Genomic DNA, 71,563 nt, shown 5'->3' on the forward strand with positions numbered 1-71,563 from the left:
ATATCATATTTGAGCTTTGTTACTTTAAACTTCTTTCTCAAGGCATAGGTATCATTTAATCTCAAGGTTTTTTTTTTCACATGTCTCACTTTATACATTCTCTTAGTCATGAGTTAGATATATACTTTTTAATTTGATCATCTTGATTTTAATTCCAAATTGGTCAATAATCTTAGTCAAGATGCAATTTTTTGTAGAACTAGAAGCTATAAGTACTTCACATGGTTGTCATCTTAGTTGACTTGCTAGACAAATCAGTCGACCCTTCTTATAATTGTTGAAGGTCATATTATTTGTCTTTGAGACACAACAACTATCTCCAATATTAGCCCTTGATAGTTTTATTGGAAGCCTCTGCACTCCTAACTACTTCTTTAAATATTTGTCAATTTCTTAATTCCACCTCTTGCTGAACCACAAGTTTCAATCTTCATACAAATTGATTGATCATCTTTGTCTCTAAAACATTATCAATTTGGAGACATAAGAATTTGAATTAAAATACATAATCTTACCCAAACCTCAATTGTATAAGGTTATCTAATTGATTGTGTACTAACTTCTATACATTGATGGATCAAAATTGATTCCTAAGTTTGGTCTCTAACTCTTTCTACTTACAAAATCCACCTTAGACTCTACAGTTTTGAGTTCGATGTTGCTACCAAATGGTTGTCTCATCTTTTGAATAGCTAGTTGCATACATAATTTTTTAAGTGGTGCTTGCCTCAGATACTTGGAAATATTGTTACATGCTAAAGAGTCATTGAAATACATCTTCTTATCTTGTAATTCTAGAATTTGTTTCGGCCTTGCTTAATTTCAGCCTAGCAGATGTCAACTCCCTTATTTTAAAAGCTTCTATTTGTCCTTACAAAGTAGCTATCTAATCTAAGAAGTATTGTACTTGAGCCTCCACCTAGGATGGCTCCGCCCTATCTTCCATACTGCAATTTGCTTACAAAACTTTGCTATCATAATACCTTCTACATTTTCAATTTACTTCATAAAAATAGCTCATAGTAGCTTCAAAATAATAATTAGTATGACCACAACAATTGACCTTTAACTAGACAGTGGCTACTATTCAAATGAATCTATGATTACAAGGAATTTTTTGTCATAGATCTTTTAGTTAATCTTGATTATTATCACTGACATACATATTTACTCCAATAGTTACTTATATTTTATAAATAAATAAAAATATTTTATTATAAAAGAGCTTAATTAAAAAGATATAGTAATAAAATAAAAATAAGAAGGTAATAAAACCTTAAAGTGTTAGAATTATCTTTTATGAAAACCGGTTTTACTTATATTATATGGCCTTTAACAAGGCAAAGCAAGGTGGATTAGAAAAATAAAAGATATGGGCATATAGAAAGTGGAGTTTGAGAGTGGAGTAAATTAGGCTTTTTTGAGAATTAATTTTGAAGAATTTGAGTTTATAATGACATTATAAGAGATTTTCAAAGTCAATAATTTTTTAGATGACTTTGGTTTTTGTGAAATAAAATAGGATTGACATTTTAGACAATTTTGTGAGTTTTGTAACAAATATACAAGTGAAAATTTTTAGATTTGTAAGTGTAATTGTGCTAAATTTGTATTATAAATTTAAACTTAATTGAACAATTATGTTGAAGGTTATTAAAATTTAAGTAGGTTGTGGTTTCAAAAATTGGAATTTAAGGATTAATGAGAGTTTCTAAGATCTTTAACAATTTGTCAAATTATTAAAATATAATTTATCTATACAAATAATAGACTTGATTTCTAATATTCATGTGAATTTTGAGAAAAAATCAATGGTTTAAAAATGAAATATTGGTATTGAGAGACTAACATCAAGGTTGGAGAATAAGGCCACCAACATCCAAATGGATAATCTTACATTTCTCTCAATTGGGAAGTGTAATTGATCTCATTTTTCTTGAGCTTCTTTTCAATTGAGTTTTTAAGAATTATGCAAATTTTGAGTTGATTAACAATTCAATTATTACTTATTGAGATTTCAATCTGTTGTAGGTTTTATTAAGAGTTTATTTAGAATTTTGGATTTGATTTGCTTGGTCAAGAATTTAAAGTTTGTTTACAATATATTTAGGATTTGTTTAAAGCTTAGATAGGATTTATTAGAGTTTCATTAGATCTAGGATTTGGTTAGGATTTTATTAGGATTTGGTGAAGATTTCATTATTCTTTGATCTAGGATTTGATAAAGATTTAAGATTTATTTAGAATTGATTTAGAACATAATTAAGATTTGATTTAGAATTTGGTTAGAGTTGGTTTAGGATTTTATTAATATTTGGTTAAGATTGGTTTAGAATTTCATTAGGATTTATTGAAGGTTATACTAAGATTTGATTAGAATTTAATTAAGGTTTTTAATTTTAATATTTATTTAATATTTCTTTGATATATCTTTAATATTTTATTATTATTATTATTATTATTATTATTATTATATGTGATTAATTTATGATTAATTTAAGATTAATTTATGATTTTTTTATGTTTCTTTTAGAAGTTCTTTAAGTCTCTTTTGAAGTTTAATTAAAGATTGATTACTATTGTTATAACTTAATTAAATTTTATTTAAGATTCTATTAGAGATATTAAGAACTTTTTATTGCAAGTTTCATTTTATCTTCCACAATCAAGTGCTCGATGCATTCTCAAGCAAACTTTACAAAAATACAATAGTAATAAGTAGATACTCAAGAAGATTCATGATTTTGGCTAAACCAGATAAGTTTTAACCTCTTATAAGATGTTTTGGATGGTGAACCAATCTTAAAAATTACAAGAAGTAATATTGTATATAGAAGTATTCACACACAAGGAGAAATAATTATAGACTAGTTTCTTATTTTCATCTTCACATATATAAATATACTATTTGATACACTTACACTACAATGTATTATTTTGCATTATATCTCAAAATACAAAAATTATATTAGTTAAAATATATAATTTATTATGCACAAATACAAGTACATTTTTATTTCAATTTTTTAAAGATCTTAAGTTTTAATATCAGAAACCTAAATGTTAATAAAAATGTGAATTATAATGGCACATTTTACACACACACTATTTCATAAAACATATGGTATTCAACTTCATAGTTAATCAGGCTTAAAACATATGTGTTTATAAGAAAATAAAACTAAATAAAAAAATCAAATCTTTTTTCTTTAAATCAGAATCATTTAAATGAAAACATTGTCTTTTAGTACATAATTCATATTATTCTACCTCAAATATCAAATTTTATTCTTAAAGTTACTTTATTTCTTTAAATATTTTTAGATATTATAAATCCTACTTGTACTTGGTATTACATAAATAAAATAAGTATTATAAATATTTTATGATGTAATTTTTAAAATAAATATAAAATATCATAAGTACTTCAATGTTGTATTTTTATTTTTTTTGTTGTATTCACCAATTAATATGATAGCATCAATAATTCCTATAAGTTTTTTGAGTTGAAATAATACAATCTTTTATGAAGACTTTGTTCCATTTTCTAATAAAAAGCTGACTTTAAGTAGGATTTGAGTCAATATTATCCAAAGATTGAATTTTTTATACTTCTTTTATATTCAAGAGTTTGGCATGAAAGAAAGATATTGCTAATGCCACTCCAATTTTTGCTAATATCACCACAACTTACTACCTACTTGACATATTTTTTTAAGATTTTTTTGTCTGTTTAATTTTTTGTGTATATATATAGATATAGATATTGAACAATTCACTTTATCTATGATAGAAACAATCAACAAAATTGGAAGAAAGCTAAGATTATCTGATTTTAGGTAACTAAAATATGTAATTATGTCATTTCAATTAAATCTCATCTTTTTTATCTCAATTATTTCAATACATTATACTATGTTTTTCACTTACTTATAAATGAATTTTGATATGATTTTTTTTTAATTTTCCGCATTTTTTAAAATAACCTAAAATTTAGTTTTATTAAATTATAAATCTGAAGTCATGCATTCAAAAATTTATAAAAATTTCACACAAAGAAAAAGAAAATGTTAGATATTCATAAGTACATAGAAAGAGAGATACAAATGTGTAGTTTTCATTATAAAACTCCACATTTTTAAAATTAAATGTGTTTTTTCTATTTTAATACTAATGTAAATGCTTTCTAAAAATATGAAAGATAAGAAAAAGATCTTATACTTTTTTACCGAAAAAAAATTAATATAAGCTTACCAAATCAAAAATCAAATCTGGTGTTTAGATATGTAGTCTTTCATGATAAATTCCATGTTTTAAGGTATTAACATCAACACCAATGTAATAAAATAAATAGAAATAAAAATATATAAAATACCTTAAGATACAGACATGACCACTTTGAAAGGTTGGAATGAAACATGAAAACTACTTGTTCAAAGAGAATTGAAGGAGTACCATCATGTGAACAAAAAATTGTGAATTACTGAAGATATGATATACATTAAATATAGAGTTTTAATTTATTTTATTATATTTTCAAATACATATATCACAGATTTACCACTTTTAAAGTGCAAGCATAAGAATTTTGATAGTACGTTGTGGTTAAAAAATACATACAAAATAAGTATAAACATGCAAGACATAGGTGCACATTTTTTCAACTTTATTGTTTATTAATTCTCTCATCCGTGTTTATCTAAAAGTATGTTTTAATCTAAAATCTCATGGTATCAAATTCTACTACACAATAAAAATAAAGTGTGTGTATATATATATATATATATATATATATATTGAAAACCTAATATAACATGATTATTAACATGTCCATTTAAGATCACCATTTGATCCTAAAATTTTATTATACAAAAACTGATTGTAGATTTTTTTTTTTTTTTTTTTTTTTTAACGTTTTAAAGGAGTGCAGTTAAAATAAAATCAAGGTAAAATTTTAGTAACACGTAACTATAAATATGACTTATTTTACTTGTAGTAAAAATTGACCATAAATTACATAAAAATCAACAAAATAGAATCAACATTTCTGAGTTTTAAAATATATGTGAAAGAATTGAAATTGAGATTAAAATACATTTTTACCAAAAATAAATTACGTAACAAATTTCTACAATAAAAGTAATAATCCAAAAGCTTGGATAATGGTGCACAATGACGTGCATAATTTGGTTGAAGTTACATAACCACTGCACAAATATACACTAACACATGCAACATGGTAAATTCAAAGGTAAAGTTGTTTTCAATCAATATTTGTTGCCAAAAAAAATCAAACGCCATTCTTAACTTCACCTATTCTTTGTTCAAATTTGATTCAAGACCACAGTCCTCTTGCTGTTACTATTGAGACAACTAGAAAATATGGTCTAAAATTAATCTCAAATTTTGAAAGGAAAAAGTCATGATGGACATATGCGAGTCTAATTATAATAAATACATGTATTGCATATAATTCATTAAACAAATAATTTGTAGAATAGTACTTGCATTTCTCAGTTTTCTTTTTACATTACTCACCTCTTTTCTTGTCTCATATTTAATTATTGCATGATACAAAACCCTAAACCCTAAACTTAAGCCAATCAATGCTCGAAGAACCTGAAAATAGAATCCAAACTATTTTGTTCGTTGGAACTGAGATTGAGAAAAGTTCTCTTTTGGGGACGTGACAAATCCTGTGGCGTGGAAAGAAGTTACCACTGCTGCAAGGATGGATGGACAACTGGATGAATGAATACAACACTGGCGGATGGATGAATAGGTTTATGAATCTCTTTTGGGCCACGGTTATAGGCTCTTTGCCAGCTGGAGGGATCGGAAGTTGAGGAGGAATGGAGGGAGGGCATCATCCAGCTGGCTCCTCCCGACCCCCGGCGGATCCGACGTGGACAGATGAATATATATATATATATATAGGAAACACATATAATATATGTATGTGTACGTATGTACGTATGTATTTCAAGAATGATTTCTAAGGATTGGATTTAGGTTTGGAAGATTCTCGTTTTAGAAAATGCACGCTAATTTGATTGTGACGCCACAGGACTAGATTGGATTTAGAATTTCTTCACACTTTGAATTATTGCACTATCTTACTAGCACGTTTCTTTTCCAAAACAAATTAATTGCAACGTGACACTTGCTTTTGTTTAAAGCAAGTACATTACCATTCCATAAAATAATGTTGAATTTTGATGTTTGGTTCATAATCTTGACCTTCTTGAAGGTTATGCAATGAGACTACATTGCTTGTGTACATGCTTTATTGCACAACTAAAGAGACATTTTTTTTGATAGGAAGTGTTGGCAATTGTCTTTCACAAGTATTTTTTTTGAGAAGTTCTCAATGGCCCCAATAGTGGACAACAAATATAATTGATATGTGTGTGTGAGTGTTTCAGGATTAAGTGACTAATTTAGTCTCATAGGGACAATGCCGTAATTAACGACTTGGCAACAGTTTAATTTCAAGAGTTTTTGTTGAGTTAATGACACTAAGCCCTAATTTGTAGTTAGTCAGTCCTCCAGCACCATTGAAGCATTTACTCTGTGAGCACAGCGAACCAGACACGTGTGTTGACTTTTCTAACAACGTGACTTTTACTTTAACTCCTCCTCTGCGAAGGAGCCGCGAAGATGCGCGGATGGGAACTACCGACCGCTTGAAGTCCTTGGCCGGGTTGTTAAATCCTTGGATTTGCTTTCCGCGGCGCCCATCGTTACTTACATACTGCAGCAATGGCTGCGCTGGCTTCGTAAATGTAGAAATATATTCATAAATATATATATATATATATATATATATATTGTAGAGTTAACGTTTCTTTTCGCGGCCGTCATTCAAGGCCCGGTTTCGAACCACAAACTTGGCGGAGGAGGAGCCCCCCTTCCGTTCCCCCCCTTGTTCGCCTGGCAGTAGTAGTAGTGGATTCCCACATGGCGATAGGATCCTTGTTGTGTGTGTACAGACGTCTTTTTCTCTTTTTTTCTCATGCGGGGACGGGGGAGGGCAGTGGATTGGGACTGGGGGCAGTGGTGGGCATGACGACGACGTTGATGATGATGAGTGAGACCAGGTAATAGATCCGCTGGTCGTGTCAGCGGATGTTGGATTTATGGAGGTGGGGCCAGATTCTGTCTCTCTCACTTTCTTTCTTTCTTTCTTCCTTCTCCCAGCAAACACCTCCTCCTCCTCCACCGATGAATTGTCCCCAAAGCTGCGGCAGCAGCAGTTGTTGTTTTAGTAGTGTTGCCTGGTCCACTGCCACATCGAAGTCTACTATATATGCCGGCTTCCTGCACTCGGTGGTGAATCTGGAAGTCTGTGAAATCATCATACTGGCTCCACCATCGTCGTCATCGCTGCATTAGCGTTTTTTTTTTTTAATATTTGATTTTCGCGTTGGTTTTTGGGTTCGATGGGTCTCGGCACTGGTTTCAGTAGTAGTTTGGTTGCTGCTGCGAGGGTCCGGAGGGTTTTCGTGAGGCCATCGAGGAGGAAGGGTTATCGTTCTCATTTGTAGTCTGGGGGAGAGCGGTGTGGAAAGTGGTTGACTTGAAAGTTGATGACGGACTGATAGGGACATGGAAACAGTCCTGAGACCGTGCGCGGAAGGATCGCAGTTGCAGTTTTATGTGTCGGGCGGTTCTGGGTAGAGTGTGGCGACGTGCTTGCACTGCTGTGCTATTTGTTTTTTGTTTTTGCGTTCGAATGTGTTCCGTTCATGTTGGAGGATATCACGCTACTTGCTGAAAGAGGCCCGAACGAGAGCCGATGGAGATCCCTTACGGTTGGATTTCGACGATTCAGTGAGTGCATTACCTTTGAAACAGCTCTCTGAGTATGTCGGTTGTGGAAGCTGGGGTTTAATGTCTGTGAAGGGACTTGGCACTTTGAAAATGTCGGTACAATGGACGTGACCTTGTCGAGGATGGTGGTAAAGGAGGACCACGCTTATGTGGCTAGATGCTTCAGATCAGCTAATTTTGAGTTGGGCTCAACTGACAGTCCGTGATCAGAGTTTTGGAATGAGAGAATTTTGAAGTGACGGAGGCACGAATTAGAATGGCGTCAATTAGATCCTGTTCGGACGTTGGTCTTTTCTGAATCGACTCTGTTCACGAGGCCTTCTCTTCAGTCACCTCTTTGTAGTTTGTTTGGTTAGTTGTTTCCTTTGCAGCTCTCGATTATGCTCTGAGCCGATCTTTCTCGACTTGACTGGTACATCCCGCTTGCTTGTCGTGTTGGATGTTGGCGTGCGTTCTTGAATAGGAAGAACTCTTAGTTGTAGAGTGATCCTGCCAAATGTGGGTTTCTGCTAAGGACTGGAAGGGAGCTCCTAAGAGCAATCTTCTATGTTTTCTTTATCAAGGTGGGTTGTTCGGTGTGCGTAACGCTGTAAAGTAGGTTAGGTAGTGGAAATGTTTTTTGGAATACTATGGAATTGTGGAAGAGCTTGCTTTGGGATTTCCTGTGGGACGTGTCTGGTGGTATCAAGAGGTATCGTTTCACATGATTGCCGAGATAGCATGTAGAACGTATCCTGAGTGATTGAATGAGAGGATAAAACCCTTAGAAGCCAATTACATATGTTACCAATTACATAGTAGCCAACGTCAAGATCAGGGCGATGATGTTTCTGTGTATCTGGGTTCAGCAGTAAGGATGATGCGATGCTGTTAATGTGTCCTGTCTACATAATTTATTGCATAAGCCTCTTGTTATGCCGTTTATGCCAAAAAGAACGAAGTATCATCATGGCTTTGTGGTGCTGTCAAGGAATCAAGCATTTACAACTGTGTTGATCCTTGATTTTCCAGGATATCAATGGGGCGTGCATAAACTTCGATTGTGTTGAGAACTTTATAACACATTTTGTTCCCTCTCGAATAGAATGGGGAATTGTGTGGGAAGACCTGATGACTACGTTCTTCACCACGGACGGAGCAAATGGATCGTGAAGTATGGCCAGCAAGTTGTGAGAGGTTTGCTGGACTGCGAGAAAAGTAATCTGATGGCCTTTAACATAAAATATGCTGCAACCGACACCGCTTTGTCCTGCCATAGGAATCTGTACCGCAGTTGCTTTGATCCTTGTTTTCCGCTGCCGTCGGACTATAAACTGATTGACCCCAAGATTGTTGAGGAACTTGGGGTTGAAAGAAAACCACCAAAAGCAGCGTTGGCAACGCCTGGTGTTCCGAAACCGCCTAATGGCGGCAAGAGGATGAGAAGAGAGGCAGAAAAATCCGGAACTAAACAGGTAATTTCTGCCAAAGAGATAGCTTCGTGGAAGTCGAAGACTGTTGCAAGTACTGCTGCTGATCTCGATGTGTACGTGGTGACGTGGAATATGAATAGCAAGGTGAGACTCATTGTAGTGATGGTCTTTGCTGTTCTGCTTTCCTTAGTTTTACTGCTCATACCACTTGGCTCCTCTCGCTAGAGTTGTTGGGTGACTTTAGAAGAAGTGAGGCTGTACATTCTTCGAATGTCGGTTGCATGTACTTCATTTCTTGCAGTGGTCATTTTTTATTTTATATTATTTTATTTTGTGTTGGAAAGTGATATATCAACTGTGCTCTCCTGTTCATTCAAGACCTCAAGAAGTAATTGTTTTTTTTGCAAGTGCAGGTTCCTAGTAACTTCTCCGATCTCTTTGATTTATCTGGAGACGGCCACGATTTCTTCGTTGTTGGTCTTCAGGAAGCACCGATGTTTGATGCCAAAACTTCCATTTCTGAGATTTTGGGAGCGAAGTACTGGTGCGAATTTTATCCTTCTTGGCCGTGATGCATTCTTTCAAGTTAATTGCTCGCGGAGTGCTGACTGCAATTATCTCTGTGTGCACTGGCGTTCACATGACCCATGTTTGGAGGTTTTGGTGAATTATTGGTTATTTGTATGTCAATGCAAAACCGTACATCATTCTTAATGCTTAGGTGGTTTTCCTGGTGCAGCTTGGTTGAGTCGTCTGTTTTAATGTCCCTTCAGCTCTTCATTTTCGCCAAAAGGTCTATTAAGCCATTTATTTCAGGTATGTAATTTCTTCATAGAAACCACTCTTTTTCAGTATTGAATCGATGCATTGTTTTGCTCGAAGATTTTCACATTTATTGATTAGTCTTATAGAAGCAGAAGTTCTGATAGTGTGCTTGTGCAATGCCAGGGGTAAAGGTGGATAAAGTTTGGGAGAAGGGTCTTGGTGGCATTGTGGGTAAACTGAAAGGAGCAGCTGCAGTGCGACTTCAGTTTGGGGACAAGTCATTACTCTTTATTACTTCTCATCTAGCTGGTAGGTTCAAAACGTATCAATTGTGCCTGTGATGAATGTCGATCGACCTACCCTTTCGGGGCATGTACATGATATTCGGTCAAGTCATTGCTCGCTGAAATAACTGGATATGTTCCGATTGCAGCTCATGAATCCAATTTGAAAACTCGCAATGCCCAATGTGCACGCATACATCAAAGCATGTTTGCAAGGTCAACATCAGTATACTCCTGTTTTCAACCTGGAACGAATACAGAGGACTTAAGCTGTCGAGTTAGAGGTTTGCCATCTAACGTTGTGGAAGAGTCCGATGTGGTAATTTGGCTCGGTGATTTGAATTACCGTGTGGAGCTACCTCGAAGTGTAGTTCAAGCCTCGATCAAGCATAATAAGCTGCAAGAGGTACGTATTTGTTTTTTGAACTCTGAAGTAGTTCACAACTTGCACGTTCCTTGATCCCACATCAGTCTCCCGTTCGCTGTTTCCTTTCCTTTATGGTATCAGATCGTGTTAGAACAGGTTGTATAAGAACTTCATCATGGCTGAAGCTTACCAGTCTCTGCTGCTGTGTTTGGCAGTTGTGGCCCAAAGACCAGTTATCTGTAGCACTGTCCAAGAATCAAGCCTTTAAAGGGTTTCGTGAAGGTCCGTTGCTTTTCGCGCCAACGTTCAAGTATGATGTTGGAACAGACATGTATGATACAAGCCCCAAGGTTCGTTTTTGGCATTCCCCTGGTTTCTTAAGCATTCATTAGCAAGGATTATGCGTAGGATCTCGACAGGATTGAATCTTAGTGAAAAAGAGTATTCTTAAGGTTCTCAGCATGCGTATTTGCCTTGCAGGAAAGGGTACCTTCTTGGACTGATAGAATCCTTTACAAAACCAGCACTGTCAAGGCCGAGCTGCGCAGTTATGATGCAATCGGCTCCCTGAAGACTTCCGACCATCGCCCTGTCAAAGCCCATCTTACATTTAAGAACCTGTTGTGATCCAGCTACATTTTAACCTTCTTACATCGAATTTCGTCCATGGCCATCGTATTCTTATTTTATTTTTATTTTCCCTTTTACCCTTATTGTCACAATCGAAGCCAGCAGTGGAGCTGGTTTGTTGGTGATGGAACCGATTCACTGCATTCTAAGAGATTACTGTGAATGTAAATAGACTGTGTTTAGCACGGCTCTTACGCAGAGAGATCAAAGAGCTATCTCAAGTATGATCACCATGACCTTTTGTCCCTAGCAGTCATTAGTTTGTTGTACTGATCAATTGATCAGTTGGGACACTTTGTTATAGCCAGTGTATGGAATTTAGTTATTTACCTACCGGGACATCATGGTGTGTAACAATGGATTGAATACTTATATTAATGTATAAAGAAGTTCTAATTGAGTGGATTTGGGAAGCTACAAGCAGAAGAGATTTAACGCTAGCATTTAAACTTGCGTACCGGTAATTTGATTCATCATATAGTTTCTTCAGTGCTTGTTTCCAATACCCCACCTTCAAAAACTGCGAATCAGGTGCTCTTTCCACAAATGACACGACATGAACCCAGTGGAGAACTCGGTGAAAACGACTCAGTACCCGCAAATGAAGATTTCGTCTGGTTGAAGATTTGTGCATTTGCCGTTTTACTGTTGAATTTCACTACAGGTGAAATGGGTGTGCTGCATCAAGAAATGGGTCCAACAATAATAACGAGGGCCTGAGAAGTCTGCCCTTACAGTGATATCATCCCTCAATCATCGACGACTACCGCCAATTCCCACATTCTCTAATACATTTTTCTGTTTGGTACACCACACTGTTGACAAGTTAACATCAGATCTGATCGATAATGGTAAATCTGTAATTGGGGTCTGTAATCGAGAGAGCGACGTGAAATGATGATGCTCTGGCGGTGGATGGATTGGATGAGGTCGCTATTCTCCGAAACACAGTGTTTCCGTTCAGCGGATTCACAGATTGGTAAAACAAACGACTGGGTTGCTGCAAGTTGCTGTAAATCGTGAATCACGCTTAGCCTTCGTGACGCAAGAGCATTGAACTTTGCGGCTTGACTTTGAGCCTGTTCAGCATTTGAGGCTCGGAGTCTGATTGTCTCTCGTGCTCAATCCTGGGTTGCTGTGAAGGACCAATCAACATGTGGATCTCACTACTTTTTTGGAGTGTAAGTGACATTGAGGAGGAGCTCAAGGTAAAGCTATGTAAGTAAGTAGTTGTGTATGCAATCAGTTTCGTGCAGATATGGCGGAAACCGGGCGCAACTCCAGGCCGTTTGAGCTGCTGGAGCTGAAGGGGAAGCAGGGGAGGCAGTATGAGCTGCTCACGCCAGACGGCACCGCAGGGCATGTGAGGGATGACAGCAAAGGTGGAGGATGGAAAAACCTCAATCGGTATGCGCTGGCTTGCGCGCTCTTGGCATCCTTGAATTCTACGCTTCTAGGTTATGATATTGGCGTGATCGCTGGGGCAGTACTGTTTATTCAAGAGGATTTAGGAATTTCGGAGTTTCAAGAGGAGTTGCTCGTCGGATCTCTAAACCTAGTTTCGCTGATAGGAGCAGCATGCGCCGGGCGGATTGCGGACGCGGTTGGACGGAGATGGACCATGGCCATTGCGGCGTTGTTCTTCCTCGTTGGAGCTGGAATAATGGGAGTAGCGCCGCATTTTTCCTTGCTGATGATCGGTCGGTTGTTGGAGGGCATTGGAGTGGGATTTGCTCTCATGATCGCTCCGGTGTACACGGCGGAAGTTGCACCTGCGAGCAGCCGAGGATCTTTGGTGTCATTGCCGGAAATATTCATCAATATTGGCATTCTTTTAGGGTACATGGTTAGTTATGTGTTCTCCGGGCTACCTTCAAACGTGAACTGGCGATTGATGCTTGGAGTAGGAATGTTACCAGCACTCGTTCTAGCAGTTGGGGTTCTGCTTATGCCGGAGTCACCTCGGTGGCTTGTGATGCAAAACCGCATCAAGGAAGCAGAAATCGTGCTTTTCAAAACATCCAATGACGAGGCAGAAGCGAATGTCCGGCTTCAGGAGATCATGGACGCCGCAGGCATTGTTTCCGATGGTTCTGGCGGCACTCGCTCTAGTTTAAACAGCGAAGGACAAGGAGTGTGGAAGGAGCTCTTATGGCCGACGTCTCCCGTGCGACGAATGCTCATAGTAGCTCTGGGCGTGCAATTTTTTCAGCAGGCCTCTGGTATTGACGCCACCGTGTACTACAGTCCGGTGGTGTTCAATCACGCGGGCATATCAGGAAAATCCGGCGTTCTTCTGGCCACAATTGCAGTGGGATTGACCAAGACACTCTTCATTTTGGTGGCTACCATATGGTTGGATCGGCTTGGCAGGCGACCTCTACTTCTCACGAGTTCTATTGGGATGACGGTCTCTCTCTCCGTGCTCGCCATCGGTTTCTTATTCCTGAACATCACACCAACAGACGACATCCCTGCTGCTCCTTCAGACACTAGTGGGCCGACGTTTGTTGCTGTCTTAGCCATTCTATCCATCTGTTCATATGTAGCATTCTTCTCGGTGGGGTTCGGACCCATAGTGTGGGTTCTGACCTCGGAGATTTTCCCCCTGCGGTTGCGAGCTCAGGCCATGGGGTTGGGGATAGTGGTGAATCGCCTTGCGAGTGCCACTGTGGCTCTCACTTTTCTTTCCATGGCGAGAGCCATGACAATTGCGGGCACTTTCTTCCTCTTCTCCGTCATGGCCTTTCTCTCGGCGATATTTGTATACATCTTCACGCCGGAGACCAAAGGTCGGTCACTCGAGGAGATTGCCAAGTTTTTCGAATCAGACTCCGATCCGAGTCCGTCCCCATATTCATTGGAGCTGAAAGGGCTGCCTCAGGATGGTCACGGGATTGCTTCACCACGGTTTGGCCATATCAGGAAACATGACGAGGAAGCGATTCTGATGGCTCCTGAAGGTCATGTGGGTCTCCCTTTAGAAGACACTGATGATCTACTTCTGTTGAGGCATGACAGTCTTACGGGTCCTCAATCTGGAGCATCTCGGAAAGACCTAATGAACAAGGTTAAGGCGATTAAGAAGCAAGGGAATCGTTCGTCTCCTAGCTTTGATACTCCACGGGGAGCTTCATCATCACCATTATAGAGGCATTGAATTGTTTTTTTTTTTTTTTATCTTCAGTGTAGCTCAATTTATTTTATTTTTTAATTAATTAATTTTTTTTTCCAATAGTGCTTCACTCTTTATTTCTTGGACTAACTGACAGGCATTCCGTCACCTTGATTTCAGGACTACTAGTATCTAGGCAGGCTCACGTGGCCATGAATTCGACTCTTGAGAGTCGTTGCTTCAAAAGTTAGTGTCAACCTAAACTGTTGATATATATATATTTAACCAGATATGTACATGGCATTGCACCCACATGGATGCGTACTGAATGAATCGAGCAGCTTTTGGATCTGTTCTGAAGCTCTTCAGACACCGACTGAACACGGATTATCAGACAGACATCGCACAGAAAATGCCTAAGTCGCTGTTAACACTTCGAGAGATTGCGGTGAAGCGTGTGTTTGGTGTTGCGGTAGTTCGTGTAAGCTGTTGTCTGGAGAGCAGCCCTATTTCTCGGCAAAATTTTAAGGTGGTCGTGTTCATTGCTTGTGAAGCCCGACTCTTCGATCTTTTCATCTCATCTTCACTACAATTTCACCCATCTGCTGCACGACACTGGAGTCATCTCTCGACGTGGAGGTGAGTTTTTTTTTTTTGACTTGACTTGACTTGACTTGACTTGGAGCTCAAAAGCTCACTGGAGCCAAATGAGTCATCCCACATGAAACTGTGGGCATCAACAAACCTGATGAAATGGACAGTAGATGACACCAGCAGCAAGTTTTCCCGGAGATTGCATCAAGCGAAAAGAGAATTTGAGTGCAATTACACTTGGGTACCCAGGTTGTGCAAAACAGTAACTCTCCAGATACCTGGAAAATTAGTCATTGTGAGTGGTTTTGAGTCAACAATTGGGTTGGGGAGTCTGCGTTTCAGGAAGAAAACGTGAGATTTTTCAACAGATGGACTGGAATGGCGTGTTTCGAAGTGAGGTTTACACGTTGTTTCATCAGAATGTTTGAAAATACATGCCGGGGATTCCAATTCTTATTTCGTTTCTTTAATGGTATGATTGAAAAGGTCTATTGGAAGTTTTGGATTGATTTTTTTTATTGAAACAGAAAGTAGGACATGTTTGTTCACAAGTTTTTTTCACTGAATAATGCTGTTTTAGTATAATAAAAACTTGAGCAATGAAACATATTAATTGTTGATGAGAAATTACTTAATTTACCAAATATACTATTTTAAAAAAATTAAAAATTAAGAATTAAAATTTTTTATCTGGGCTTTTCACATTTAAAAAAATATATTGGTACAAAAACATGTGGTTATTTCTTTGCTGTTATTGACAGCAAAACCATTATGTTATGAAAAGTAATTTACGTTTCTTAAAATTTCATATACATATACATATATATACTTAGTCCTCATCTATTACAGATGAAAAAGTCATAGTACAGTTTAAACTGACTAAAATATTTACTTACTTAATTTGTATATTTGATATCCATAAAAGACACCATTTGACATTTGAACACAGGTGTCTATAGTTTCACACAAACTGAATGTAAAATGTGAAAGTAGTAAACCTAGATATTATGATAGCTATGCTTTAATACAAGGAAACAAAGGTAATTCTTACATCTTGATTGTGTTAATATTTGTCAGTTCATTCAAGCATGATCAATATAAACTATACCTTCTTGTTTGTTATCTTTTTTACAAGAGATAAAGGAAAGAAAACAATAATACTGGGTTTTTTTCAAAAAAAAAAACTAATGATTAAATATTGAAGAGGTATACACATTTTATGAAGATTTAATTAATCACATGCTATTGTATGCCAACTGAATAATTTATTATATCATGTCCTTGCTAGTTTGTAAAAACCATCAAGGATTCCACCTAAGTCATTTCCTAGTATTTGCACATAATTTGTTACAAAAATTTATAAAAATTTAATAATGTAATGGAATCTTTGTAATAATCGATTTCTCTAGAAAGTTAATGCTCAAGGCTCTAGATTAAGAAACCTTCATAAATTACAATACCCGAAACATATTGTGGATGGTAGAAGCATTGCAGGTTGCCAAATGTTTTTTGTATTTCACCAAAATTTACAAGTAGATTTCGATTTCAATTTTTTATATAGAGATGATTGATTTGAATCTAGCATGTCATTTATAACAAAGGGTACAAAAAACTACGTATCATAATAAATCCTTATCTTAAAACTTAAAGAACCTCAATTTTTTCAACTAAAATTAAATAGAATACAAGAGCTAGTGAAATATTTTTAATCCAAGAATTAGTTTGAAAATAAAAAAACTACTTAAAAGTAAATAAGTTAATAGATTTTTTATTTTATTTTATTTTATTTTTTTGGTGCATGAGGGTAAAAGACATATGAATATATAAATATATTAAATAACATGATTTTAGTTAAATTATGAAAAATAAAATAAAAACCTATGTAATTTTTTTAAACACACAAGTTAGTACTGATTTCTTTTCTAGCTGAAACAATAATAATAATAATAGGACTTAAGGTGCTTGAAAAGTTATTAAACTAGGAATCTTTTGGATATGCTATGATAATATAGTACCAACACAATTGCAAAAGTAATTGCATGGAGTTTCAGAGATATACAAAGATTTTCGTAAGAAAAAACTTAGATTGCAGAATAAAACTTTGACCACCTTAGAATTAATCAAAAACTTCTTCTAACTTATTGTCTATGCTCTGTTGAGTTGTAACAATTTTAAGCTTTATGTTAAGATTTAAAATTTATAAAAAAATTATAACTTTTTTTGTGTTTGTGGTGTGGACCAATCAAAATCATGATAACATCTATTTTTAGTTGTTCATAATAGATGATAAATTATTTATCTTAGCCAAAATTAATGATAAAAATAAAACCTTTGAAGGCTTTGCTTGAGAACTTTCTATAAAGTTAAATACTAAAAGACGAAATACATTATGTATTATTTCTTTGTGCAATGTGAGAGGATTTCTTTTTTCTTTTTTGATATTGGTTAGTAGAAACCTCTCATATATGGTTAATACAATTAAGTTGGTGGATGAGTGCTTGATGGAAGTGCGTTTTAGCTAATTTATTAAACACATAGATTAAACAACTTAGTATGAAGAGATTTATACTTAATTCCCTTTTTAAAGAAAAAAATGAATCTCTACTTTGTTGATTTTTTGAATTTGGCATATTTGGCTTGCTAATTGCAATCTATTAGAATTTATCATTTTTTTTTTAAAGCTTTTTTTTGAAAAGATGTATTAAAAATATTAAATTAGATAATACGAGGCATGTGAAATATGTTAGAAATTTACAAAAAAAATACATTCAAAGTTACTTAAGTCTCAAAAATATGAAGATTGATGAAGAATGATGTCATTTTAACTGAAACCAAAATTTAAATAAAGACTATACATAAACCATTATTATTACTAAAATAAAATTGAAGAACTTTTTATATAATACATTGTGATGTAATATTTTTTTGCTACATTCTTGATATGAATTTTTCTATTACATAAAAAATATTTTACATGATTTCATTTTGTTGTGTAAAATAATCTTTTTACGGATAATCTTCAAAGTTCTCAACAACACACCAAAATTTATTGGTTTTAAACCTGATTACTCTTACAAGATTTGATATTAAAACTTATTAGCATTTAGAATAAAATATTTTTTGTAGAGAAAAAGGTAAATTTTTTCAGATGATTGTTTTTTTTGAAAAGTGCTTACTTTGATAAACAAGAATCTGAAACATATATTTTTAATCAACTCATACAATGAAGGTAATCAATAAAACCTCAATGTTTAAAATCTTTATAATTCACCTTTGGATTGTGAAAAGTTGTAAATTTATATAAACTCTTAAAAATAAAAATCCATTAAAAGCTTGAAATTCAAGCAAATTCTTAAAACTTTTAAATTCATTAAATGCTGTATAAAAAATTGCTCATAAGAAAGATTAAAAAAATAATAAATATTTCTTGCTATTATTGGAATCAAGATATAAGCTCACATATTTAGACTTGTAACAAAAATAATAAGTTGGACCATTTTATGACCTCTTCTTACTTTACACTATATCCAAATTCACCAAGTTGTGAAAGAAGTGCTTCTCTTCATCAATAAGGGAATCTTGATAAAAACTTCTTGAACCATGACCACCTAAAGTGAACTTCTAAATATTAGAACTCCCTTAGCAAAAACTGTATGTAAAGTCATATTGTAGTGTGAAAATGACAGGAAGTGTACAAATTATTTGTCAAATCACTCTGTAAAAACATAAATATTGTCTTAATAATTGAAAATCACTTCAACAATCTGTCAATATTCATTATATGAAGCTTTTGCGAAGGGGCCTAAATAATTTTGTTATAAGTAACCAGATTCATGCCCAAAAAACTTAGTTTGAAATAGGTCCAAGTCTAATCTGCATCAAATATGTAATGTAAAAGACTCTACCAAATTACACCATTCCCTAACAAGCCTATTATTGAAGGCTCACTGAGAACTGAAATCATGCTTCATGATTCTAACAGACACGTACGAGAAGTTACAAGATTTCAGCTCTCTTTATATTCCTACCGACTAGGGAAGTTGAAGACTCGTGCATTTTTTGGAGGTGGGTGGATTCATTCGGAGAAAAAAACACTAGAATTGAGAAATATCCAGGTGATCAACTTCACAGCCTAGCAACCTGGGTACCAGGAGAGGCGTATATGCCTGAGAAGAGCTTTCAGTATATACAATATCACGAGCTCAAAACATGGATGTCAATGACCACTGCAAATGTTTCGTCACCCTCATCACTTTCAGACCATCGGTGCCTCATGTTGCCAACCCAAATCGTTGACGATAAACCTTGACTGTACAAGGCTCGCAAATCTTTACCCTGTGATATTCATGCTGTGGTGCTTTAAGGCGAAAAGACTTTTCCTACTCAGTATGATGGTGCTGGTTCAGTCAGAAGTGCAGTTCTAGACCCCCCACATTGAAAAGGTTTGTATTCACAGCAATTGAATGCTAGGAGGACAGAACAGGCGTACACTACACATCTCACAAACCACAGGTTCTTTGAGAGACTCCTGTTGGATATTATTTTTAGAGTGCTTAGGGAGTTGTTCGCTTTCCCCACCAATTCCTGCGCGTCCTATCTTTCTCTTTCTCCGCCGAGTCCATGGCACATAACTTGTTAAGCACCAGCTTGGTCTCTCGTAATCTTACTTTGAAGTCTTTCTTCCACGTATCGAACCTCACCTTCAGTTTCCTCAATTCATCTTCAGGATTTAAGTGTGCTTCGGTTAAGCCGGATTTGACCTCAACGAGAAAATCAACATCATCGTTAAATACCTGAGTTCGGTGATCATATTCTCTCATCAGGTGGTTGACAACGGACCGCGCAGCGTCGACGTCACCACGAGGTGTGCTGTACTCAGAGCCTGTTACTAAATATTTGTTGGTGAACTGATCCGGGCTCCTCGTGCCATTAGTTGCGGCATCGTCCCAGTCTAACTGCTCATCACCAGGGGGCAGCAGTTGCCGCTTAGTGATACGCTGCTGTTTCTCAATAGAGATGCAACCATTGTCGTCTTTCACAGGAGTTTGCAGCGGATGTTCGTCAGTTGCTAAACTCTGCTTGGCAGCTGCTATGCTGAGTTGCAGCGAAGACATCTGCTTTTGCCACATCTCCTCCATGGACGACATCTTGGCTTCATACTCCATCCAACGTGCCTCATAGTGTAGGAGCCTCTGCCGCAGTACAGCGTTATCTTCCTCCTTCTCCCTCAGTGCTTTCTCTGCCATGACTGCCCGCCGCTGCAACTCCAAAAGATATGAAGGTGCAACCTTGATAGTAGCCTCTTTCATTACCTGCACAACAAAGCGATGACTTGGTGTTTAAGTATCCTAGGAGAGCCTAACATATAAAGAAGTGAAGAAGATTAATCATAATCCACTGTGTAGAGAAGAGTGGTTACCAAATTGAAGAGGTCTAACTTACTTGAGCAAAAACTGCAGGTTCTGGAGTTGCTACCTCCTTTACGCATTCCAAATCTCCATCACCCTCAACGTTGGGAAGAGCATCCTTTCCATTAGTTGTAAAGTCTTGCTTAGATTCAGTTTCTTCCGCAATTCTTCTTTCCTCACTAAATTTGGCTTCCATTGCACGCTTTTTTTCAGATGCTATCTTTTTTTCAGCCTCCCTTCTCTGAGAAAATAGCTGTTTCCTTGCCAACCACATCCGAACGACTGCCATACGCCATTTTCCAGTCAGAGTCGACCATATCCCACTAAGACACACGATAAGTACTTGGTACAGCAATAAAGGAACAAAGTGCTTGAAGGATTTAGGCAAGGGTAAATAATTTCTCTCAGTAAGGATTAATACCTGATTGAAGCCTTACAATTTTTTCTTTCGTCGACTGATATCTGCGAGAGACAACCTGCCTTCGTGCAAACTTTTGTATCATTACGGCTGCACGATGTCTCTCTTGCAACAATTCAAATCGCCTTCTTGCTATGGCCCCTCTCACCACTGGAGTCTCCCAATCAGAGTAAACAGTCAGATCAAAGCATATACTTTTGCTACGGTTGCTAGGTATTTTAATATATCAAATGGTTGCCAGGCAACCATTAGTCCGCAAGTGCCCATTTAACCCATTTAGAAAAAACAAGGTTAAAAAACAAAATCAGTAAAATCAAACTCTAGGTGTTTGTCAAGTTTGCAGGTTGCATGATGAGATATTCCAGTAGCCTCATCTTCCAGGAGACAGAATATGAAGCAAGCCTGGAAAAACTAAGGCTGAAGTAAGATAAACGTACTGGACTGTACGAATATTGTTGTCATTCGAAGGTGTTTGTAATTGCAGCGATCTTTATAACCTCTGAACAAAGCCTGAACTCGTATGACACTCTGAAGGGTTCTCAATCTAACGTCCTCCAAATGTCCTATCTGCGGCATTGATTGTGCAACAGGTGTTAAAGACTTCAATTTCATTGATGCAACTCGATTTAGTTAGAGATGGAACTACAAGTGACATAATTCCATGACAAAATACCATCCGAGAGGAGTCTTTTATGAATCCTGAAAAATGCACTTCGTTAGGCAACAAGAACCACAATAAATTATCAGACGGGAACTAGAAAATCTAAAGAAGAAAGGAGGACACATCTTACCTGTCCGACGCGAAAAAACAACTTCGTGATCCCAACTTGGTACATATCCGGTGCGATGCCAAATTGATGGAGTATGGAAACGCATATGCTAAGTACATCCTCTTGGTTAGACAAGTTTCGTGGAAGCAGGAAGCCATATCTGCGCATAAATGAGTCTAAAGCATGAACATTGCGCCAGATCAAACTTACAGAAAAAAAAAAGACAATTCTTGGCAAAAATACCAGACAAAATTCTGGTGCCATAACTTGCGTAGACACCACTATATACTCAAACACAACAGATTACATGCTAAGCTGTGTTCTCACTTGAATCTCGAATATTACTTACCTGGTTGCAAATTCATGATGTGAATGGCGCGTAGGGTAGCCGGAACGTGAAATACGCACCACTTCCAGGACACCACAACAACGAAGCTGCTGTATTACTAGCTTTTGGTCGAAGATGTTAGGGAATTGTGATGCATTGGGTTTAATGCATCTTATGAAGTGGGGCTCAGTACTCTCCAACCTTTGCATCAACTTGTATAATTGCCCCTAGAAAACCAATGCCATCAACACAATTGAAGATGTTATTTTAGCTGATTTCAATAATCTCTTCAATGCTTGTAATGCTTCAAGGTCTCACGCTGAAAGAAGACTTTTTCCCTGCAACAGGATGGTGAAATAACAGACTAAAGCTACTAGTACCCCTAGCTAGCGTTTGCGGGTGAAAACGATATAAAATCTGTGCGGATGACCGGTGCATACTTTAAATTTTGCTGCCACACTCTGCTTTTGTGATTCCGTGCCATTAGCCCTACGATTGGGGCTAAGCAACTTCTGTGCACCATCGCCAATAGAGGCACCAAACAGTTGTGGCAATTCACAATCACAAGAAGTCAGCAGCTGTAACAAATCTGAGTGAAGCAGATCCCTGTTTTTCTCTAGAAACCCATTTGTTTCGTAGACAACCTGCAACCAACATTTATAAAGTTACTGCTCAAATTCGATACTAATAAACACTGCGCTTAAATCTTGTAAGCAGAACAGCAGCAAACGCAGCCGAAACATAAATGAACATTTGATCTAGAAATTATCATGTGTTTCAGGGCCCGGCAAGGTATAATTAGAGGGAAAAGGTTTGCAATCATCCATAAAGAAGACTTCTTATAACCCTAATCCAAAGTAACTGCAAGATGAATACCTCCCCAGCATAATGACAGACTCGAAATGCCTTTTCTCGTTCAACTTTAAAACAGTCATTCCCTTTCAGATGATCCTTCAGCTTGTTTGCCAGCGTTAAATCTGAAGCTCGTGGGAACATGCACTCTTCGTCCAGTAAAGAAATCAATCCTAATGGTCTCTGCCCAGTGTATGTCCATAACATTGTTAGGTTTATTATCCGCAATGATATGATTTGCAGTGGTCTTACACATTATTTGAACTTTTCGCAATAACAAGACCCGGTCCAACAAAATCGGTAATTTGTTCGGATTGTCGATCAGTTCATGTGCCTAGAAAAAGTCATAAAAAGCATGTATACCTTCTCAATAAGATCAAGACACTCTTGATTGTCTTCAAAATCCACTCTTGTCCAATCAATATTTTCGGATGTATACTCCTGATAAGTTAACACAACAAAGTCGGACTCTGTTAGATGTTTGATGCGGCACTTCACGATCTAGTCCCCAGTGGAAAACAGTATAGAAACTGTTGCAGTAATAGCCAAAAAAAGGTAGGATTATAGATCATGTAAAGTAACTGAGGCAGAAATCAATCGAAATCAATAGCAAAAATATTCAGCCTTCATGGTACCTCTTGCTCAAGCTTGAACAAGTGACGATTGAAATGTTGTTGCAATCTTTCGTTTGCGTAGTTAATACACAACTGCTCAAAACTGTTTTTCTGCAATCATGAAAGCGAAGATTAAAACAACTTCCAATGTAGATGAAAAATTTGACGTGAAAATTTTGTAAAACCTACTTGTATCAGGTTCCTACAATAAATTTCATGCTAATACATCACAATCATTTGATTTGCTTTAGCACGTACTGCACCCAGACCATTACCAACTGTTGCCTGATTACGATATAATTCCGACTGGAAATCACAGTAATCTCAGATTTTACCTTGAAGGATTCAAAACCATATATGTCCAGTATGCTTATTGATCTCCCAGTCCGCTTTTTGCCAACCTCTAAAGACTTGTTGATGCGTTCCACCAACCAGTCGAACAAGCTAGCATAGATAGCTTTAGCAAGGGCATCCCTGGAATCATTTGCCTACAGCCAGAGGACAATTGGAAGAGATAATGGCCTGTAAACGTACTTTACTTTATCCTGCTCAAAGATGAGACTAAACGGGATTCAGGCATCTAAACCCGCAGCGATTATTGCGTCTGGTCGCTTTTGTTACTACGAAGACGAGTTGTGTCGGTTAAACTTCAAAACTTAAGGTATGAATAATGTATAGAATACCTGAGTTAATGTCAACCTTTGTACAATTTCTTCACCTCCAACACGGATCCGTCTCGAGGAAAGTGCTGCAACTAGCGCACTAGACTTGCAGTGGAGCAATCCTGCTGCTACATTTACAGCTGCGAACATAAAAGAAATAAGTCAGCTATGTAAGATCAGAAGAATACTACAAAATTCCATATACACTGCTGAAATAGAGCCCAAGTTGGTCAAAACAAATCTGAATGAATTTGTTGAGAGTTATACAATAAAGAACCTCGATTACCTTCATTCTCGTTCACAACGACGTGATTATCATGGTCAATAACGCGGAATGTAATGTTTCCAATCCATAGAACAGCTGAAAGCATCTCAAAAATTTGCTCCTGATCTTCCTGGCTGATTTGCACTACATTCAAAGCACTCTGCACGATAGTGCTCCCTCAGCTGAGTTGAATATTCAGTCACAAAAGAAGAGAGTATGTAGCACGAGGGAACACGAAAGCGACTGAATAGATTGTCCATCTTACATCGGGCGTGAGATTCAGACGGCATTCAATCCAGACCTAAATTGATACCAGATACATGTGATTCTTACCATGCAATCGTCAAATCCATGAGAGGTCAAGACTCACCTTCAAATGTTGGAAGTTCTTTGCATCGTCAACCTTTTCAATAGATAAACAGCTACTCTGATCCAGATAGCGATACTCCTTCGCAGATCTTACATACAACCGCTCTGCTCCAGATTGGAAATTGTGAAAGGTCGTACTTTGTATCCAAAAAAAAAAAAAAAAAAAAAAAATGAATTGAAAAAAATTAAAATTGTAATGAAGGCTGTTGTTCACAAACCAGCCCAAGTGCCATAAAATAATTTATTGATAAAAGCAGATGAAGTGAAAGGGTTTGAGGTGATAGTTCATGTTACCTCGCAAAGCTGTGTCAGCTCCAGCACAGAGCTGATAAAAAACATGATAAGATCTTTCGCCCACAGCCTGTTGTACAACTCGTGACTGTGATCACAAAATAATGAGAACATGTCAGAAACCACTGACGAAATATCTGAACGTCTACCATGAGCTACTTGAAATTTGTCCCATTTGACAGAGGGACCAACCGTATATTTAGAACCTCCCAAGTGTCAGCTCTCAGCAAAGATCTCGTCTGACGCAGTATATGTATCATGCACCCGATCATGAGTAGACCAAAATTCTTCAGCTTGCATTGCAAACCATGAACAGACGACCCCAAAAATAGATGGCCAACCTTTTCTAGTAAATCTTCTCGCAATCAGGCACAATAGTTGCATAAAAACCATAGCACAAAAACCAAAGTTAGAAGCATGTGGTGCTGAGTTCATCACAGTACAAGAAAAATGTGCAAGAGTGAAACAGCACAGAGATAGCAAAAGATTACTTGACAGAAGAAAAACTAAAGCTTCTCGTCAATAGCCACTCGCCCCAAGAAAGGATTTTGTTTAGGCTTACAAGTTTGAATCTTTGCCCCACATATTTTCCCCGTTCTATCAAAATGAATGTCAATTAGCTTTCCCTGCAAACACATACAGCGAGGTCACTAGTAGCGACACTTATAAAACAAGAAATACTAACTCTTGTCAATGTCTGAGGATCTGACATGTTTTAGTTGTTCCAATGCCCGTGACCCACCATCATCTACAAGATCTGCCTGTGAATAAAAATATGATTATCCATAAATCATCATGAATGACAATAAATCAAGTAAGGCAAATTACAAAGCGACTGGAATTGTCATTTCTCAATGTCTTGGCGTTGCCAAATGCTTCTAAAATAGGATTTGTTTGCAGGATCTCGTCCTCTAACCCACCACCGCCTCCAAGTGCAGCTAGATACTGCATGGCAATTTTTGCTGTTTCTGTCTTTCCTGCACCGCTCTCACCACTGTGGACGTATCAAAATAGTTCCGCATGAAACTTAATGCAGCTCACTGAACAATCCCTTCGATGAAAACCGCACTTCAAATAAAGCAGTCTTGAATTGAAATAAAACAAATAGGTAACATTCATAGATAAATTTCAATGGGAATTAGGACGTAGACAGAGACGACATGTATCTAGCTACCTTCTCACAATAAGCAACCCAGAAGCTGTTCAAAGTGGTACAGGATTCCGGAAAACATACCTGATAATAATTGATTGATTGATCCCACCTGCACATGTACCAGCGTAGAGTTTCAAACAGACATAAATTATATGCCTAACCGAGACAATTGTAATCGTGCTCATCTCCTGAAGGATTTCTGATCAGAGGAATTTTTAGGACAAGCACATTGCATTTTATAGCACTGATCAAACTGTTGCAAATTAAGCTTATAACCCGCTGCTAGAGAGTAAAAAAGATCGTGCACCTCGAACCATGGCTTTAAAAGCACTGTCCGCTGTCATGTAAACATGAGGGTGAGAACTCTCCGAAGTTCTCCTTTGGTACGCCTGAACATTGTCTGGACCATAGATGGGGATTTGCTTGAATGGATTGACAGCAATCAAGACTGGACCAGCCCTAGTCTGCACAGCAACGTTTCACCTCAATGTTGAAAGAAATTTTACAACACTTCATTCGAATAATTTGGAGAAGAAGCAAAGACAAAGCTGCCAGAGAATGCGGATTGAATTCCAAAAACCGAGTGATGAGTTTCAGAAATCATGGGGTGATATAGTCAGCATCTCAATTGCTCCAGTATCTTGCTTTGTCCTTGAGGTGTGGACTTCACATGGGCCTAGTGTTACTTTCTGAAGTCCAAGGCGTGAAATATTCGTGAGGAAGGAAAAATCAAATCAAATCATTATAGTATCAAAGCATGATTCCACTTGAACTTACATAAATCTTGTCATGCGCGTAACGAAATTCTAAATTATGCAGGACCGAAGGCTCGTTCAGGTAGCTGAGTTTAATGAGGTCATGAACTCCTTCCAAAATATCAGGATTCGCTGGCTTAAGCCTAGTGACATTTACTCTGATTATCTGCTTCAATCCACAACAAAAAGATATCTTTAGTACTGTTTGGAGGTAAGTGTTTCTCGCTCTCAAGATAGAGCAAATTTTAGAATAGTATGACATGGTCACTTATGCATTGTTTTGAAAATCTCATCTTGAGAACAAACAAGGAAATATACAAAACCTCACCTGGTGATCAGCAGTGCGGACCATAGCCTCTGCATCCTTATTCTCGGCAGAAACGATCGTTCCAGCAATCCAATTGTATTCTGAGGATAAACACCATACTCGCATATACTGCAATCAAGAACAGCATCGCACAAGAACATGAGCTTCATAACAACAACATCGAAAGTGAATATGAGCTTCATGACTACAATCGCTGGTAAATGTCAAATATCATTCGTGCCGCTAACGTTTGCAAGTATCACTCCCCCGAAATCACTTGGCAATGACAAAAACAGTGTGGAACCTACCGAGCACGAACAACATAATCTAAGATACACCATCAAGCCATGTGGGCTAGAATTCTGGACCACCAAGTTAGGCTGATCACACTCAATAACGATCCCCCACGGACAAATAAAAATATTCTTAGCTCTTCTCCTTGCCAACACAGAAACGAAAACTAAAAAGAATAATTAGAGGGTCTTTAGAAAGAGAGAAGTGTACCTTCTTCAGACGCAATATACCATCATCTTTCCACTTCTTTCCTGCTGATGGAGTCGTTACAGGAAGGGAAGTATCCTCCACGAGAGGATTCTGAGGGAGAGGCGTGTGAGGCGTAGAGGATTCTTGTGCAGTTAGAAAACTGAAGCTTCGCTCCTGGGTGCTGCATGCATTTAGTCGTTCACCAAAGCTGAGCGTCCTACTGCGGCGAACTTCGTCCGACTGCATGAGAACATCTGGTATAATGGTAGGGGAGTAGGCGAGGTTAGGACTAGCGAAGCTCTCATTGTTCGCAGAGTCTTCACCCTTGGCCAGTGGTGTGTAACCATTTTCAGATGCGAAAGACTTTGGAGCTAAGCTCAGAGGGTCGGAAGGCACCGTCAGGTTTGCAATGGGTGACCCAAGGAAGACAATTTCTTTCGACAACGCCGCAGAACCATTACTAGAGGGAACGATGTTATCCAAGCACACACCCAATGCCTTCTTGGCTCGCACGGATGATGGCAAGCGAGCCCTGGATGTTGGTCTCGAAGGCAATGGTAACAAGTCTTCTTGCGTATCATCACTTGAAACTTCCCTCTCCTCCGTGTCACCTGTACTAATTAAATCCAGCATCTCCTCTAACGTGCTCCGCCCTTCGCAGGCATTCGAAGACAACATCGTGACCTCACAGTTTGATAAACCTTCACGATGCACTAAAAATTCCGTCTCTTCAAGGGACTCCTCGCATTGCTACAATGTACACTACGTACAGGGAAGAACCCACTCTCAAACCTTCACCAATGTCTCGTGGCACCAAATTTGATCCCTCCTAGACGATGCAAACCAGCATTCCCTACTAGCACCTCCGGTTCCCATCTCACCTCACCTCAAGCTCACAATTAACACCACCACCCCCATTAACGGCAGAATTTCAATCTTCCTGGACTATCCTCCTACACCAACATTCTCACAACCTCTCAACCGCGAGTTCGCACACTGCTCGATCGCACCTGACGCACAATTCCACCGCGCATTACCAAAACATAAGCCTCGTATCAAAAACTCCGCCCCAGAGTTCAAAAGAAACGCAACGTGAAGACCACCATGAAGGCACCGAGAGATGGAGGATGAGGAGATATTCCTGTTTTGAGCTGACAGACCACAATGGCACAACGGCCGGTAAAGCTTCCTGCTCTGATAAGTACCCAACCTTACGATCATGTCATTTTGCTTTTGGAGTGTTCCTGGCCCCAGCTCCAGAGTTCTGGCCGTCTCCGTCGGCTCCTCGTACGGGCTCTGCACGCTCGTATGGATGGATGGGCACTCACTCGTGGATGAATCCTTCACTCGGACGTGAGTCGAAGTCGGTATACTGCGCTTTTCACACACTTCAAAGGTGACGCGAAAGCCCAAATGTAGCTTGACGAGGATGAATGCTCATAGGGGGGCTCGTCGTGGATGGACGAGGGGCAGCCCTCGCCGAGGAGGCTACCAAGAATTTGAAATTGGCTTTGACCCACCCACCAGAAAGGAGACCAAACAAACATCAGGAAGGGATGTTGGCTGAATAACAACAAGCCGAAGAAACAGAATGGCACCGGCGCCAGAGGTGGGACTTTAGTGGTAGATGCTTAGTGCTTCGTGCATTACATACAGGAAGTGGTGCAGTACATTCAGGAAAAAAGAAACAAAAAAACACGAGTGAGAGTAACACCTCATGCTTGCTTCAAAACAGGGAAAATAAAACCAAATTTAAGCTCCTTCACCACCGCATTTCGCAACAATATGGTTCCGAGGGCGTCACAGCCAATCCACCGAAGCTACTGATTGCTATTTTGGTAGAATGAATCACTGCCTGCTGTAATCTACATCAGTGATGTCTAATTTGTAAAGAAGCAAGCATCCAATTAGATTCCAATACCCGTGTCTCGAGTTCAACTAGTTCAGCTAACATGAATTAAAATATGAAACCTGGTTCAGACACTCCTGCTCTCTCTCAAGGTATTTTGGGGGATGGGTGGTAGCGAATCAGGTTCAATTGGAACCCCAAGAGAAACAGATTCATGAAGAACGATGAATGAGGGTCTGGCACTGGCAAAGCTGTGTGAGCCGGAAGCAAACGCTCAGATGCATGTTCGCGATGTCAGGCGGCTCCTGACCCGCCTGACAACGCTGCTCAGTGATCTCTGATGCCACGTTCAACAGCTCTACAAACACTGAACCAGCACTCTTCATCCATTAGTGGATGAGGAGGCCTCGCTGTGAACCCCACCCACCTTTCTTAGTCTCTTCATCATGCAATGCTCACCCACACACACCCAACCGTGAGCTCCTCCTTTTTTCCTCCTACCCATTGTTTGCATCTGCATTGCTTGAACGAAATTCTTTCCAAAATGGGAGTAAAACTTGCTCCTTTGTGAGACCATGTGTGAGCTTTTGACTCCATGAACATGAACACCATTGACAAGTGAACAGCATCTGATGCAACAAGAGCTGACTTGCTTGCTTGTTGCAATAGAAACTGTGGTTGTGTTTGTTGCATTCCTGGACGGGGCAAAATCGCCCACAGTTTGTGAAGCTTGCAACAAACACAAGAGGACAGGAGTGTGTGTAATCTGGTTTTAATGGCTCTCACCCACCCAAAAGTTTGTTATGGAGAGGACCAATGAATGGAAGGTTTCAAATAAAGTAGTGGCATTAAGACCTGCTAGTACTTATTTGTGCATAATGATTTTGCAGGGGGGGGTCATGAAAACACATTCAAATCTTCAAGGAGAGGTTTTGCTTGTGTAGTATGGAGTCACTAAAAAATACAATTTAAAATATTTGTGAAATTTGTTTGTTTGTTTGTTTGTTTGATTGTGTCAATCTTGCTTGCTTGCTTGCTTTTCATGCATGTGTAGTTCAGCCAGAATCACCTATCCAAACTAACTTCGTACTTGCATCATGTTGAGTAGGTGCCCCTATTTTATTACAAAAGTCAACTAAATACGAATTGTTTTGCATGTGATCTTTTCAACGTCTTTTAAAAGTTTATGGTTTAACAGTCCAAGCACAAGTGGGACGTTTCAAAAATTATTTTAAATGTTAATTTACCCATGTGTGTAAGGACAGTGTGTGTTTTTCAATCAAGAATTTTAAAAAATATTATTTATTTTGTAACTCAACATCAATACTAGCTATGTCCAAAGTAGCATGAAGTTTACTTTAGAATTGAATATATATATATATATATATATATGTGTGTGTGTGTGTGTGTGTGTAATTTCCACTTAGGAAAAATCCTATAGAATAAATTTAACCTAAATAAAGAAACACAATGAATAAAGAAGGCCTTGCACAACATCATGGAACTCGGAGAGAGGTTACACAATAGTGCCTCTCTAGAGCGTAGCAATACATATATATATATATATATATATGTATGTATGTATGATTGAAGTGCTGAAGTGAACAAGAAATGGAGGTGGTATGGGAGACTGAGAACGCAGAAAGGGGAACGGGAGGGGAGCGTGTAGAACCACCTAGAACCAGGGGGGGAACCCAGGGAACGGGAGAGGATTTCCATACGCATGCCTCCTCCCCAAGATTGCACTCATGTGTTCTCCGGCCCTATCTGCCGTTTCCGCCAACAGTGACCGTGCTGGCGCATCGTCCTTGGCTTCCACCCTCTCCAACCTCCCATTCCCTGCCACGTGGCAATAGTGTACCAGCTCAGCACAGCAGTTGTTCCCGCCACTGGAGGATTGAGTGAGCCTGCGACGAACGAGAAAGATGAGGTTCGGGCGCCTTGTTTTGCTGAGATTGAACTGATTGTGAGGTGCGGAATCTTGCGGTTCTAGATGATGAGGACTCTGATTGTGAAGAAGATGTTCTGTGAAGTGGAGGCTTTTCCAACTACAGTACCATGTTAGGAGTATATCAAATCGATGGGGCCTGCTGTTGCTTCGAGAATCACCCAACATACTGCATAGTCGTCGTGGTCATAGCTCTTTAGCTCCGCGAAGATGCGAATACTTGCAGTGGTGAGCACCAACACCTTTATAGCTTTCGAATGATGAATCAATGGCGACCATATGCAAGCTCAACGATATAAGTCCCAGATTGACGCATTTTTTTTTTCTTATCACCCACATCGAATTGTGATGCAGTGACACACATATTTAACCTCAATAATGAGTGTAAGAACTTATCATTGCCTTCGAATTCTATCACAATTAAGTTTTTTTTAAAGAATTCCAGTTTTTCCAAAAGAATATTACTGAAATCAGAATTTAAAATACATAATTTGGACTCAACACTAGCATTGGAAGGTTTCCTGTTGTGTTAAACTCTTTTTCAAAAAAACGTTTCTATTTTTATTTTTATTTCTTTCCATTTTGCAATACTGTGTTGCAAATCATATTTATCAGAATTCGAATGGTTAACTTGAAAATTTGAACAGCTTTCAAGTTGGCTCGTAAGAAATATAACATGAAGCATGTTTTTTTCGAATACAACATGAAAACACCGTTGGATATTTCGTCCGACGATTCCAAGTCGCGGTCACACAGCTTGACAGGTGGTTGTCATTATGGGTCGAAAGAAATCAGTTGTTGGTGTCATGAAAGACGTGACCTCTGCGATTCTTTTCTGCAAGGCTCCTATCCCGTTTTATAAGGTCAGAGGTGTGCAAGTAGAGAACAATGAAAACATGTCCGGTATTCCCCTGGGACCATCCGATAGGTCCACTCGTTTAATTATGTGGCCATTGTCCTCATTTTCTGTCTTTCCATCTCGTAGGTTCATCTACACTTTTTACTTCCGTGGAGCAGATTCTTCATCTTATCCTGGGCTTCATTCATCATGCCTTGGTTGCATGCTATCTTCTGTAGTAAATAGTTCGACAATGACGACAAAGAATTACCACCTTTCAGATCTCAAGGTTGGCGAGCGGGCAGAACTCCAGAGTGGAGGAAATCCTGTAGTGAAACCCCAGTCTCGGGGATGTTCTGCCGTAGCTGTGGGTGTATTGTGAGTTAGTATATGAGTGTATTCTCCAGTTTTTGTAAGTGCGAGGTGATTAGAGCGGTGATTTTCAGCCATGGCGTTCGAAGTGCCTCGCATGAAGCTGGGGTCGCAGGGTCTGGAAGTGTCGCAACAGGGACTAGGGTGTATGGGCATGAGTTGTTTCTACGGACTTCCTGCGCCAGAGCAGGAAATGATCGATCTTATTCACTACGCTGTCGAAAGAGGTGTGACGTTTTTGGATACTTCAGATATGTATGGACCTCACACGAATGAGGTACTGGTGGGAAAGGTAGGTCTCTGCATACATTCTAAACAAATGAAAATGATCACTTTTCACTTTTGTAGGAAGATAGTTTCAGACATGAAGAATTTCAGTGGCTCGTCCGGTTCTGAGTATTGGATCGTCTCTCGATTTACGTCAAGGAAAGTGGGGATGCGGTGCAGGCAATCAAGGGCATTCGGGATAAGGTGCAGCTTGCTACGAAGTTTGGCAACATCTTCGACCAAAAAGGCAATGTCATGGTGAGGGGCGACCCTGAATACGTGCGACAAGCGTGTGAAGCAAGCTTGAAGCGGCTGGACGTGGACTATATCGATCTGTACTACCAGCACCGTCTCGACAAGAAAGTTCCAATCGAAATTACTGTATGTGTAATCAGTGACATCCGTCCTCCTCGTGGTTGTTCGAAAGCCGTCGCAACGTCCAACATTCTTCATAGTCAATTTTACGGGCTTTGTAGATTGGACATTCTGAGACTATGGTACAACGACATTCAGTCCCTGTCAATACTTTTTTCAAATTTTCAAGCATATTAGTCGAGGATGGTTTAAGAATCCCTCAATTATAACCGTGTATGACGAGAGATTTGATGGTGAAGTTGGAGCTTTGGGTAATGTCACAGGTGGCGGCGATGGCAGAGTTGGTGAAGGAGAAAAAGGTGAAGTACTTGGGGTTATCAGAGGCCAATGCATCTGAAATCAGGCGTGCCCATGCAGTGCATCCCATCACTGCCGTTCAACTGGAATGGTCTCTGTGGGTTCGTGATCTCGAGAAAGAGATAGTCCCCACTTGCAGGTATAATTTCCCATACTTTTGACGAACCTCTTAAACAGAATATCCGAGCCCTGGTCATCCTGACATCTCCACACATCTACAGTCTGTAGGCGTGGCAGGGATTTTATCAAGGTTTAGTCGTGATTCTCATACAGGGCGAGCTCATGTCTTTCCAGGGAGCTAGGGATCTCCATTGTATCTTACAGCCCACTGGGTCGCGGCTTCTTTGCGGGCTACAATCCACAAGAGGCCAAGGAGGGTGACTTCCGTAAAATGTATGGGAGGTTATCAGGGGAGAACTTAGCGAAGAACGAGAAGCTGCGTCAACGAGTGATGGAGATAGCGGAGGGAAAGAAGTGCTCTATCAATCAGCTCGCTCTCGCATGGGTTCACCATAAGGGCAAGGACGTGGTACCTATCCCAGGCACGACGAAAAAGAAGAACCTGGACTCCAACATTCAAGCACTGCAAGTGACTTTGACTAGTGAGGAGATGGCAGAGCTGGAAGCAGCTGTGCCGGAGGAGGAAGTTGCAGGGGATCGTTACGGCAAGGCAACTTTGCAAGCGACATGGAGGTATGCATCCACACCACCTCTGTCATCCTGGAATCCAAGCTCGGTAACTGCAGAAGAGGGCCTTCATACAATCTGAACCTGAATCTGATCAGCTGTGATGGACTTCGCCGAAGCTGTGCTCTGCACAAATCTATCTATCGCTGGTGTTGAGCACCATGTTGAGTGGCAGTATCTTCACAGATCAGTGAATCCAGTGTTCGCCGATCTTAGTTGCTCTCGGAACCATTCGAATCTAAATGTGCGCCTTGAAACTCCCCCGACACTCTCAATCACTTCGAATGAATTCTGACAGCATTGAATCTGAACTTGAACACACACACACACACACATATATATATATATATATGCACACACAGAACTGTATGTACATCCATACATAGCAAGTAATAAGTCAAAATGTCCAAGCAAATCGCCTCAATAGACGTAGTATCATAAAACATGCACTATCTTGTATATAATGTTATTTATACTCACACTCATACATATGTCTGATAATATTTTCTAGTTTTCCGGTTGAATTGAAGATGCCTGATGTTTGTCTGGTGAAAATTGCTTCTCAAATTCTACCCTAGTTCAAATTAGACAATATTAGGTGGACTAATATTTTATTATAAAAGCATTTTGCATTTAGATAGATCAATATCAATATGACCAAACATATTAGTGTAATGATTGTTTGTACAGCCATCTTAAATAATACCAAATATTTGCTTTACATGCAAGTTCTCTCTGCAATAATACAAGGGATAAAAACCATATAATCATGACAATATGTCAAGAATGCAATATTTCCTTTTTTCATTTATTTATGTTGTAATAAGGAATTCTCTACTTGTAGAAGTCTATTTTAAAAGGCCATAGAACAAAAGTATTATCAAGAGTTCTTTCTTTGTGAATAAGAAATGTTTTTGAAAAGTCTTGATATTTGAAGAAGTGAAAAGAGGCCATGTAATTGACCAAATCATTCTTCTACTATTAGTCTAAATATGCAAGCTTATATCTTAATACTAAAAATTATAAATCATACAAATACAAACATACAGACATACAAATATAAATATAAATATATGACTTATTTTTTATTAATCAATTTCAGCAATTAGTAATATAACATCTCAATTCTTTTTACATAAATCACTTTTTAAGGTAACTCTACTGCAAATTTAGAGAGATGACACTCTTTATGCCATACAAGAGAAAAACGTATTTAACCTTGTTTTCACCTCTTCAGACTTCTAGATTGATTTTACTCATTGTAAAACCAATTTTATGCAATTACTAACAAGTTCCTTTATTAGGTAGTATTTTGGTGCATAATCAAATAAAATAACAAAGTTTTTTATTTTTATTTATTCATATTTTAATTAATATAATTAAAATATCTTTTCTACTTACTAAACATTATAATTAATTTACATACTTTCACTTTTTTAAAATAATTTAAAAAAAAAACCCTGAAATTCTACCATCATTGTATTTTTTAACTTAGAATTTTTTACTACTAGAAAAAAAGATCAAAATTCATCTATAAATATATATAATAAATTCCATACAAACTTGTGGCTTATTAACATCTAAATTAATTCTTAATTTCTAACTTATTATGGTTGTTCTATATATATATATATATATATATATTAATTTTATAGAAAAAATTCTTACGTAGCTTTAAAAATATCTTTAAAAAGTAATGCATATCTCCAACATCCAAAATAAACACTTTGCTAACAAATTTGTTAATTTAATTTATTTTATTCTTTATTGATTAATTATAAAATATTAAAAATAAAAAAATAAAAAATTTAGTATAAGAAGTCTTTAAGTTAGCTACTTACAATGATACATTGCAATTATTAAAACTTATAATTTAATTATTACATTTTCTTTCAATAATTCTTAAAATATTAAATATATTAAAAATTAACAACAAATAATAAATCACTTGATATTGTGAAAATAATTTAAGAGATTGTCAAATGAATTTAATCTATTAGAAGTTAAAATTACTTCCAAATAACACTTAATATTTTAGACAAGATATTTGTGCTATCATTGGTGTTTTAAAGACTTATCATTCTTGTGTATAAAAAATAATTAAATAAAATTCAATAATTATAGATCTCTTATATCTTTAAAGCTCAAGACTATAACGAAAAACGTCATTGCAATAGAGATTAGCTTGTGTAGATGAAATATGGTAGATTGAAGTTGTTTTGTAGGTTGTTTGGACAAGAGCATTGGAATTACCTTTGTTTGTTATGTTTTTTTATTTAATCTATTGATTTTTAAATTTGCATTAGATTCTTAAAAAGTATTGTGTTTTACAGAATGTTGATTAGTGAAGAAAGAGCCCACATTGTGGGAATGTGTGAGGGTGGAATGAAGTGTTTGAACATTGGAGTTATATTGAATGTTCTACGATTGACCATTCCCATTGTTTTGACAAATGGAAAGGTCCATGGTAATGTAAAATCTTTGATAAACTAATGTAGTAGATATATGAAGTTGATTGATTGTGGTGCTAGATTATTATTGCATTTTATTAGAGATAATAGAAGTCAACCACTGTTAGGAATAGCAAGCCAAGCATATGTATGTTGTAACATAAAAATGGTTGCACTTGCATTATTAGGGCTTTAGAAATTAGATTGTATAAAAAAAATTAAAAATTAAAAAACCCTATCTTAATGACAAGTATAAATTTGATAGGCTTACATTTGTTTGCACTCTTAAAAGTTGAAATTATGAAGATTGGTGCAATGTAATTTTGTCAAATAAGTTATTATTTAAAATTGGTAAGAATTTAAGGCATATTAGAATGTGGCAAAAATTATACAAAAGATATATGTAGAATTGTATAGCACCAACTTTTAAGTTTGGCCGGAGGTAGGTGATGGTTTGAGGTGCATTTATTGGCTTTGATATATGCCCTCTTATTATTATGCCTCTAGACATAAGAACATCAAGCAATTTTTTAACAATTATTTATGAGGAAGAATTAAGCAAGTTTTAATTTTTACATAATCATCCTAAGCAATTTAAACTTATAGAAGATGGAACTTTGGTCCATCATAGCTCACTTCTATTGCAATGGAGATAGGCTCATGGTATAACAAAACTAATTTGATCCACACACTCTCCAGATTTGAATTCCATGGGAAATCTATGGAAGATTGTCAAAATTTTGTTCCAAAAATGGCACAAACTATTCAGTCAGCACAAGATATCTTTAGAGAAACTCCAAACCTTGATTATGAGTATGTCTGAGAAAATGCAAGGAATTATTTTAGCAAGAGGTGGCAATACTAGATGTTAGATATTATGTTATGATATTAAATTTATTGTTTGATTTTATAGTTTTGTAATGCAAATTTGTCATATTTTCAAAGTAGACTCTCATCTTTCCAATGCAATTTATGGCTTGTGAATTGTAGAATTTTTGAGCCTACAGAAACTTCTCAAAGTTTGTATTTCTAATTTTGATTCAGCTTCAGGAAAAAATTTGAATGATTAATGGACCCTACTGTACAAACCTTGACTGAGATGGTCTTCAAGACAACGCGACATGCCATTCACAGTATACCGCCAAAAGAAAGAATCTACAATGTGCAACACATCCCAACAGAAAACAGTGTTGTAGAATCTCGAAACTTGCATATACATTGTAAAATGATCCCAACAGAATACCTGTCCATCACATGGCAAGCATAGAATAAATGCACGATATCTGTTTTTAACATACTGATAAATGGACCAGGTACGATCTTGTATCCTCATGGAACTTGGATCCCTCCCTGAAACCGATCTGTCACAGGAAGAGAAAATAGCATAATGTCATGTACCTTTCATAGAGTGTACTGACTGGAATACACTGCCCATAGCATTCTGCCTTCGCAATAATAATTTCACTCTACGACAAAAAATTAAACCCGAAGTCAGAAACAAGATTCTCACACCAATTTCACCGAGATATTTCTCTTGCGACTCTGCCTAAAAGCCCATCAATTGTTAGGATACCTTCACAGCATATTATGCTTAATTTCAGCCAGAGAGTCTCGCATGTTCATGACTTGAGCAGGATTCTGAAATAGCAAGAAGAGACACAATATTAGAACGGTTTCTCAAAACCTCTAAGAATACCTCTTCAAACAATGTCAACTCGGGCATGAACAAAAGCTAACACCAGAGTCTGTCAAATATCCAGATAATCTATTCTCGAAATGAAATAATGACGTACTTGAGAGTCCCATTCAATGTCAGCAATTTTCTTGATGGCCTTGAAGGCTTCGAACACCAGGTAGAACAGTTCCTTATCACCCCGCACAACGTCCTGCAAGTCAGAACTAGCAAACGACAATGCATGACCGGATATATAGGGGGGGTCATAATCTTGACAACAATTGCATTCTCAAAAGACCAATGCCTCTTCCAATTATTCAATGACGATTATTTCATCAACCTAGAGACCAACTATTATTTCATCAACCTTTTCTAATGTACAATCCTGAGCAGCTATATCTTCAAGGACGTGGAATTTCATGGGAAGATTTCAAAGATCTGAATTACACTTCGGACGACATTACAGAATAATAGCCACAGATGGTCAATGCACCCAACACCTTATCCCAGAAGAGAAAACTTGGCCAGACTTAGTTAAAGATTTGGAATCGCGCTTCAACGAAGAACCGTTCAAACTTCGGAACTCGTTCAGTTGTAATATAGATACTCTGCCATACTTATCAGACGATCAAATCAATTCACGTCATCTCGATCGACAGGAAAGTAGAACACATCGGCATCAAGCAAAGCAGGTACAGTTAATCTCTCTGCAGCCATGGCACCACCACGGTTTCTTTACATTTCAGACGATATATCCGGTACAGCATCCCTCGATCTCTTCTCAAGGTTGGGCACAAACTCTACGATCCTCAACCCTGCAAATGAAGCAAACTTGGTACCGGTGCTTTCCATCATGTTGGAGGGCCGGTGACTCACAGCCAAGGAGGCAAGGCACACTGGGTGAGAGTCACAGAGCTCATAGACGCAAAACCTTGCAACCCACAAATATCCCCAGACAAAAAAAGGATCCTGCAACTATCCGACTCTCTTGGAATTCCAAGAAGTAAATGTGAGATCTTAATTATAAGCAGGACACAGCAGACCCTGATATGAATCATAAAGCAAGGAAACAAAAGGAACGAGCGATTGGGCAGAGCGGGGCTATGGTGGGCAGGGATTTCATGACAACCTTACAGACAAGTGTGCCCCGAAATGACTGGAACGACTTCAGATGAGTTCAGCCTTGAACACCCCACTCCCATTAGCGGTAGTCGGCGTGTTTTCCTCAAAATGCTACTCCTTGATTGGACTGACATGTGTCAAGAATATTTTCCGTTCTACACCAGCAGGGATAAACTCTCAACTCCAGAGATTCCAGTTCTGACGTGAGCAGTCCAAAGTGGCATGCGATGTTCTCGGTTCTAAGGATCAGTTAATACATGTCATGCCTTGATAAGAAAGTTCGGTATCCTAAACTCTAATTAAAGCATTCTGCTTCAAGAACTGGCAGAAATTTAGGAGTTTCCAACTGAGATAACTTCCCCAAATATTTCAGCCCGTCCAGTTATCTCTCGGCTAATCCCATGAATGTGAACACCATGAGGTAAACAGTCTAGACGCAGTACCAGAATGCTAAAAAATAACCTACCTAAAATAACTAAAGCGTCACAAACAAAGCAGATTCCAAGAACACAAAAATCAAATAAGACTGACAATCAGTGCATATTTTTCTGAAATAACAGAGACACCAAGAGAAAATACACGCAAATAAAAAAAAGCACCCTGAAACCAAGAAAAAAACAACAAAAACAAAGAAACAACAGACAAAACTCCAGAGCGAAAAAGAGGCGCATTACACAGTTCAGGTCAACAATTCAACAGTCAAATTCCGCGATAAATGTTTCTTCCTTAAAACCCTAAACTGTTACAGTACTTCATGCTAAATGTGACTTCGAACAAAGCTCTTCCAAGTGTGGACCCCTCGCTCCACAATCAACAAGTGCCTACGGCGGGTATTGATCATTGGGTCTAGCCAAAGCATTTACGACACTTCCCAAAATTTGAAAAACATCTATACATGTGGCAACAAGATGAACATCAAAACTAAAAGCGCTGGATACCAAAACGATCCAAACACTTTCCTAAGACAAGGCAAAACTTAAAATTATAAATGACCAGCGCAAAACTAACTACTGTAGCCAAACAGAACTCTAAAATACTAACACTAAAGATGTGCAACGCATTCTAACAAACCAATTCATTCACCCAAAAACTCCCGCCTTGTCGTCAACCTACAAGAGGCCCAAAAACTTCCACCACACTCCTCCCACTCCCAGCCAGATCACAAGGTTCACCACGCTGCACAAAAACCCGTACCCCCACCATTGTGACAGCGGCACGTAACCCGCCCCGTAAAACACCGGAGCTGACCCGATTCCGTAGTGCGTCAGTCCCCCCATCAGATTCGACAAAAACGCCAGCACCAGCGCCCCAAACAGAGGTGGCGTCCCCAGCGCCGTCCCCACTGACAAAAATGCTGTGAACATCGCTCCGATGTGAGCCGCACCACTCGCGAAAAAGTAGTGCGAGTAGAAGTACAGCAGCACCAGGATCCCGAACGACGCTTGCCAAGCAAGCCCCAGCCCTCCCACAACCTGCACCCACCCAAACACCTCATCAGCCCTCCCGCACAACCCTCCCACTCAACTTCCCCGCACAATCCATCACGCATCCCACTCACTCTTCCACATCGTCTCCCACCCCCCATTCCACAACCTCATCCCATCCCATCTCATCCCAAAACTCCTCAAATTCCACAGATTCCACTTACATTCACCACGTTCTGGCTGAACCACGCAATCAACCCGTACTTGTTCAGGTACCCAGCCATCGCAATCAACGCCGCGAACCACGTCAGCGTATCCCATGCCACCGACTCACCCAAGCACTCTTTCCATGTAACCACACCTGTCGTCAGAAGCACCGACAGCCCCAGAATCGCCGCCGACACCGCATCCACTCCCAACACTCCTCCGAAGATCCAAAGCCCCACCTGCAACGCAACAAACTCACCGCACCCTCTTAGTCCTCATCTACCACCCCACATCACTAAGCCCTCCACTCCATCCCCCCCCCCGACACATCTCAAACCCCAACCACTCTCCTCACATGCCCACCCTACGTCCCCACTCCGAATAACTCATCCACCCCTCTGCCCCAAACCCACTCCCCCCTCCCACACACCTCGACACCCTCTTCGCCTCCCAAATTCACATTCACATCAACCTCCTCACCCACCAACCACCTCCTTCCCTCCCACCCCCACGAATCCACTCTCCCCACCTCCCACCCACATTCCTCCTCAATTCCCACAAAACCTGCTACACACACACACACACACACACACCAATCTCCTCACCGCTTATTCTTCCCTGTGTTTCCATACACCCACCATTCTCACATGCACATTACTCCTCGCACCCACCCCAACCCCACATTCCCCGTCCAACCATATCCCTCACCCACGCACCCCAACCCCACACCTTGCTCATCAACCCTGCCACCGTCCCTCGCCCACTTTCTCCTCCTCTACACCCCCCGCCACACTACTCCCGATGTAACCCCCCACTCCTCTTACCGTCGCGATCAGCGTCACTGACATTATCTTCTCGTTCTTCGACATCGGCCCCATCTTCTCCAGATTCTCCGCCGCCAGCTTCGGCGCGTCCGGGCTGCTCTTCACCTCCGGTGGGTACACCACGTACAACAGCGCTGGGATCACCAGCAGCGACACCAGTCCCGGCACCGACGCTGCCACCGCCCAATCCGTCCAGCTGATCGTCTGCCCGATCGCCCCCGTCGCCAGGTTCACGCTCAGCGGGTTCGCAGCCATCGCCGTCAAAAACATCGCCGACGTGATCACCGACGTCTGGAAGCACGTCAGCATCAGCCAAGATCCCAGCTTCCTCTCCGTCCCATCCCCGACCTTGCTCCCGCACGCCAGGCACAGCGCCTTCACCAGCGGCAGAAATATCCCCCCCGACCGAGCCGACACCGATGGAATCGCCGGCGACAGCAGCGCCTCCGCGAACACCAAACTGTACCCCAGCCCCAGCGTCGTCTTCCCGAACAGCTTCACGAACTGGTAAGCCACCCGGTTACCCAGCCCCGTCTTGATGAACCCCTTCGCGAAAAAGAACGCCAACGCGATCAGCCACGGGATGGGATCCCCGAACGCGCTGAATGCTGCCGCGAACGTCAGCGTCTTCGTCAACACCGATGCGCCCAGTCCCATCAGCGCCACCGCACCCAACGGCAATGGCTGCGTGATGATCCCCACCACCGTCGCCAAAAAAATCGACAGCAGCTGCCATGCGTTCTTCGTCACGCCCACGGGCGTCGGAATGAACCACACCAACACGCCCACCGCGATGGACGCTATCAGGGGCTTCATGGATGCGCCCATCCACGGCTCCTCCTTCTTGGGCGCAGGGGTGGCTGCGGGCACCACGCCCGCGCCCGCATCCGCTCGCACTCCCAACCTCGCCTCGCCATCGCTCTTCCGCAACGCCGGCAAGGCCGCGATGCCCTTCAGCAACCCATCGCCCACAAGGAACCCGCTCTCGGAGCTCGACGCTGCCAAACCCAGAGACCTGATTCCGCCCCTGCTCCGCAACCCAAAGGCGCCCCTCACACCCAAAGACCTGGCGGAGCAAGAAACACCTCTCGGCGCAACCCCACGAGGCGACGCGACGGGACTCAACCGGACGCCATTGGAAACTGCAGCAGCCATGCAAGCCATAGCTGCCGGTGGCCCCACAAACGGGCTCACAATCTCCTCCCCGGCCTACCAGCGTCTCAGATCCCCCCCCCTCGCTCGAGAGCTGCACCTGCGCAACCCCGATCCAGCGCGTGAGCCCAAAACAAAACTTCGAGCGGAGCGGTGTCGCCTAGAGCTTTAGCGGAAAGGGAGCTGATTCGCAGAAAGCGGATCCGAGGGTGCGTAATTGGACGTGACCAGGCAGGAACTAGGGAGATGTGTGAGTGGAGTGGAGCATCAACAGCAATGGATGGATGGCGACCAGATCGAGGGGCTGGGCTTCTCCGTGTCCCGGAAGGACTGCCTTAACTCGGAGAGCAAGGGCCAACTGTGACCGGGCTTGCAAGTCGCCTCTCTCACTGCGATGCGACCCCTTAATTTGATTCTATAATGCTGTAGTTTGTTTCGTTCCTTTGGCTTGTGGCTCTTTCTGGTCAGGGCATTTCTCTCAGATTCATGGCCATCTCCCTCTCTTCCTTCCTTCCTTCCTTCTGCCTGTGTATTCATTTGATGTTTACTTGACCATAATTGTCCTTTGCTTCATCAACAATTGCCATGTGGGCCCAGGATTACTGAACAGTGTGATTTGCTGCGGAGTTGGTATCATTTGCTTAGCAAACGAGCTCTGAAATTAGGTTGTGTGATCAGTTCTTGTGTTTGAAGGAAGGCAGTTAGGTATTGTGAAATGTGCTGGGAATTGTGAAATGTGATTGTCTGTTGCCATTTTCGGAACATTGAATGGGGTGGATTGAATGTGCTAATATGGGTCTCAGTCCCACATGCTTTGTGAAAGATGCCGCTTAGTGGAATCGAGCGTGTTGGATTTGCGTGATCGTTTCCTTCCTGTGAGCATTGGTGTTTTTGGTGATGTTGAATTTGAACAAAGTGCAACACATCATCAACCTATGCATATTGATTTTTTTTGTTATTTTTTGGTCATGATTATTTATTAACATAAAGGATTTAATATATACATAATATATAATCAACTTTCTTTATTTTCATAATCAATTTGATCAAGGAATTGATCACGGTTGTTTCTTTACTTATTTGTTTTTTTTTTGTTCAATATTATGTATGTATGTATGTATGTATGTATATATATATATATATATATATATATATCCTAGCAAATATTTATTTGATCATGATTTTCTTTAAATAAATTTTAATTAATATAAATAAAGAATTATAGTTTATTTAGTGCAAAGATAATTATATTCAAAAGTTCAGAATAGGATTGAATAATAGTAGAGTTTAGAGAGACTAAAAACGAAATCACTTGTTAGCTCAGAAGTTACATTCAATTAAAGTAAATGTTTCATAGAATCAAACTTGAACTTGCAATCATTACATACAAAGTATATATGCAAAGAGAATAAAATTTTAATTAATTATTCTAAACATAAAAGGATTATTTGTTGTAGTTGTATCTTATGTTTTGTAAGTTCAATATAAATGTAGGGTTATTTGTTGTAGAATTAGCCTCATTAAGACCACTAAAAGTGATGAATTAAAAATTGCATAAATCTTTGACTTTAGTATTACCCGATTTTTTAAAAAGATTTATTTTACTTCTATATAATATTAGAATTTTATTATTGGAACATAATATGTCATATAAGATTGTAGAAATTTCCACGAATCACATCATAGTGTTTACAACTATTATTAAGAAGTACATAGCATTAAAAATAATAATAATAATAATAATAAACTATAGAAGAACTAATTTTTTTCTCAATGTATTGGAGTTAGTTTAATGTAGATGTGTAGCAAAGAAAAAATTTAAAATATGTTTGAAAGATTTTGTAACGAAGAAGAATAATAAGATTAGAAACTTGTATGAAGTAGTCGAAGATATTGTTACTTGTAGAACTAATATCATATTAGCTAAACAAAGAGACTCAATCTTTATAATGAAATTAGAGTATGCAAAATTGAATGACTTGAATGAATGATTACCCAGAACTACAAAACAAATTGTAAAGAATTGTTTTGTAAACATTTTGTGTTTGGGAATCACAAAAAATGAACTTAGATACTCTAATTTATCTTACTAAAGGTTTATTGATTGCATAATCTTAAATGTACATAGTTTTGCACCAATTATTTTGAAAGTTGTAATATTATACTTTGTTTTTTTTATGTATCATTACTAGAAGAAGGTGAATGTTTGTTATACTAAAAATATATATATATATATTTTTCTATATTTAAAAAATAGAATGAATGATAGAGGAGTAAACTTGATAAAAATTAAAACTAAAATGATTACACATTCAATATTAAAGAAAAATGTCAAAAACAATCAATTATTTGTTTTTAGAACATTAAAAACTATATTTACGTTATTTTTTTTATAAGATGTAATAATTTTTTTATTTTTTATATTTTATTTTTGTATAGAAAAATCTGCAAAGAGATTCTCAACTCAATGTTTATACATCTTATACAATATGCATAGTTTTTTTCAAAAAAGTAAAATGCTTATTAGCTATTATCTAAATTATTGAATATATTAATATTATATATGTAATATGATTTTTTAGTACTTAAGTTCAAATGTGCAATAGAAACAAATTACATGCTCAATTTAAAATATTTAAGCAAGTCTAAATACTTTTTCAAAACTTTTTGGTGAATTTCATTCAAACAATTTCTTTAATTTTAAGTGTAGTATTTATTTTTTAAAATTTTAAATTGTACGATTTCTAAATAATTTCTAATTTTAAAGAAATATAATATCTATTGTCTATTATAAATCAATATTAAGAATGTGTATTTTTGTATATATTATATTTTTCAATATTATCAATAAAAACTACTATAATCAGTATTTATTGTAATTATGATTTAATACAGTTTTAATAATTTTTAATTATTATATGTTATCAATTCTAGAAAAATTGGTACTCAAAATTTAATAATTATATTAATATGAAAAATAATTATTGCATTTTTTACTTTTTATTTTGATTTATAACATATAGAACTGTTAATATCAATAAAGGGCACATAAAAACTTTAAAGTATGTCTGGAATAATATTTTGTTAGTAGTTTTATATATAGTCATATAGAAAAAAAATTCAATATCTATTCAAATCTAAAATAAGTGGTAGATACATAAAGTCATTAAAATTATTCTTAAATTTAAATAGATTAGTAAAGGTGATGTATTTTTTTTTACTTTGTCTTTTTTATTTTTACATAAATTTATTTTCTTTACATAAGTTTATTTTAATTTATATATTTAAAAATTTTATCTTTATTTATTAAGAATATATATATATATATATATATATATATATAATATTTTTTTCTTCAAAGCAACAAAATATTTGAAAAGTTATAGATTACCTTGATATAATTTTACATGATTTTTTTTATTTTTTATTATTTTTTTATCTACTTCTTAATTCTTCTTTTTGTTTTTTATATGATGCTTTGAATTTCTACAATTTTTTTGTTTATAAGATAATTTACAAAAAAAACATAATGGTATAAATATAAGTGAGAGTATAATATACATATATATATATATATATATTGGTAGAAAAAAATCACTATGTTCATTACTACAACCAACTTTTAAAATATTTTATTATATAAATATAGAGATGGTAGGATTTTCTTCAACTATTGATGTTTTGATAAAAAAGAATATAAGTTGTATAAATAATCATTGCAATACAATTTTTTATTGAGTTACTCACAAAATTATTCAAATTTATTCTTCAAAGTTAGATATTTGAAAGTACTTTTTTTAGAAAATATTTAAGTGATCTAGTACATGACTTTGTGGTTTTAAATTTTTCTAAAGCTATTCTTATCTAATCACAATTTCTTTGCAATACAAGGTTTTCAAACATAAGTGATGTATCTATTAATTTAAACAACAACTTTGCATGCTCTTTAACTAGTGAAGCACCAATATCTAGTACATAGTGATTATAGTGACTAGAAGGAAACTTGGATGTTTAAGCCTTAAAGTGTTTTTGGTGCCATTTGGTAAGTTTAATACTCATCTTATTTTATCTTTAAGAGTTAAGTAGGTCATTTTAATACTCATCTTATTTTATCAAAAAAAAATATTATAAGATCTAAAATTAGATAATTATATTATTCAAGCTTCTAAATTTTTAAATAAAAATATTTTTAGTTTATTTTAAATTTTATTTAATTAATATTACAAAATATTAATAATAATATTACACAAATCAACGTGTCTTCTTTGTTGCTTATAACATGATGTAAAGAATTTACAATTAAATTTATTTAGTTTCTAAAGATAAAGTCAATCAATTGACGTTATCATCAAGTATAACATTTGACCATTTTATCTTTATTAAAGATCTTACAATGACCTCAACATATGATTTATAATGATGTAAAAAATCAATAAAATAGTTGAATATACAATCTTATTTTAATATAAGTTAATTTCTTTTGTAAAACTTTATATCTTGTGGTACAATAAATAATAATAATACTAATAAATTACTATCAATAATTTATTTTGGTATAAATTTTAAGAAAATAAATATTATTCTTAATATTCTCTAAATAATTAAAAAAACTGTATAATATAAAAATACAAATATATGAAGACAATGTCTTAAAAAAGGACTTATCTAAATTAAAAAGAATTTTTCATTTTAATTTTTTTCAGCTTTATTTTGTGATTTTTTTTTATTATCTAAATATTTTTTTTATTTTTGAATTCAAGTTTGTTTAAGTGTATAAATTTATAAATTATGTACTTATGTTTTATTAGATCCTAAAATAATTTTATTTTTTTTAACAAAAAAACTTTCTAAACAATAAGAAAAGGTTTAGTAAAAACTTTTTACTAAATACTCCTAAATACTCCTATTTTTTATCAAAAAATAAAAAGAATATTAATGACATATATAAGTTTTAAATTTAAAATTTATTTTTGACTCGATAAATTCTTAGTAAATTTTATTCAAGTAAATTTCAAAAGATTATATAAGTAGATTGTAATTTAATCTAGTAGTCTCTTACAATCAATTTGATAACATAATTACTAAAGATTATATAAAAAATCTAAGATGTAGCTAATTAAAATTTAAGATTTATAAAAGACCAAAATAAAAATTTATGAAAAATACAACCTTTATTTAATAATAGTAATAACTTGTATTTTATTTTATCAAGTATTATGATGAATAAAACTTATAAAAAGTTGTATTATTAAATTCTTAGACTAATTATTATTCAAATATATATCAATTTATTTTGTACATTGATTGTATTTATTAAAAGCTATAAAGATTTATCTTATTAAAAAATAATTCTCATTGAAATTCGTAAATTATTTATTTTGCTAAATTTTATTTCTTTTAAAAATTATATTGCAACAAAGAATATATATATACATATACATATATTTTAAAAGATGGATAATTAAAAAATATATATATCTAAATAACATTTTTGAGAGTAGATTGAATATGTAGATTTAGAAATGACTTTAATAACTTCTTCAAGAAGTTTTATTGGTTTAAAAGTTGATATGAAGGATCTTTTTAGTTGGACACTTAGTTCCTAAATTATATTGTTGTTAAGAAGTTTCTTGATAGATTATTTGATGGCTAGTGTATATATATATATATATATATATATATAGACAAGACTAAGGCCATCTTTAGCCTTGTTAATGCTATTATTATATATTGGCCTTGGTTTAAGTCTCTCTAGTTATTCTTACTCAACAATATGAATTCTAATGTATTATTGTTTTTTTAATGTATTATTTTTTGGTTGTTCTTCTTATTTTTTAGTTGTACTCAAATATGTTAGCTTTTCACAACTTGTTATAGATTTATGTTTTATACACTTGCTTGGTTCTTAATATATATATATATATATATATATATATATATATATGAATAAATTATTGATACAATATAATATACAATATAATATCAAATCACAATTCAAATATTTCACTTTGTAGTTGTGTCACTATATTTTATTTGAATTTCAAAGAATCAGAATAAAAGGAAGAATTTGTAAAATTTAAAAATGAATTCTGTAATTTGGGTGAATATTATTAGTAAAAGATTAAAATATGTATTTTAAAGTTTTTCCAAATTTAATTGAACTTTATTGAGAAATCTTAAGATTATTTGAGTTGCTTTAATGTGATTAACTTTAAAAATAAATACAATATATTTGAATTTTTGATTAATTAACTAAATATAAAGTATTGCTCGTCAATATTTATTTGCATAAATATTTTCTTTTCAAATCGATATTATAAAACATAAATAAATGGTAGATACAAATAAAAAAATCATTCATTTTTTATTATTATATATTCTCATATTGTGAAGGGTTGCATGATTATTATTAATTCAATTATACAACTAATAATAAATTCTTGATTTTTATTAGGTTTTATTCATTTAAAAATGTTTTGGTATATTATAAAAATAGAAATAGGTAAAAAGTTATTTTTATAAATACAATATTTGTAAACCTAAATTTATTTGCATTTATACTAAATTAAGATTAATAGAGTTACACTGATCAAATAACATATATATATATATATATATATATATATATATATTAGTGTTTATGATATTTGAATTTTATTTTATAACGGTAGCATCTAATTACTTTTGTTCAAGATTACGTAAATAATTTCTTGCTTGTTTATTTCTAGAGAAAAGGCAATTTTATGCCAAACTTATCTTTTTGAAATGGATGTGTATTGTAAAACTACAACACTTAATTTTCTTGTGTAATCTTGAAATTATTTTTATTTTTGTACTTATTTCGTATAATTATAGATTAAAGTAAAATATAAAGTACCATTTCTAGTAATAACAATTCCAAATAAATATTAATCATTAAACATAGTTACACAACTTAAGGTTACTTACACATTACTATAATATGTATCAACTACCTTGCTTTTTAAGTACATAGTTACAAATTACAACAATTTCTCAAGTTGTAAGCATCATCTTATGTATATATATATATATATATATATATATATTTATATAGAAATATTTATTTACAATTAGTTTCTTGTTCAAAACAATAACATTGCTACAATGTATCCAAAATCCAATGAATGATCAATTATGATACAATATAACGAACACATGACGTCAAACATTAACCACCACAATGATGCATTTTGTAATACCGAAAATCCCTAGTTTAATTCATATCAGGACTGTGCATACACTTTGAGTTTGCAATGCGAACAGAAAACAATCATTATTCATTCCTTTATTATTTGCTTTATATCCCTATAAAGTTTCAAAGTGAGCTCATTCTTGAAACATAGCGTACTCACTCGAAAGTGCATGTGAAAAAACGGAAACATGATGCAGACACCCAAAGCAAGCAAACGATTCTCAGAATAAAGCCAATAAAATACACACTGGCAGCAACGATGGCTAGTGCCATGGATCTCTGTCCATCAGGAAGAACCAGAGCCACACAGTAACAAAGCCGGACAGCCAACGCGAACAACACAGAGAGAGGAGGAGAGAGAAAGCGAAAGAGACACCACCTCCACATACACCCCAACGCAAAGCCCGAAACCGAAAATTAACAGCCAGGGTCGCAACCAACCAGAACCAGTCAACTGGCCGCGAATGATCCCGTCACTACGACGCCCTCCACACAATCGTAGAGCCCCAGAGCCATCATCCGATACCCCGCAACCTGAATGAAATCCCTGCCTCCCGCCGCTTCACCCTTCTCTTCGTTTTGGCTCATGCGCTGGATCGGGGTTGCGCAGGTGCAGCTCTCGAGCGAGGGGGGGGGATCTGAGACGCTGGTAGGCCGGGGAGGAGATTGTGAGCCCGTTTGTGGGGCCACCGGCAGCTATGGCTTGCATGGCTGCTGCAGTTTCCAATGGCGTCCGGTTGAGTCCCGTCGCGTCGCCTCGTGGGGTTGCGCCGAGAGGTGTTTCTTGCTCCGCCAGGTCTTTGGGTGTGAGGGGCGCCTTTGGGTTGCGGAGCAGGGGCGGAATCAGGTCTCTGGGTTTGGCAGCGTCGAGCTCCGAGAGCGGGTTCCTTGTGGGCGATGGGTTGCTGAAGGGCATCGCGGCCTTGCCGGCGTTGCGGAAGAGCGATGGCGAGGCGAGGTTGGGAGTGCGAGCGGATGCGGGCGCGGGCGTGGTGCCCGCAGCCACCCCTGCGCCCAAGAAGGAGGAGCCGTGGATGGGCGCATCCATGAAGCCCCTGATAGCGTCCATCGCGGTGGGCGTGTTGGTGTGGTTCATTCCGACGCCCGTGGGCGTGACGAAGAACGCATGGCAGCTGCTGTCGATTTTTTTGGCGACGGTGGTGGGGATCATCACGCAGCCATTGCCGTTGGGTGCGGTGGCGCTGATGGGACTGGGCGCATCGGTGTTGACGAAGACGCTGACGTTCGCGGCAGCATTCAGCGCGTTCGGGGATCCCATCCCGTGGCTGATCGCGTTGGCGTTCTTTTTCGCGAAGGGGTTCATCAAGACGGGGCTGGGTAACCGGGTGGCTTACCAGTTCGTGAAGCTGTTCGGGAAGACGACGCTGGGGCTGGGGTACAGTTTGGTGTTCGCGGAGGCGCTGCTGTCGCCGGCGATTCCATCGGTGTCGGCTCGGTCGGGGGGGATATTTCTGCCGCTGGTGAAGGCGCTGTGCCTGGCGTGCGGGAGCAAGGTCGGGGATGGGACGGAGAGGAAGCTGGGATCTTGGCTGATGCTGACGTGCTTCCAGACGTCGGTGATCACGTCGGCGATGTTTTTGACGGCGATGGCTGCGAACCCGCTGAGCGTGAACCTGGCGACGGGGGCGATCGGGCAGACGATCAGCTGGACGGATTGGGCGGTGGCAGCGTCGGTGCCGGGACTGGTGTCGCTGCTGGTGATCCCAGCGCTGTTGTACGTGGTGTACCCACCGGAGGTGAAGAGCAGCCCGGACGCGCCGAAGCTGGCGGCGGAGAATCTGGAGAAGATGGGGCCGATGTCGAAGAACGAGAAGATAATGTCAGTGACGCTGATCGCGACGGTAAGAGGAGTGGGGGGTTACATCGGGAGTAGTGTGGCGGGGGGTGTAGAGGAGGAGAAAGTGGGCGAGGGACGGTGGCAGGGTTGATGAGCAAGGTGTGGGGTTGGGGTGCGTGGGTGAGGGATATGGTTGGACGGGGAATGTGGGGTTGGGGTGGGTGCGAGGAGTAATGTGCATGTGAGAATGGTGGGTGTATGGAAACACAGGGAAGAATAAGCGGTGAGGAGATTGGTGTGTGTGTGTGTGTGTGTGTGTAGCAGGTTTTGTGGGAATTGAGGAGGAATGTGGGTGGGAGGTGGGGAGAGTGGATTCGTGGGGGTGGGAGGGAAGGAGGTGGTTGGTGGGTGAGGAGGTTGATGTGAATGTGAATTTGGGAGGCGAAGAGGGTGTCGAGGTGTGTGGGAGGGGGGAGTGGGTTTGGGGCAGAGGGGTGGATGAGTTATTCGGAGTGGGGACGTAGGGTGGGCATGTGAGGAGAGTGGTTGGGGTTTGAGATGTGTCGGGGGGGGGGATGGAGTGGAGGGCTTAGTGATGTGGGGTGGTAGATGAGGACTAAGAGGGTGCGGTGAGTTTGTTGCGTTGCAGGTGGGGCTTTGGATCTTCGGAGGAGTGTTGGGAGTGGATGCGGTGTCGGCGGCGATTCTGGGGCTGTCGGTGCTTCTGACGACAGGTGTGGTTACATGGAAAGAGTGCTTGGGTGAGTCGGTGGCATGGGATACGCTGACGTGGTTCGCGGCGTTGATTGCGATGGCTGGGTACCTGAACAAGTACGGGTTGATTGCGTGGTTCAGCCAGAACGTGGTGAATGTAAGTGGAATCTGTGGAATTTGAGGAGTTTTGGGATGGGATGGGATGGGATGAGGTTGTGGAATGGGGGGTGGGAGACGATGTGGAAGAGTGAGTGGGATGCGTGATGGATTGTGCGGGGAAGTTGAGTGGGAGGGTTGTGCGGGAGGGCTGATGAGGTGTTTGGGTGGGTGCAGGTTGTGGGAGGGCTGGGGCTTGCTTGGCAAGCGTCGTTCGGGATCCTGGTGCTGCTGTACTTCTACTCGCACTACTTTTTCGCGAGTGGTGCGGCTCACATCGGAGCGATGTTCACAGCATTTTTGTCAGTGGGGACGGCGCTGGGGACGCCACCTCTGTTTGGGGCGCTGGTGCTGGCGTTTTTGTCGAATCTGATGGGGGGACTGACGCACTACGGAATCGGGTCAGCTCCGGTGTTTTACGGGGCGGGTTACGTGCCGCTGTCACAATGGTGGGGGTACGGGTTTTTGTGCAGCGTGGTGAACCTTGTGATCTGGCTGGGAGTGGGAGGAGTGTGGTGGAAGTTTTTGGGCCTCCTGTAGGTTGATTGGTATGTGTCGAAGTTTAGAATCGGTCTTTAGTGATGAATGGATCACATGTCGCTGAGTTTTTTTTTTTTCTTTTATAGATTGACTGATTTTTGAAAGAGAAGTTTACGTTTTCGTTTTATGTTTTAGTTGATGTTGTCCGTCACAACTAAGGATTGGAATGTGGGAAAGGTGGTCTTAGTTTCTGTGGTCACCGGTTTTACGCGATGGGGTGATTAGACTTGGTGTGCCGTCGTTCCTTGCGCTTTTTCTTTGTTGTTTTTCTCCAGTCCTTTGATTTTGGGATTGAGTTTTGGAAGCTGCCTGGTTGATAGAAAATTTTCAGCTTGTATGTTTACCCTATTCGCCTGCGGGTTTTTCTTACGTCTTTGTCGATTTTTGCATTTTTGATCGCTTATGTGAATATGGTCGTTAAAGTCTAACTGCGTGATGAGAATTTGTGTAATCGTGATGTAGAATGGTGCTTCCACATGAATTTTCGTGTTGGGAATAATTGTGGGTGGTGTTCGTAGTTTTTTCGGAATTGCGAGGTATCTTGATGTTCCCAAAATATATAGACTTGGTCAGACTGGTAAACTTGTGAGAACTATCAGAGTTCTTTTGTTTGTTTCACTGCATTATTTTAGAGTTTTAGAAATTGCACGATGTTTTACGTTGGGGATGTATTTGTTACATTCCTCAATTTTTTTTTATTAAGTTGTTATGAACAGGAGAACATTTAACTTTTGAATATTATCCAGGATATTTTAAATGACTTTCAACCAATATTGACTGCTGTTGTGATAAATATTGGGAGTACCGAACTCTACTGTCGCTGCGTTTGAGAGTGAGATTTTTATTGTTTTCACTATGTGTTCAGTCATCCAGAGTCAAGGTCCTGATAATGTGTAGTGTTGTCCTGTTTAATTAGTTTGCATTGAGTTCTGATAATGTGAATTGAACATTAAGTGAATTTTGTGAAGGAAGTAAGGTGGATGCAAGCTCTTTGGAGTTTAGGGAATAGAAGTCAATTTTGGTGCGTTGGCAGGAAGATGGAACATAGATTAGTCATCCGGGATTGATGAACCTAGTCGAAGAATCCCATTTGGAATCTTGATAATTGTAGGAAGCAGTGTGGTAAGATAATTTTTAATTAATAAATCATGGTGGAAGGGTATGTGGTTATCAGAACAAGGGTATTGAAAAATTTGTAAGCCTCATGTTCTACATGCTTTTATTTTGCATTGCGTCGATTTGTTGTCCTCAGGCTTGGTACTAGGTGGTGCGGCTCGTACAGGGAGAAGTCTATGGATGGATGGATTCATGTACCTATCAATAATATTCAACACTGATTAATGCAGTGAAAAGTGAAAAATAAAAAAGTAACAAATGTAAAACATGTGTGTTGTAGTCAAGTTTGACGGATAAGAAAAATCGATGTGAAACTCAAACTGTGGTCTTTCTTTTGGTGTGATTCATATATAAATGGTGTAAAATGCTGCAGTGGAGCATTTTAGACCAAACAACATGGTGCAAGGTGTTTGGAGTGAGTGAAGCCATGAATCGTACGATGCTCAAATAGTTTTGGCAAAAATACCAAATACTGTGTAACGTGACATTATTGTAACAAGATATGCTTGAATGTCAAAAAATGCAGAACAATTTTGTTAAAGTAGAAAATTTGATCTGGTTATAAACTAGTTACAGTTTTTTTTACACCACAAATCATCACGATCTTGGTAGAATTACAATTAGTTTTTGCACTAGGGCACAAAATTCTAGATTTGATATGCAATGATGCATAAGGGTAAGCATTTAAATTTAGATGGCTTAGACTTGGAAAGTGCCTTTTTCACAGGTAGTTTGTGTCACCTTCTTAAGTGTGACATTTAAAAAATTAATGCCAAAGCACCATTAGAAAGAAATTCAATGGCAATTGTCACAATTGCAATGGTGATTATGAATGCTTTGCAGTTGCTGCTTTATTTGTTGTTGTTAGATAATTGAGGGTCCAAGCCTTTGAACTAAAATGGTCGTTAGAATACCACTTTTTAAATAATGAAATACATCTATATGTTATAAATAATAATAATAATAATAATAATAATTTTTAAAACCATATTTATGGTAAGATAATACTTTTAATCAGCTTTAAAATAAAAGATTATTTGATATATTTACTTATATGCATCAAAATATCTCTCTAATCTCTATATCATTTAAAATATAAATAAAAAATATAAAAATATTATAAAATAAAATAAATTATTATTATATATCTATAATATATATCTTATAAAAAAATAATAAATACATTGTAATAAAACTTTAAGTATTATAAAAGTATGCATAATTTATTATTACAACATTGAATTTTTTTGTTATGTGTATATAATTATTATACCTCCAATTTTATATAGTGTCTATATTTTGAATAATATGTTATTTAGGTGTAGATATACATATATAAAAATAACATATTTTAGTTTTATTTTTTTTATAAAACTATGTGTAATAATATTTTAGAAAAATCCAATATTTGAAGATAATTACTTATATCTAATTTTTTTAGAGAATATTAAATCAATCCCCCTAAATCTGAAATCAATCTACTATGTGACTTTGTGGTTTGAAATTGTTCCAAGGCTCATCCTAACTAGCCTTGGTTCTTTTGCAATAGACGGTTTTCTAACCTAAGTAACATGTCCATTAATTCAAAATATTTAGCAATTTTAGATGTTCTTGTGTTAGTGAGGCATCAATACTTGAAAATATTATCTATGGCAAGAAAAGAGGTTCAAGTGTTTGTGGATTAATTTTATATTTTCCAAAAGTTGTTGCATAAATTTATTAATACTCAAGTATCTAAAAACTTCTTTATTTGATACATTTATGTTTTCTTCTTCTTAAAAATTGTATTGAAAGGTTGAAATCTTAGTCTCAAATGTATTATACATGGTGCATAGGTTGTAGATAAGATTTTCTTTTTTAAAACCTTTGTGGTAGGTGTTTAAATAATTGTAAGATTGAAGTTAAGTACTAAAATTATTATTATTATTATTTTTACATCCATTAATAAGATAATAATATGTTTATAATAATTATCTCTATAGATTGGTGTAACTACATTAAATCCTTTAAGAGATTACATTAAGAGAGTCTTGGGTGATTGGACTTAATACTAACTTCTTTACATTGTATATTCAAATCTTATTACTAAGTGGTTCAATGTAGACTTAAAAAGTAATTTTTTTTTTTTTTTTAAAGAACTAATTTATTTAAAAAATAATTAAAAATTACACATATATTTAAAAATACATATGAATTTATTTTTGGATATAAATCCTAAAACTATCAAATCCAATTTATTTTTTAAGATAAAAATATATTTTTTTTAAAAAAGTAATTGTAATTTTGTGCTTTCAAACAAATTCTAAAAAAAACTGATTCTTCTAAATGGTTGTCATATGTGAGCATTACAATTACTTTAATATAAGAAATTGTATTTTTATGATGAAAGTTTAGCAAATTTTTAGAATCTATCTAGGAATCAAACAATGAATTTTTAGATTAAATCCAAAGCTTATTTTAACAATTAACTAAGTATAAAAATTAGTAAAACTTTAATGCTTATTTATTTATTTAATTATTTATTCTTTCTTTCTTCTATAGTATTGATAGATATATGTATATATATATATATATATATATATATATATGAGTGATGTTAGAAGATTAGAAGCCAAAAATTAAGAATTAGTTTAAAACCATTATAGTAATTTAAATTTTAGATGAGTACCAAATAATAAATAGTAAAGAGAGTAAAGATTATTAGAGAAATAAGTTGAGGTATGAAGTTGAAAATATGCTCATTAATTACTTTTAAGAATAAAAAGTAGACCATGAAAATGACCATTGGATTTTTTAATTTTTTAATTTTTTAATTTTTTCTTTCTTCTTCCAAAAGAGATGGTTCAATTGTTTGCATTGCTTTTGTATTCTTGAACGAGAATAGACTACAAAGACTATTGGTATAATCTACATACTTAATAAAAATATACACACTAAGTATATACTTATCTAATTAGAATTAATATAATTAAATTATTAGATAAGTGCCTCCAATACACTTTATATATATGTTTTGGGCTTTGTCTCATATAATTTATCTTTTATTCTTTTGATCTAACTATGTAATATTAACATGGTATCAAAGCAATTCTAATTTAAGATAAAATTTTTATTTTATTTTTGTAAGCTTAGTTCCAGATTTGTTTTTACGCAAAGGCCTTATGTGTTGAACTTGCACTCTATACTTACAACTAAGTCATAGTATAAGAGCAACAAACTTATATTACAAATATTAAGTTGTGTAAGTAAGAAGAAGTGTTACAAAGAGTGTAAGAACAATATCATATTACAAGAGAAGTAAGTTTTATTATTTCCAATAGAAGAAGTAGATATTGTCATTTCTACATTGTGAATGTAAGTTGGTGTTTTAAACTATGTAAAGTGGTAGGACTTTATGATTTTTTTTTTTTTTTTTTTTTTTTTTTTTTTAAAGAATGACCTCTTTAATATACTAAATTTTAAAGATTTGATTGTTAAGGTCAAATTTACTTCAAGGGCCAAGAGATTGAAGCTAAGGGCACTTCAACTATTTTTTCTTCCTATTTGAAAAACTAAAGAAGATGTAGATATGACACAAATTAGGATGCCATCTTATCTACCTATTGAACATGTTGAGCTAAAAAATTACAAAAGAAAGAAAAACAATGTATTAGGCATACTATGTTTATTTTAAAAAAATCTTATCATAAAAAAATTAAAAGAATACAAGATTAACTTGAAGTATTAATCAAACTACAAACTTTATTTGACATAAATACAATGGTGGTATCAAGAAGTATGAAATATGTGTCTAAAAAAGCAGAGTGCTCCTTGTTGTGATGGATCTTTTTATGCCTTGAGCTTCCTCTTCTTATGTAATAGTCTCTCAATCATCCCTCAAACATCCGTTAAACTTGTCCAAGTTCACTCAAATTACATTTCATTCTAAATATTGACCCAATCGACTTTGCCCTTATATAATTCTTAAATCCTTCATGTTTTCATAAGAATTTTTAAGGTGGTTGCATATCTCATCAATTACATATATATTAAATCTTATTACTAGATAAGAAATATTTAAACCGTAGTACAAGTTTTATTCAAATTAATATTGTGTTCCTAAATTCTTCTTTATAGATATTGTTATATCAAAGTATGTATCTTCTAATCTAATAGTCTTGTATATCTAAGATTTTATGAAAATTAAAACAATGAATGTCAATAGCTATCTTTCAAATGTCATCTTAATAACTATAATACTTGTCAAGAACTTTAAAGGCTATAATACTTAACTACCTTATTTTCTACACTCCCTTCACTTCAATATTCCAATACTTTTTTTCTAGTATGAATTCGACCTTCAAACTTTGTATAAAAGTATTTTATTCAAAACACCTTTTCAAAATCTTGTATCTAGATATTACTCCAATCATGCATAATAGATCAAAAATTAAGACTCAAATTCTCCTTCTATATTATCTAAAATGATTATATCAATTTATATATAAATATATATATATATATATATATATATATATATATATATGAAATGAATATATACTACTCATCAATAAGGATACAAATGAAAGCATTATAAAGATTTGGCATCAAAGAATGGGACACTTGAATTATCAATACCTCATTCATTTAAGTCATAGACTTCATGTTGAAGGTATTTCTCATGTTATATCTACAAAGATAATTTTTTCAAGATATTAGATCAAAAAAAATACTCAAAAAAAGGATTGCAAAGAAAAACCAATTTAGAACACAAACATCTTTTGTATTAATCAATGGTAACATGTATAGACAAATAAAAAAGTCATAAGAAGACTTCTAATATTTTTTTATAATAAGTAATGACTACTTTAGATATATGTGGATTTACTTTTTTAAAACTAAGCATATTGAAGACTAGTCCAAACAATATATTCAATTACTTAGAATAAATAGAGGGAGAGAATTTTTATCTTGAAAATTCATATAACTATTTAATAGTCATGGAATTAAAATGGAATTGAAAGCTCTACTCAAATCCTATTAGAATGGAGTTTTTGAACAAAGAATTGTACCTTTATAGAAAAAGCACATAACATGATAATTACAACTCAAGCACTATATTATCTCCTAGCTAAAGCTGTGCTTACAATTGCTCAATTAATTAATGTATCCTCTACAAAAGCTAAAAGTGAAGTTACTCTTTATGATGAATTATTTAGAATTTATCTTTATTTAGATACAATCCAAATTCTTGGATACACAATCTATGTACATTAGAAAACCTATAAAACTAAATTAAAATCCAAGGTGTAATTTGCAAGTTTATAGGGTAGAATAAAACCTCTAGGATATATAAATATTTTGACCCTATAAAAAAAAAGTGATACTTTCTTAGAATTAATTTGACAAAGGAAATTTCTAAGATAATGAATCTAATTAAATAAATAATTATCATGGTGGTATCTTTTGCCAATACACATTAAAGAAAAATAATATAAGATTAAAAAAAAAAAATTATAATTAAAAAATCATATGCCTATGACTAAAAGCCAACTGCAACCAATTTGTGAGATGCTAGATCTATTGTGTCTAATTGATAACTCACCTTTCAACCTAAGAAGAAAATAATACAATAAGAATCTTTCAACTAATGAAAAATAAAGATCATCTAAATCTATTGTATATCAAGAATATCTTAACATGATCAATACAAGACCTACAAGAATAAATGTAGGTATTAATTATAAAATAGATGGCTATTAGAAAAGAAGTGATCATAATAATTGGACAACATTAATTAAAGCACTTGGAATAGGAGTTGAATCTATTTTTTTTTACAAAGCCAATTAAGATAAGAACTAAAGGAATATTATAGAGGCTAAAATAAATGCAATAAGAAAGAATCATATGTAGAATCTAATTGACTTATTTATTGGTCATAAATGAATTTCAATAAAATGAATGTATACAATTAAAAAAAAAACTTGATGGTAGCATATTATATAAAAAAGCTAAATTGGTAGCAAATGAATTTGAATAGATTAAAGAAGTTAATTTTAAAAAGAAGTTTGCATTTGTAGTATAATATTAAAAAAATCAAAGAACTGATAATTATTGTAGCCTATAATAAAAAGAAATTCAATTATATGGATAATAAGTCTATTTTTTTCTATTAATACCTTAAAGAAGAACTTACATATTTCAATCTGAGTAGAAAATTTAAGTAGGCTAAGAATAAAAAGTATGCCATTTAAAAAAGGCTCTATATGGCTTTACATAGGCTCCATGTCAATGGTATAAGAAAATTGATACCTATTTCTTTAGTCAAGGATTTATTAAAAAAGAAGAAAAAAATCTATATCTACAAATGAATGATGATAAAATTCTAATAATTATTCTTTACATTGATGATCTATTATTTATAAGTAATTATAAAGCATGGATACTTTGAATTAAAACTCAATTCAAGCTAAAGTATAAAATAAATGTTATGAATGAAGAAGGCACAATTATTTATTTTTAAACTAAATTAATATATTTACCAAAGAAAAAATTCTTTCTTATATAAAGAAAATACATTATCAAAATCTTAAAAAAATTTGGCATATTAGATATTGCATCTTGCACTACTACAATAGATAAAGGTTTTTGACTTCATAAGAAAATACTAGATGCAACTCCTATAAAAAATTTCAATTTTAGATTTATTGTTGGTAATTAAGGATTTTAATCGAACATAATCTAATATAGCATATTCCATAGGAATTATTAATTACTTTTTATTTGTTCTACAAGAGCAATATTGGCATACAACAAGAAGAATCTTATAATATTTAAAATCTATACAAGACTATAACATAGAATACATCTCTCTATTGGGTTGAAGTCTTATTATATGGAAATCAAAGAAAAAAATTGCATGGCTATTTTTTTGATAGAATCAAATTGTTGACATTTTTACTAAACCACGCAAAAAGAAGGCCTTTACTAAATTTAAAGAGGTTATAAACATCTACTCAATTTAAGATTTAATAAGCTAAATATTGATTCTTCTACTTACAATATTCTTAGGTAGTAAAGATGAATCCAATCTTATATATTATGTCATATTTAATTCTATCTTTTAGATTACAGAGCACTCTACGTCAACAATTATCTATCTCATCTCAGCAAGACAACTTGTCAATAAAAAAATTTGAATAAGTACACTCCTCATTGCAATCATTTTTCTACACCGTCAATATGCTTTAGTTGTTCTAGCTTGGTCGTTCTTACTTAATATCACTAAATCTCCAACTTAGGAAAGAAGAGTACAAGAGAGGATTGCATAACAATTGGAGTGAGTTTTAGAATAATATATAAAAATGACAAGAATTTAATTAGTAAAAAAAGTAATTTGATATGTTCATTTTGATATGTATAAATAATAATATTTAATATAAACTACATCAAGACTAATAACTATTACTATCCATCATTTAAGAGTCAATTCTAATAAGTGATATGAAGATTTATTGAGCATTTTTAAAATATAAATTTATGCTAAGTTAGGATTTTATATACAAATAATATTAATTTTAACATTAAAGGGAATTAAAATATGAGAAATAATTAAAGAAATGGTGATATTTGCTGAAAGAAGAAATGCAAAATAACAAAAAAAACATGAGTTAGAAAATGTTATAAAGAAGTCTCTCTGTACATCATAGAACTTTGAAAAAGGATTGGGGTGTTTTGCTTCTTTTTCTTGATAATTCAAATAATCTTATATTTATATCAAAAAGAAATTGTGTACAAATAATTTAAGTAAGTGAGACAAGAAAAAAAATTACTTGAATCAATCTTACCATTAATTTGGTTAAGTGTGATGGAATATTGATGATTATGAATTATGTTCTAGTATTTTTGATTTGATTTTAGGGAGGTAGAGTCATTAGGAGTGGCATTGTAGATTGATAGACATGAATTTATTACAGTTAAAAATGTATATTTTAAGTGATGTTATTCTTTATGATAATTTAGAAGATTGAGCAGGCAATATCAAGTACTTAGAAATGGCTTAGGAATCTTTTGAACTCTAATAAAGAGTAGTAGTAGTGGTTCTTGTATGGTTCTGAAGCTCCTACATACATGATTTTAGTTGCACTATGGATGTACTCATTGAATCAACATTAAATCTATACATTGCACAAATTGAAGGTTATAAATTAAATATCATGAATTACTACATGATCTTATTGCATTCTAAGCTCTTGATGTGAATGCTTCTTGTTATTCTCCAAAGTTTCAATAGGATTTGTATGAGTGCACTATATAATCAAAATATGCCTTTGGTTGTCGATCGATTTATTGTTGGAGGGCTTTGGAATTTCTAGAATCAATCTATTAGATGTATAAATCTTAAGGTAGAATTTTCTAGGTAAGAACTGCTTGATATTAGCTAACTGATGTTAGCTTGATGTTAGCTTGGGATTATTGAAATTAGATGTAAGACAAATTTTTGGCAATGATTCAAGTATTGAATGGTCCATTGCTTGCTGAGTTTGGATCACATAACTTTGGAGGAGCAGTTTTAAGTACTCAACTATTGGATTGTTGTAAATATTTGTATTGGTAAAGTGGCTTAAATTCTAGTTCCAATAAGTTAAAGAATTGTCCAAATTGGAGTATTTAGATGATTAAAGTAACAACTTTAGTAATGATAGGGAATCAAGTGAAGGCTCTAGTTTGACAAGGTTTGAAATTAACAAAAGATAAAAATATTGAAGCTTGTGTGAATGAGTTGGAAAGGTGATCAAGTTTATGATTGTTCTAGACTAGGTTTTATTGTTAGAATTAAGGTTTGTTAGAATTTGGTAGAGTTCTAAAGTTTGGTAGTATTTGATAAAAGTAGAATTTAGGATATTATTTAAAATACTATTAGTTATTTTTTAGGATTTATATGAATTATAATAGAATGAAATTAAATTATTTAAAATAAAATCATTATGGCATATATTTTGGATCTAATTAAGAAATATATTTTGATTCAAAAGATTTTGGTAGATATTTGGAAGCAAAAATATTTAACAAAGATGACACAATCAAATAAAATATTTACAAAATATTGGCACACTAAAAAGCATAGAAAATATTGAAGCAGATAGAAAAAATGTCAAGGTAGTACAAATATAATTGACACTAATAATTACTTAAATAAGAAAAATTAGGCAAAAATAATAGTAGATAAATGATATAGTATCTTATACAAAAGCTTCATCGACAAGGATTTGATTTAACACATATTTGTAGGTAATTGATGGATTTAAAACTTGGCCAATAAGTTGGCCATATATTGCACATGATGGCTACTTGTGGTACAAGTTGGTTGTATAGCATAAATATTTCAAATTTATTTTTACAAGTTAAATATGTGTTTGAGGTCCCATAGAATGTGGCCACGTAGCTCCTAGTTAAATAATATATATATAAAAAAAGAGTAAAATCTTCTTCATTCTTATAAATTCTTTTCTTGCTTCTAGTCTAATTTTATGAATCTATTGTTTTCTTATCTTTAGCAATAGTCATTTCTATTTTTTCTTAAATATACATACTTTCTCATTCTTTTCTTATTATCTTTTTTTGAGATGTATCTTACTTATTGTCACAAATATGAATCACCAAGATATCAAGGATCAATACACTCTTGTTTTACTAAAAAAAATTAGAAAATTATTCAAAGATGATATAACATAAAAGATTGATTGGCTATTGCCAAAGATAAGAATACTAAAGAACCTTAAAACAAGACTAATAATTAAAAAGAGATTAATAAGAGTAAGAAGGCTTCACTCTTGCCTCTATATATACTATCTAACTAAGAGCTATCTAGTGATGTTCTTTAAGATCTTTTACACATATCTAACTTACAAGATACATGTTTAATTACTAAAACAAGTTTCTTACATGTGCACTATATATTCAACTTATACTATAAGTTTCTAAGATGTGTAATACATGGTCAACTTATTGGCCAAATATCCAAACTATTAATCAACTAAAAATACATATAAAATCAAATTATATCTATGAAGCTATTCTATAAGATATTACCAAATTTACATATATTTATTTTTCGATCTAACTCTTTTTGTTTAATAAATTATATATGTATGTGATATTACTTCTCTCCTTCTAAAAATTAATTCTACAAAGAATAGTGATTATATATTGAAGAAGTCTAATATACAAAAAATTATATTTGCTACATAGTTTGATCTTTGCTTCTTAAGAAAGTAGTTGATATATCAATAGCATTTCATATGAGTATATGAAGTCTATCTTAATATTTGATTATTGTTTAAGCCTTTGTAACTTCTTTCAAATAAAACATTTGAAATACCATTAAAGATGGTTCATGCTTCTATTAATATTATTAAATATTAAAAATCTCTTCTAAAGTAGTGATATAAAATATATTATATCTCACCATCTATTTAAAAAAGAACATATTATTCTTGAAAGTCTTCATTTCTATTATCTTGTCTTGAAGTGTGTTAGAATTTCAATGCCCTATCAAATAAATTAGCAAACAATAATTTTTGAGTTAAATTTATTGATTGTTGATTTTTTAACTCTATAGTATCATAAATACAAAAAAAAATCACAAATAAAGGTAGAAGATAAAATACAATCATCACCAAACCTTATTTCTTTTATACTAAGAAAATTTTTAATATTTTATTATAATATTGATGGATGTTATTAAAAGATATTAATCTTTTCTACTATATTTATAAGATTCTTAGCTAATTTCTATATGCATTCATTGATATCACATTTGTACTAATATATAGGATATTTTGATCTATTTTGATATTGCTTCAAAACTTAATTTATGCATTTTATTTGTTTATTAGTTTAAAGATAGAAATTCAAAGATATTTTTATATCAATTTTTAATATTTTAAAAAGAAATTTTTAAAACCTTGATATAAATTTAATTATTCTATTTTATATTATGTTTTTTGATAATCCATGATAATAATAAATATTATTGAAGAAAAATTTAATAATTTCTTTATCTGTAATAGATTTTGTACATAATACAAAATATGCAATTTTGATGAAACAATCTACTATTACAAATATAAAATCATAAGAACTTGAAATTAGTAGATTTGTGATTAAATTCATAGACCATAATTATTTTAGTGTAGATATTAGCTGAAAAAATCCATAAGATCAATGATAAAGAGTTTTTGATCTTGAATAAATTTCACATGCTTGTATGAAGTCTTTAATTGCTTTTTACATTTGAGCCTTTTAAAAATCTCTTAATATTAGCTCTAAAATGTTATTATATCCTAAATCTTTGAAAAAATTGATAAAATATTATATTAGCATAAAAATAATAGCTATTTTTAAAGCTTTAAATAATACTTTTGCTTCTTTGTTCTATTCTATTTATTTATTTTATAAGCCAATTGTATGAATAGAGCTAAAATTTTAAAATTTTTTTTAATGAAGATTTTTATAGTAATTGATAAAAATTTAAAAAGTATTAGATATTTATTATTATTTTTAAAAACTTCCAACTCATAATAATTTGATATTTCTTAAGATATATCATAAGGCTATCATTTGAAATGATATATCCTAAGAAGTCAACGTGAGTTGTATAAAATATACACTTCTTCATCTTGGCATATAATCTAACACCTCTAAGTTTTTGTAACACATAAAAAATATAAAGTTTATATGTATCTATATTCTAAGAAGAGATTAATATATTATTTAGATTACAATCAACAAAAATCATCCAAAAAATTTGAAAAAATATCATTTATAAGATGTTGAAAAGTAGCTAATTCATTTGTGAATCCAAAAGGTATAACATTATATTTAAAATATCTATATCTAGTTCAAAACTCAATCTTCTATTCAAATTTTTATTTTTTGATGTATATCAAGTTATATTGTCTTTATAAATCTATTTTTATATAGATCTTTGCTTGATTTCGTTAATGAAAATATCTTCATATCAAAGGTAAAAGATACCTATTTTTTATGGTGATCTTGTTGAATCTTCAATAATCTACGTTTATTTGTAATAAGTTGCATTTTTTCTTTTTAAATAAGATATGAGCTCTTGACAAATTTTTGAATGGTATATAAAACTTTCTTAGGTAGTTTTTTATTAATATATTCTTTTGATACAACAAATTCATTTTGTGATAAGGTATAGATTAATTTAAATAACAATTGAACTTTTTCTAGAAGACCAATGGAATAATAAAAAAAGTAATGCTTTGAAAGAATGTTTGCATTTTTTTTTTAAGAATATCTTAATAATCTTGATAATAGCCTAGAATACTATTTTAAGTCTTTTTACTATTTAAAATGGGTGTGGCGTAAATAGCAAAGATGGCCTTTTTTTTCCAACACATATGAAAGCTTTTACACCTATTAATAAGAATTTGATTGTATTGGACTTATGATTTTTTATTTGGATAAAATAATATTGAATTATGTTATAAGAAAAATATGAATTAAAAGAAATCTAATTTATTTAAATATTTTATTTTTTTAGCCACCATAAATCTAAAATAATTGAATTAAAAAGAAATCTAATCACATTAAATATTAGTAACCTATTATTTCCATTTATTGCTATATTTAAAGGAATAGTTTTATGGATAAAAATATTTATCTTTAACTCCTACATACACAAACTTAATTTTCTTGACTAAAGATATTTCTTGTTTTTGAACAATGTCTTCATCAATAAAACAATCAAAGACTTCTAAATCTAATAAAATAAAGATTTTGTAATTTTTTGGCTCTAAAAAATCATATATTATAAAGCAAGATGAAAGATCTAAAGCAAAAAAAAGATCTTTATTAGATGTAGCACAAGATTCCAATTGCATACTCTCTATTATAGTTGGAAAAATTTGTTTTTCAACATATCATCTTCTTTCACAACTATGCTCTTTATTTTACAATTGCATTGTTTCTTTAGATAATATTAAGTAATTTGCTTAGATTCTTGATAATATTTAATATTTTTTTTCTTAATGGAAGATTTAAAAAATACATAATTAATTTGCATAGATTTTTGCCTTTATAAATAATTTTTTAAATATTTAGAAGTTATTGTCATGATTTAAATTATTCTTCTTTAATCAAATATTTATTTTTGGCATCTTTTAAAGAATTGATTGTTACATGCAATGGCTTAAGTAATAAATTTGCTTTCAATATCGTCAATAATAAATCTTTAATATTATATTTTAATCCATATCAAAATTGATTGATAAGGACTATGTCATTTCAATCCATATTGTAAGCAAAGTTTTAGAATTCAATAGCATATGTGGTGGCCAAAAAAGATTCTTATCTAAAAATAAAATTTTGGTCTTTGCTATCTTTTTTCAATTACTTTTCTTAAATGTGATTGTAAATACTTCTAAGAAAAAATTTAGATTATAGAGGAGTTATAAATTTGTTTCCATCAAAGATATCAATCAAGATAGATTACTTTCAAACAAAAATGTGCCTATGAATCCGGCTAGAATAAATCTTTTAAGATAATGAAAAAAATACAATCTTAGATAGAAATTGACTTGTTGTAAAAATATTCAAAATTTTGATCTTATTCCATCAAACTTCTTTGGCATATTAATCTTTATCTTTTTTATACTTATAGTAGCAAGACTTCTTAAATTTAATTATAAGATTAATCTACTTACTTTTTTTGATTACAATACTTTTTGGCAGGGATATTATACTTCATTATTGAGTTCTTTGATAGATATAGGAATAGTACCTCTAAGATTGACATTAGAAATATGTGAGATTTCTACTCTAAAGCTTGTAAAAATTTAATATAATTGCAAATGTATGTTCACTTTTGTCAAGTATTGCATCTATAATTATTTTCTCTATCTCTTCAAAATACAAAAAAAAAGTGGAATAATTCTCTTATTTCTAAAATAAAATAAGAATAGTAAAATAACACTCTTTTCTAACTATCAATAATATAAAACATAAAAAATCAAAAGATCAATACACTATTGTAGTATTATAAAAGTGTAAGGTATTATTCAAATATGATTTAATATTAAAACTAGAATTACTATTGCCAAAGACAAGAAAACTAAAAACTCTTAAAATAAGATTAAAAAATAAAAAGACATTAATAAGAGTAAAAATTCTTCACTCTTGTATCTATATATACTTTCTAATTAAAAGCTATATTATATTATATTATAGAACCTCCAACATATGTTTAACTAATGAAACTTGTATCAAACTTATAAAATAAGTTTCCTACATATGCAATGTATGGCCAACTTGTTGGCATAGTTTTCAATTTATCAACTATCTACAAATACATATAAATTCAAATCTGAATCTATAAAGCCTCTAAAAAGCTTTGCTATAAGATATTAACAAACTTATTTATATTACTTTATACTTAACTCTTCTCATCTAAAAAAATACAACTACAAAATGAGAAACATAGCTATTATAGAAGATAATGTATTAGAAAATGAATATTGTTCAACTACAATAAAGACCATGCAACTAAAATCTTGTAGATCATCTAATAAAGATCATATTTTCTCCTCAAATTGTTCACTTTAGTTTCTAATAGATATTTTTATGGGACCTAAAAATTACAAAGTCTTTATCTTGTTAGATTTTACGAGCCTCAACTTCTATTATAGATGAAGATTTTATTTAAAATAATCAAATATTATTAATAGAAAAAACTAAATATATACATGTAAAAGATATAGATGATCATTTTTTATATTTTGGAAATGATTGCTATAAACTATTCTTATAAATGTAGCAAAAAATGATCATAATAGATTATTTATATTTAATATTATTAGGTTTTTTTCCAACTCAATTATTTTAGATTTATTGTGGCTAAAGAAGTATAATTTTCAAATAAATCAATTTTTTTAAATCTTATTTTTTTCTATAGTATAATTTAGAATTTTATTTTAAAAATAAAATTCATAAATTTAATATAACTAAATTTTTATTTTTAAATACAAAAACTTCCATGTATGCTACAAAAGAAGAGTCATCATTTATTATTCATGCTACATCTATTTTTAATGAGAAAAAGACTTTAAGCCAAATTTTGTTATAATATAAGGATTATCATTTATTCTTATTATTATTATTATTATTATTATTATTATTATTATTATTATTATTTTGATAAGATATTATATATATATATATATATATATATATATATATAAATATATATATTGTCATTTAAAACATTTTTATTGTGATTGTTCAAATTGATCTTCAAAAAAGAGCTCAATCACCATTTAGATCAATCTATAGCTTATCATAGATCAAGTTGGCAACGTTTAAAGAATTCAATAATAAAAATTTGGCAAAGAATTTCATATGCCATTCAAAATCTTTAACAAGGGTTCCTATCTTGTTTGTTTTATTTCTTGTAAGAGAGTCTTGCTATTATCTTAAGTATTAGCTTCCTAGAATCTGAAGTCCATGTTGCATTTTAAGCCGCCCTTAGGATAGATGTGCTTGCCCATCAAGAACGCCATAGTCAAGGCCTTCTTTACTGTGTTGCAACTACAGATGATGTTCCAGCTTAAAATGAATATGGTATAGTGATGCACTTAATTAAAGTGCATCAAAGATATTTAGAGGATGATCAATTTAATTTCTAGAAAAAGAAAGAATATAATGTTAATATATTTATAAATTTGAATAGAATTTAAAATATAAAATTATTATCTTTGAATAGATTATTTGAGCTTGAAGATATTATCTTTTAAGATAGATATCTGACTCTATAGTAATTCAAGTTGGATGATGGAAGAGGATTAGGGATAGGGATTTTTGGCATAAAATGTTTTTTGGAAAGGATGGGGGGAGGGCTAGGATCGAAAAGAGTGGAAAAAAAAGGTCTCTAGAAACATTGAAAAGAGGCGAGTTTTAAGCTTGGTTTGAAGTTTTGAAGGTTTTTTATGCCATTTCTTGTGTTTTATTCTTCTTATTTTGAAATTTTGTAGAAAGTTGGATCTTATTGTTTATTTTCCAAAAATTTATTTTATGCAAGAAGAAAAGTTGTAATAAAGGAGATTCACATGAATTTGTAAGAGGAGGTTTGCTAGAATTTTTGAATAGCAGAATTCAAGACTGGTTTGGTATTTTTTATGCCATTTATTGGATTTTTTTTTTTTATTTTTTTTATTGTGAAAATTTGAAAGAAGCTAGATCTCATTGTTATCTTTTTAATAAGCCTTAGTATGCAAGAAGAAGAGCTATAATAAGGGAGATCCAAGTTAATTTGTAGATGAAGATTTTAAAGGCAACGATTATAGCAATTAGCCAATTTTTTTTTCTCCTTGATTTGGCTTTTATTCTTTGAAGATTTTGTTTATGAACTTTAAAAATTTAAAGTTTGTAGCTTGAATTAAGATAAAAAAGGTAAACATTACTTAAATCAGATTAGTAATAAGTGAGTTATAGATATTTGAATAAGATGAGGTTTGGATTTAAGATTTGAGTTAGAAATTGAGTGCATCTTGGCATAAAAAAGAAATTAGTTTAAATTTGGTACTTAATATTTAGCTATCTTTTTATACTTGAATTAATTTGAGTAACATTGTACTTCTTGTAATCCACATGCAATTAAAGACCATGTATTCTCTAAAAATGACTTGTCATCTTAATATAAATTTGATGCTTCTATTGAGAGCATCCTCGAAGAAATTCGAAGTATAAGTAGAATATAATGAAGTTATAGAACTAGGAAGCAAGCTTGGGCATGAGAAAGAATTTAAGAGTAAAAAGAGAAAAGTGAGAGGTTTTTGACATTCAAAGATGATGGGAATTTTGG

General features: G+C 34.7%; 6 protein-coding genes and 1 long non-coding RNA gene across 10 annotated transcripts; 5 read left to right on the forward strand and 2 right to left on the reverse strand.

The window, feature by feature from the left end:
- The first annotated feature begins 7,246 nt into the window (after positions 1–7,246).
- Positions 7,247–11,696, forward strand: LOC112295393 (type IV inositol polyphosphate 5-phosphatase 11). 2 transcript variants are annotated; one of them, XM_024546913.3, is made up of 8 exons: positions 7,247–7,833; positions 8,845–9,389; positions 9,659–9,789; positions 9,985–10,061; positions 10,194–10,319; positions 10,444–10,700; positions 10,877–11,011; positions 11,142–11,696. In XM_024546913.3, exons 2-8 carry the CDS (start codon positions 8,919–8,921, stop codon positions 11,286–11,288), a joined length of 1,344 nt encoding a protein of 447 aa, XP_024402681.1. In that variant the 5' UTR covers positions 7,247–7,833; positions 8,845–8,918; the 3' UTR covers positions 11,289–11,696. The 2 variants fall into 2 exon arrangements, with proteins under 2 accessions (XP_024402681.1, XP_024402682.1); XM_024546914.3 differs by lacking the exon at positions 7,247–7,833 and adding an exon at positions 8,272–8,396.
- A 658-nt stretch (positions 11,697–12,354) lies between these two features.
- On the forward strand, positions 12,355–14,779 carry LOC112295392 (putative polyol transporter 4). The gene has a single exon (XM_024546910.3). It carries the CDS (start codon positions 12,550–12,552, stop codon positions 14,440–14,442), a length of 1,893 nt encoding a protein of 630 aa, XP_024402678.1. The 5' UTR covers positions 12,355–12,549; the 3' UTR covers positions 14,443–14,779.
- A 4,384-nt stretch (positions 14,780–19,163) lies between these two features.
- Positions 19,164–28,766, reverse strand: LOC112295559 (myosin-3). Of its 2 annotated transcripts, none has more exons than XM_024547321.3 (23): positions 27,697–28,766; positions 27,214–27,321; positions 26,908–27,051; positions 26,438–26,594; positions 26,212–26,239; positions 25,806–25,971; positions 25,540–25,603; positions 25,319–25,332; positions 24,981–25,065; positions 24,688–24,791; positions 24,339–24,477; positions 24,074–24,192; positions 23,726–23,878; positions 23,412–23,501; positions 23,140–23,217; positions 22,801–22,959; positions 22,365–22,568; positions 21,946–22,151; positions 21,618–21,756; positions 21,264–21,393; positions 20,830–20,976; positions 20,476–20,690; positions 19,164–20,312 (listed from the first exon to the last, which is right to left on the reverse strand). In XM_024547321.3, the coding sequence occupies exons 1-23, from the start codon at positions 28,351–28,353 to the stop codon at positions 19,554–19,556; spliced, it is 4,065 nt and encodes a 1,354-aa protein (XP_024403089.1). In that variant the 5' UTR covers positions 28,354–28,766; the 3' UTR covers positions 19,164–19,553. The 2 variants fall into 2 exon arrangements, with proteins under 2 accessions (XP_024403089.1, XP_024403088.1); XM_024547320.3 differs by having other exon boundaries at positions 20,443–20,690.
- On the forward strand, positions 20,671–21,554 carry LOC141046493 (uncharacterized). Of its 2 annotated transcripts, none has more exons than XR_012219523.1 (3): positions 20,671–20,798; positions 21,170–21,248; positions 21,417–21,554. It is a non-coding gene; the product is annotated as an uncharacterized LOC141046493 (long non-coding RNA). The 2 variants fall into 2 exon arrangements; XR_012219522.1 differs by having other exon boundaries at positions 20,681–20,815.
- A 3,815-nt stretch (positions 28,767–32,581) lies between the features above and the next one.
- LOC112295666 (putative aldo-keto reductase 2) lies at positions 32,582–34,809 on the forward strand. The gene is made up of 4 exons (XM_024547527.3): positions 32,582–32,974; positions 33,130–33,330; positions 33,588–33,760; positions 33,916–34,809. Exons 1-4 carry the CDS (start codon positions 32,759–32,761, stop codon positions 34,388–34,390), a joined length of 1,065 nt encoding a protein of 354 aa, XP_024403295.1. The 5' UTR covers positions 32,582–32,758; the 3' UTR covers positions 34,391–34,809.
- Positions 34,810–40,259: 5,450 nt separating this feature from the next.
- On the reverse strand, positions 40,260–43,390 carry LOC112295409 (dicarboxylate transporter 1, chloroplastic). Its single transcript, XM_090244130.1, has 3 exons — positions 42,011–43,390; positions 41,204–41,425; positions 40,260–41,027 (listed from the first exon to the last, which is right to left on the reverse strand). Exons 1-3 carry the CDS (start codon positions 43,172–43,174, stop codon positions 40,665–40,667), a joined length of 1,749 nt encoding a protein of 582 aa, XP_090100256.1. The 5' UTR covers positions 43,175–43,390; the 3' UTR covers positions 40,260–40,664.
- A 7,567-nt stretch (positions 43,391–50,957) lies between these two features.
- On the forward strand, positions 50,958–54,354 carry LOC112295557 (dicarboxylate transporter 1, chloroplastic). Its single transcript, XM_090244524.1, has 3 exons — positions 50,958–52,237; positions 52,823–53,044; positions 53,221–54,354. Exons 1-3 carry the CDS (start codon positions 51,074–51,076, stop codon positions 53,581–53,583), a joined length of 1,749 nt encoding a protein of 582 aa, XP_090100650.1. The 5' UTR covers positions 50,958–51,073; the 3' UTR covers positions 53,584–54,354.
- The last annotated feature ends 17,209 nt before the right edge of the window (positions 54,355–71,563 follow it).

Source organism: Physcomitrium patens, chromosome 18, assembly GCF_059467195.1.
Source record: "Physcomitrium patens ecotype Gransden chromosome 18, ASM5946719v1, whole genome shotgun sequence".
NCBI lineage: Eukaryota > Viridiplantae > Streptophyta > Bryopsida > Funariales > Funariaceae > Physcomitrium > Physcomitrium patens.

Coding starts and splice junctions, on each gene's coding strand:
- LOC112295393 (XM_024546913.3), top strand. CDS start 8,919: ATGGGGAATTGTGTGGGAAGACCTGATGACTACGTTCTTCACCACGGA. Junction 10,062..10,193: donor TATTAAGCCATTTATTTCAG/GTATGTAATTTC, acceptor GTGCAATGCCAG/GGGTAAAGGTGGATAAAGTT. Junction 11,012..11,141: donor TGTATGATACAAGCCCCAAG/GTTCGTTTTTGG, acceptor TTTGCCTTGCAG/GAAAGGGTACCTTCTTGGAC.
- LOC112295392 (XM_024546910.3), top strand. CDS start 12,550: ATGGCGGAAACCGGGCGCAACTCCAGGCCGTTTGAGCTGCTGGAGCTG.
- LOC112295559 (XM_024547320.3), bottom strand. CDS start 28,353: ATGTTGTCTTCGAATGCCTGCGAAGGGCGGAGCACGTTAGAGGAGATG. Junction 24,792..24,980: donor AGCTGACACAGCTTTGCGAG/GTAACATGAACT, acceptor AATCTGGAGCAG/AGCGGTTGTATGTAAGATCT. Junction 22,152..22,364: donor GTGTGGCAGCAAAATTTAAA/GTATGCACCGGT, acceptor TTGGTTTTCTAG/GGGCAATTATACAAGTTGAT.
- LOC112295666 (XM_024547527.3), top strand. CDS start 32,759: ATGGCGTTCGAAGTGCCTCGCATGAAGCTGGGGTCGCAGGGTCTGGAA. Junction 32,975..33,129: donor ATGAGGTACTGGTGGGAAAG/GTAGGTCTCTGC, acceptor GATGCGGTGCAG/GCAATCAAGGGCATTCGGGA. Junction 33,331..33,587: donor AAGTTCCAATCGAAATTACT/GTATGTGTAATC, acceptor GTAATGTCACAG/GTGGCGGCGATGGCAGAGTT.
- LOC112295409 (XM_090244130.1), bottom strand. CDS start 43,174: ATGGCTTGCATGGCTGCTGCAGTTTCCAATGGCGTCCGGTTGAGTCCC. Junction 41,426..42,010: donor CAGTGACGCTGATCGCGACG/GTAAGAGGAGTG, acceptor GTTGCGTTGCAG/GTGGGGCTTTGGATCTTCGG. Junction 41,028..41,203: donor TCAGCCAGAACGTGGTGAAT/GTAAGTGGAATC, acceptor GGGTGGGTGCAG/GTTGTGGGAGGGCTGGGGCT.
- LOC112295557 (XM_090244524.1), top strand. CDS start 51,074: ATGGCTTGCATGGCTGCTGCAGTTTCCAATGGCGTCCGGTTGAGTCCC. Junction 52,238..52,822: donor CAGTGACGCTGATCGCGACG/GTAAGAGGAGTG, acceptor GTTGCGTTGCAG/GTGGGGCTTTGGATCTTCGG. Junction 53,045..53,220: donor TCAGCCAGAACGTGGTGAAT/GTAAGTGGAATC, acceptor GGGTGGGTGCAG/GTTGTGGGAGGGCTGGGGCT.